The 72,089-nt window shown below is 30.9% G+C and overlaps 3 protein-coding genes across 7 annotated transcripts in view; 2 read left to right on the top strand and 1 right to left on the bottom strand.

Annotated features, from left to right (window-relative positions):
• LOC129309715 (CASP-like protein 2C1) overlaps nt 1–1,399 on the bottom strand; it is a 4,999-nt gene extending 3,600 nt beyond the window's left edge. The window contains exons 1-2 of the mRNA XM_054951398.1: nt 1,172–1,399; nt 929–1,067 (exon numbers count right to left, since the gene is read on the bottom strand). Coding sequence (XP_054807373.1) covers nt 929–1,067; nt 1,172–1,344 — 312 coding nt within the window. The 5' untranslated portion in view covers nt 1,345–1,399. The remainder of the gene's footprint in view (nt 1–928; nt 1,068–1,171) is intronic.
• A 32,822-nt stretch (nt 1,400–34,221) lies between these two features.
• Nucleotides 34,222–49,618, top strand: LOC129309049 (uncharacterized). Of its 5 annotated transcripts, XR_008592783.1 has the most exons (16): nt 34,228–34,609; nt 36,096–36,175; nt 42,222–42,339; nt 42,434–42,612; nt 43,945–44,027; nt 44,123–44,307; nt 44,660–44,721; nt 44,912–45,020; nt 45,106–45,243; nt 45,930–46,124; nt 46,205–46,325; nt 46,406–46,562; nt 47,922–47,994; nt 48,377–48,504; nt 48,594–48,716; nt 49,138–49,273. XR_008592783.1 is itself a non-coding variant. In XM_054950392.1 (15 exons), exons 1-15 carry the CDS (start codon nt 34,408–34,410, stop codon nt 49,258–49,260), a joined length of 1,947 nt encoding a protein of 648 aa, XP_054806367.1. In that variant the 5' UTR covers nt 34,243–34,407; the 3' UTR covers nt 49,261–49,618. The 5 variants fall into 5 exon arrangements, 3 of the variants coding, with proteins under 3 accessions (XP_054806367.1, XP_054806366.1, XP_054806368.1); XR_008592784.1 differs by lacking the exons at nt 48,594–48,716; nt 49,138–49,273 and adding an exon at nt 46,718–46,808 and having other exon boundaries at nt 34,222–34,609; nt 48,377–48,441; XM_054950392.1 differs by lacking the exon at nt 48,594–48,716 and having other exon boundaries at nt 34,243–34,609; nt 42,440–42,612; nt 49,138–49,618.
• An 11,623-nt stretch (nt 49,619–61,241) lies between these two features.
• Nucleotides 61,242–62,870, top strand: LOC129309943 (transcription factor MYB36-like). Its single transcript, XM_054951727.1, has 3 exons — nt 61,242–61,458; nt 61,565–61,694; nt 61,802–62,870. Exons 1-3 carry the CDS (start codon nt 61,323–61,325, stop codon nt 62,673–62,675), a joined length of 1,140 nt encoding a protein of 379 aa, XP_054807702.1. The 5' UTR covers nt 61,242–61,322; the 3' UTR covers nt 62,676–62,870.
• Nucleotides 62,871–72,089: the final 9,219 nt, after the last annotated feature.

Raw genomic sequence — 72,089 nt, forward strand, 5'->3', positions numbered from 1 at the left:
ATTAAACTAGAGATTCAGTTTATTTTTAAAAAATAATATAATATAACCTGTAGCCACTCATTAATTGCCAAATTAATTAGGCGAGAGAAATGATAAAAAAAAAAGAATGAAGAAGAGGAGAATGTTGGGTGCACCCAAAAGCATCTTGGAAGAGGAAAGAAGACAGTTGGGCCTCCTAATGATTCCAAGAATCTAAAGTCAATGAATCTTTTTCATTTATACAAAAAAAAAAATCAATTAAGAACTATTTAAAAAAATTTACATTAATTAATAATTAATTAACTCAATTATATACTTATCAATTTGAGTTAGTCTTTTATCAACAAGCATTTACTTAAGTTTTAATAATCTATTTTAAATTAATAACAATTCATTTAAATTTTTTTCATTTAAATTTTAATAATAAATAATTTTTAATTGATATAAATTTTCTTCAACAATCTTTCATCATTATTTTTCCTTATATAAATTCTTCCTAAGCTAACTTTATCTAATATGAGACTTTTTTTCTCTATCATGTTATATCATGTCAACTTATACTATACTCTTTATTCACCCACACTTTAAAATGTCTTATTTAATCTAATTTTACTCCATATGAGATTATATTTTTTTGTCCATACCACGTTGGGCCAGCTCCCGTTTGCTATCCCAACAAGGAAAACAGGAGGAGATGAGTGTAAAAAAAATAACAAAAAAACTGGACACACAATTTTATTTATCTTACCAATTTTGATGACTATGGGTTTTAATTTTCTTTTACTTCCAAACTGCCTCCTACTTCAAAAACTAATTAATACCGTGCCTTTACTACTTTTTCATGCGTTGGGTATGGAAGCTGAGAAAGTTTTTTATTTTAAGCGATGATTGTATGACTATAAACGTTATAGTAATTAATAAAGAGAGTTTAATTTAATTTTTTAGGTACCTGATCCAACAAGAAACAAAGCCAAGCCAAGTACAGAAGATAGCCATTGTATTTTCCTCCAGAATAACCCGAGACGAAGTGTTTACATATCTGAAGCAAGTTATAAACTGCAGCAGCAGAAGTCACGTACACCAATATTCTGCACAAGAAATTTATCAAACCCACAAATCAACAAAACTTGAAGCCACACATATATATTAAGAAATATATATATATATATATGTATGTATAGATATATCTCACTTGAGAGCTTCTAAGTCATTGTAAGTGGCCTTCTTGGTGATATATAGAATGACCTTGGTCTGAGAATCGAAGGCAACCAAACAAGCTGTTAAAACCAGGACGAGAATCGCAGAGAGTCTAAGGCAAATCTCGCCTCTTGCTTCTTTCAGAGACTCCATCATCGTCATCTTCATCTTCTTCTTCTTCTTCTTCTTTTGAGAGAGTCAATTAGGCTTTTGGGATGGAGGCAGAGAGATGAATATATTTAAAGCAAGTAGAAGGAGGCTCATGAAATAGACTTCTGGTGGGGAAACATCCACGGAGGTGAGGTTGATATTAATTTTTGCCAACAGTGCACCAAACCTCTTTATTATAATTGTCTTCGTTTCCTTTTCATCTTTAATTTATTTTTTCGGTCATTATTAATTCTCACTTCTATAGACCAAGTTCCTCCATCTTGTGTTTTAATTAACCAGTATTTAGATTTGAATTTGAACTACATCTCCTATTGCATATATAAAAGTTTATGGATATTTGAATTTGAATTTGTTTCTGTATATTCTAAATATTCTTTTCATATTTTCACTATTGGTATAACTTTCTCTCATCTCTTGTGCCTTGTTGATTAAAAATAGAGTTAAACTTGTTAATCCTAATATTGTCTTTTTGCTTCGAATCCCATTTTGTCTCTGACCTCTTCTTTTAAATTTCTTTACACTGTTAAAACAAATAATTTTAAATATATAGATTTAAATGTAACATTTTAGATGTAAAATTTAAATCCAAATCCAAATTACTCCAACAATAAAAAACACTACCCCTGTATTTTGACATAAAAAAATTTAAAATATTGATGCATCATTTGGAACTTCTAAATGCTATATAAGCAAAGCCACTTGTTATTGATTTTATATTATTTATTGATAATGTATGGATTAATTAATACTATTATGACACATAAATTAAGAAAGATATTAAATAACTTTGACTATAGCAAACTTTATATAATATTTTTACGTTAGTATTTTTTTTTTCTTTGTTGAGAACCTTGAAGTTCATGACTTACCGGATTATTTGTATCAAGGAAGGGTAAAATTGCATCCAACTAATTGAAGTTTTATTGAAAATTTGAGCTGGCCATTATTTTAAAACAAAGCTAAAATTTTACAAAACAAGATTTATTTTAAGATAAGAAAATCAAAATTAAAGTAGCATATGTGATTTGTTACGGACATTATTGATTAATTAAATTACTAGTTAGGCATTGGCACGTGGACTTTGTTTCCTTAATTCTACAATTACGTGCTGCTAATTAGTCATAAATAAAACATATCCTAACTATTAGTAAATACAGAAATTTGACTTATAAATGAGACTGAAAAAAAATTCTTATTTGAGACATATTGTAATTCTCATGAAATAATTATGCGTAAAGTTTTTATGATCCCGTTGTGCATAATATAAGGGTACTAGCTTTGGTTAGTTTTGGAATTTTTTTACCTAAACTTTAGTAGTTTATAAGATTTGAAACTAAAATAATGTGACTATAAATTTTATAAATAAATAAAAACATTTAAGCGAGGAGAAAAATTAATTTGTCCAAACTCTAGAGTATTTCACACATTCTTTTAACACTTGCAGCTAAGATCAATCTCCAAATATGTTTAGCAATAAAAAATCGTGTTTTTCTTTAGTAGGACTGAAGTCCTTGATGCTGATTAAACCTAAAATGTTACGTTAAAACTTGCTATAAAAAAAAATGTGTTCAAAACTTGCAACTGTTCTAATTATATAAGATTGAAGCATTTTTGTAGGATTTAAATTCTTTAAAGTTGAGATAGATGGATTTATGTAAAGTTTCTGTTTTTATTAATTTTTCTCATTTTTCTTATTTTTTATAAAATATAAAATTTTCTTTCTATTTTCTAAAAAGAAAAACTCCATATAAATTTACCAATCTCAATTATAAAGGATTTAAATTATTTTTTAACATTAATAACACAATCACTTTCTGGTGGAAAGCAACATTTCGCCAGACAATATAATGTCTCTTTTTTCTTTACAATATTGTCAAATTACAAATGTGCGAATCTATATATGAAAGGTCTCCATTAACGAAAATGACTCAATATTTATAAAATAAAACCTCATGTTTAAAGTTGTAAATAAAAAAAGAAAATAACAAATCTTTTGAAATAACACAATACTATAACCAGAGTTAAAAATACAAGGGTTGATGTTAAAGAGAAATAATGCATGACCATATCATATTTATGTATCTGAAATATAACATTTTCAGTTTAAAAAAGAAGTAACATGACATTTATTAACGTCCAAGAAGAGAATACTAGTTTTTAGCTAATTTTTAAAATCATGTTTGTCATTTTTATTAAATTATAATTTATTAACTTGACTATTATTGAATTATATTATAATCAATTCAGTAGCAATTAGATATAGTTTTAAATTTTATATGTTAAAAGTATCATATGATGTCAAGCAATTATTATTATTGTTATTGTTATTGTTATTATTTCACATTATTATTATTGTGAGCAGAAAAATGTCTTTTCGTGATGATTTTGGAATTTTTAATAAAAAATTATGTGATACTCCCTCTATTTAAAAATGTAGGGTATTTTTTTAGGAGTTGAATGTTAAAAAATATGAGATATTTTTAATTTTTTGAGATGTAATTATTATTTTTTAAAAAAAGTGTTCCTATTAATGAATGATTTTATATTTATTATAAGGTATTTAATAGAGGTAAATATAAAAGATAAAGTTAGTTTGAAAATAAATAATTACTTTATTAATGGTAAAATTATGTTAAAAATACCTTAAATTTTTTTAACGGAGAGAGTAAGTGATTACAACAATAAAAATTAAATTCTAAAATGTCCCTAAATTTAATTTTTAATTTTATAAAATATTTTTTTAATTCTTTAATTATGAAATTATTAATTTTAAATAATTATTTTTATGTCAATTATGATTATTTTAAAAAAATAAATTTAACATATCAATATTTAAAAATATTTTATTGATATTTACTACTTCAATATAAAAAATTTTATTAATAAAACTAGCAATGTTAATATTAAAAAACGGAAAAGACAACTCATAAAATTAAAACTCAGTAAAATTAAAAAACTAAAAGTGTACGGCAACTAAAATTAAATTTATGCACTTTTTTATTAAAGTTTATATATATTTCTAAAAATTTTTCCAGCTGCAAGGAAAGTGTACTATATTTATTGGTAATGTTATACTTTTTAAAAAAATTTAAAATATTTTTAATTAAATTTTACTCTTAATAAAGTAGTTACTTATCTTTAAATTTATTTATTTTTTATATTTAGTATTATTAATTTTAATAAAGTGTTTCACCTTAAAAAATATAAAGTAATTTATTTAATAAAAATATTTTTTTTAAAAAATAATGATTATATTTTAAAAAACTTAAAATACTTTTTATTTGTAAACATTTAATCTCTTAAAAAATAAAAAATGTCCTATATTTTTAAAAAATAATAAAAAATTTTTTTAAAATATATAAATGATGATTTGATCTTTTAAAATATTATAATTTTTTTAAAATTTTTAAAGACTTTTCTATCATTAATGAATTTTTATGAATTATCAAATTATCCTTATTAAAAATAAATAATTTATAAATTTTTTTAAATATTCACAACTTTTTTTCTTATATTCACAATAATACAACAGCAAATAAAAAATTTAACATGTAAAATTATGATTTGTTATTGTATTGTTGCAAATATAAAAAAAAATTGTAAACATTTAAATAAAATTTATGAATCATTCATTTCCAATAAAAATATTTTAATAATTTATATAAATTTATTAATGATAAAAAAATTTATAAAAATTTTAAAAAATTATAATATTTTAAAAAATTAAATTATTATTTATATATTTTAAAGAGATATTATTATTATTTTTCTTATATTTTTTAGGCAAAAAATTATAGAAGAGCTTAAATGAAACGGATGAGAAAGATAAAGTTGTAGGGATGCTGTGATATAGCTACTAGGTGCTGCAAACCTACTGGTCGCTGGAATCATGCAGTTATGAATCCAGAGAAGATGAACATGGTTTTGTTGAATCTATTTGTTCATTGGTCGTCGGAAAAAAAAAGGACTATAATAGGCAAATGTGCTTGTAACTACCACGCTTAAGAGAAACGATTTGAAAATAAGATCGAACTCAATAGTGAGATCATCAACTAGAGTCATTGACTGTTCCATTTGGATCAAATGATTGCTTTTATAATTGAGTTGAATTAGATTGGAGTTAAGCCATTATTGAACTGAAAATTAAAGTTAACTTAAAAACCAAAATAATTTTTAAAAAATTAGATAGTTTTAAATATAATATTAAAAAATTTAAAAACTATAAAAATTTAAAAATTAGAGTCTACTAAAGGTTAACTTTATTTTTTAACAATTCATATATATGAAATATGAGTTAAGACAATTTTTTATGAAAATATTGACAATTATAAATACAAACACAAATACTTTTAAGTGTATTCATATATAATTTAACCAAATTTTATCCATATTTAATAAGTTATAAAATTATAATTTATAATACTATCAATTTATAGTCATGCTTTTCATTTTATTAACACAAAATATGATAAATATTAATTAATTAAGTTTTAGGTTATTTTATACTAAAATACTATATATTTGAATCCTATATATCATTTAAGTATCAAAAAATATATTTTATATTTTTTATAAAATAAAATAATTAATTTTAAAGTGAAAAAATTAACTAAAAATGATTTAAAAAATAAAAACTTGGGTACTCAGGCCGGGCTTAACTATTCAAGTTTTTAGGAGTCTGGCTTGTTCGGGCTTATTTGGGCACCCGACCTCCTTGAATTTTCAGCTCTATAAATGAGTAGTGATGAGGTATTTATAGGCTCCCACATTCTTCCAAAAAGTTCCCACTTCCTTAATGGGCGGTTGGGATTGATTTGATCCAATGGTGTATATTTTATCTCTAGATATTTCTATAAAAAAATCTATAAGAAATATCTTGATATTTACAAGAAGAATTCTAAAATGTATAAGAGGAGGATATCTTTAAAATAATCTAAATACTTCAAATACTCTCTACACTATTTTAAAGATATCTAAGTATTTTGAAGTCATACCAACGTATTTCAGAAGACTCCGATGCCTTCTAATTATCTAAATCATTCTAAAAACTTTTAAAATATTTTAACCTCGTGAAAATTTTGACTTTATTACATTTAGCTTGAGCTTCGAGTCCTTGCTCTTCTTGACACACCGAGCCTCCCTGGCCATCATCGATACTCTGTCCTCAACCTTAACTAATAGCTCCGACAATTAGTTTCTTAGCAACGTGGTTACCCAGTCTTTTTGAGAAGCGAAGAAAGTAAAGACTAAGGAGGAAGCTCTTGGTTTGGTTATGCTTGGGTTCGCGGATTGAGATAGTTGCAGTCACGATAGCAGGTTGGGAAGGGAAAAAAAAAAAAAAAAAGGTTAGGCAGCTGTTTAAAATTATTTTTATTTTATTATTTAAAAATCTAGTGTTTTATAAAACATATTTTAAATAAAATAATAATAAAATTAAATTTTTTTATTTTTAAAAATAATAATCTCAAAATATTTAAAAGTTATTTTCATTTTTCTGTTCTCCAAAATAATATTTTATTTTTTTTTTTTTAAAATATTTTTAAAAACATGTTACTTAAATAATTTTTTTATTTTTTTATTTTAAAGAATAAAAAATTCTTTTTAAACTAAGTTGTCAAACAAGCTCGATTTTGGTCGACATGGTAAATTGCCTGGCATTTTGAGGCCCACCATGTTGACTTTTAACAGACGTTTGTGCGCGCCAAACGTCAAATGCTGATGCTTTATTTTAATTATTTTTTAGATAAAAATATTACACAAAATATATTAAAGTGTCAGGTGTTTCTTAAAAAAAAAAATCATCAAGGATCAAAATATATCTTAATCCAAACATCATTAATGAAATATATAGAGAGAACAAAATATTTAAAACGATTGTAATTTTATATGACAATAGATATAATTTAAAATTATAAAAAATTATTATTTAAAATAGATTTGAATTGAATCATAAAAATAAATATTAAAAAATAACATGTGTTGTTGCCTCAAAAAGGATAAGTGATAATAATAAATAATGAAGGGACCTACTACCTAGTCCAGGCCTCTTAATGTCAATGCAGCGAAGTGGCATGTGTGTCAAACCCAAGAGGTTCATCCACCTGTCATTGTTTCACTCGTCTCTCCTGTTCGGTCATGTCATTATGAATTCAAAGTAAGTCATTTTTAATATAAAATTCTAATCCCCGGGCAGCCGGGCGCTCTCTCTCTCTCTCTCTCACTTTAAAATATGATACTTTTAATTTTTTTAATTTTATAAAATATTTTAATTTAGTTTTTTTAATTTTATAAAATATTTTTTAAATCCTTAATTCTAACTTTATTAATGAAATTAATGAAAAATACTGACTGTGTAATTTTAAATGCTTACTAAACATTTTTAAAACTGATATGTTAATCGTAACTATAAAATACATGAAAATTAAAAAATGTCTAAAATCTTTGCCAAAAAAATGTTTAAAATAAACCCTAGCACGTCAACATGGTCGATGTCAAAAACTGCCATTGGAACTCTCATCTCTACAAACTGTTCTACATGTCTTTCGACATCCATGACTTTCACCTCTGTGAAGATCAGTCATCAATCTTGATGATTCGAGAATGGATTTCGAAAAGGAGACGCTGGCTGTTGTGGGAAAAGAAGGGGGAACGGGAGGATGAGGTGATGAACAGAGCAGCCATTGTTGTCGAAGAGGAGGAGAAATGGCGGTCATGGTGTGCGTTTGGGAAAGCAAAAGACATATACGGATAAGATGCCACGCATGTGGCTCAGAATTTTTTTTATTTTTAATTAATTTTTTATTTAAATGCAAAAAAAAATTATATTAAAAAAGTATGCTTTATTCAGGCCAAAAAAAAAAGCTTTCTCAGCCTATAAATTACATAATTAGCATTACAGTCGTCATTTTCTGTTAATATAATTAACAGTGTTAAATTTACAGGACTAAAAAAATATTTTATAAAATTAAGAGATTAAATTAAAATTTTTTATAAAATTAAGGAATTAAAAATATACTTTAACATTAAAAAAATACTTTTGTAAACTTTCAAAGTAGGTTTTTTATGTGTGTTTTTTTTATAATGTTAAATGAGAGCAAATTCAAATTTTATCTCGTAATGATTAAATTTTTCATTACACAAAACTCTGTTAGTTGAATATTGGTATGTTAAGTGCAGTGAAGAAGCAATTGAATTATATATATATATCTGTGCGTGTATTATTGGATCAAATTCAAGCATGGTTAATTATTGCGTGACTTATATTCAATTGAAGGTAATTCTTTTAAAAATATTTTTTACATTTACACAAAAATCGAAGCCAAAACATTGTGTTTAAAAAGCCATATATATATATATATATATATATTGTGTTTAAAAAGACTCAAAAGGCATTGAAGTCCATTTTTGTACTAACACATTAATCGTCGCATTTGTTTCTCAGTCAAGCATTTACTTTCCGTCAATTCATGTTCCTATCCGTTAGACGTGAATACCATTTCCCTCATGGCACACGACATATTCTTGTAAATCCGGTTACTTTTGACAATGGCATTTTCGTGAATTCCATTCCAGGCACGTTTCCGGAGTCGCATTTGAATTTCGTTCCCTTTCTCTCAAATTTATTTTGTTAAACGCTCGTTTTAAGTACATGATAGTGTGACTGAGAGGGGCGCAGCCAGATTTAATAATATGAGGAGCCAAGATCCAAAAACACATACACTTTTTATCTCTGTATATAAGACATTTTTAATATAATGTTGCATATTAATAAAAATTTATTATTTATTTAAAATTATATAAAATCACAATGATTTTTTATTTTTTTTCTTCTAATAATGTTACAATTAATATTATGGTATTAGTTGGCAGAGCAAAAAATTAATATCTCCTTCATTTTTTAAGATAAGAATATAATTGTTTAATTATTCAAAAATATTATGATACCCTTTTTATATTTAAGGACAAAATGATCTTTTAAAAAAGAGATGGAAGGAGTGGTATACTACAAATCTGACATAAGTTTTAGGAAATCTAAAAATATGTTAACCTATATATAATATTAAAAGAAATTTAAAAATTTAGAGGCCGTAGCCCTTACTAGTCCCATTCCCCTTCCCTCCACCCTTGCCAATTGAATGCATGTTTGATTATAAATTCATTTGTGTTTTAATTAACATATTTTTTTAGTTATATTTATAAGTTATTTTCAGTATATTTTACCAGATCTAAGAAACCTTTAAATTTTATTAACTCTATCTTAAAATTTATTAAATTTTCACCCCTACTCCCTATTAAAGAAAAAAATTATTTTTAATAATTTTTCCTGATATTTAATAAGAGAAGAATGACAGTTAAGTCTTAAAAGAGAAAATTAATGATAGTAAAGTCCTGACAATTTTTTTAAAAAATTAATTATAAATATTGACTCAAATAATTGCAAATTTAAAAATATTTAAATTATAAATATAACAATTAATTTGCTATTCAAATTTTTATTTCTAACTATTTGAATTGATATTTATAATTTATTTTACATAAAAATTTATTAAAAATTTAACTGTCATTAATTTATTTTCTTGAAACTTTATTGTCATTATCTCTTTAATAAAGATATAAAGGTACAGATAAACATAAAAAATAGTAAAATGTCTTATAAATAAGATAAAAAATAATTTTCTTTCTCTATTCTATAAATAGAACATAAGGAGTACTTCTTTTATTTTTATTTATAAGATATTTCAGACATTTTCACTTATGTTAAAAAAGTTTGTTTCAATATTAAAGTTGTTAAAAAATATCCAAACTTTTCCTTTTTTACTTTTATTATAACCTCCACTCATAATTTACAACATCAATAATTTTAAATATTGAGAGATAAAGATGAAAAGTCGTTATATAATATTACAAAAACACCTTATATTATAGATCATGGTTTTCTTGTATAATACACCTAATAAATAGGATCATAGTGAGTATATAAATAGAAAAACAATCAATAGTTTTAATTTAATGTTTTCCTTGATCTAAAATATAAGACATTTTTATGGGTTGATATAGGTGAAAAATGTAGGACAATTTTTTGCAAGAAGCTAATAGCATTAAATTCTTTTTTTTCCATGAATGCTTTTATTAATTTTATTGCAGAGAGAGATTATATGAAAAGAAATTAAAAATAATTAAGATAGATTTATTTTTAATTGAAAGTGATCTTGGAAAGTAGTGATGTTGTTTACCATTTTAGTGATACAAACTATTTCTTCCAAAGTACAATATAAGTCATTTTTTTTATAAGTTTTGCTTGGTTCAAAATATAAAGCATTAGATAGGTGTTATATATATATATATTTTTCAATTATACCTTAACTTTATTAAGTAATTAATGAGAGTGTTTTAAACAAATCAAATGTTATATTTATTGCACTCAAAGTCACAATTAAAGAGATGTAAAAATTTTAAAAAATAAAGATTGTAAACTTTTTTTACAAACATAAATTAATTAACATTGACTTTTATATTGTAGTCTTGAGAGATTACTTTTAATTGCTTTTATTAATTCTTGTAAATTAGTTAAGAGTATGCTATATTTAGGACAGGAGGAAGTAAACTTTTTTTTTTTTTAATCTTATCCATGCTAGTTGTGTTTACAGATATTAATCATGGTTAGCTCTGGTTTTAGAATGTACTGTAGATTTTTTGGAAAAATGACAATCTGGCTCTTGTCAAGAAATTTATTGACTATTTGATTCCACAAATTTGTTAAATTAATGAGCAATTTTTAGTGTTGAAGTGTCATTTGAAAATCTTCACCCATTATAATTACCATCGAACATTTTGACTTAGTTTTTTTTTAATTTGTATGGTCAGAAGAGGTGGAAGTTGTGGGGTCTACGTTAAAAAAGTGTGGGATGTGAGCCGTATGGGACCATAGTTAAAAACGAACATACAAAATTTTTTAATTGAATCATAATATATAATGTTTTTTACAAGTTTGCTTAGTCTAAAAATTAAAACGTTTGGTATATAATATATATATATATATATATATATATTTTTAATTATATCCTTATTTCACACTCTTTCCAGTGTCTACTGCACGGTGCCTTCTAAATAAATTTGTTGGTCCGTAATATAAGGTACTTAATGGGTATTAATCACATTTTTATAATATTATTCATATTTAAACTTATTAATTATAAGAGAAGATATCATGCAAATTAAAAAAATAATTTAAAATTTTATGACACTATTTTTTTATCTTTTTCTTGATCGAAATCATTAAAATATCTTTTTCATTCCATTCTCATCCATTTCCGCAAAATTAAGGAGAAAATTAATGTCCTGTGCATTTGCACCCGTGTAATGTCTAGTTAATGTATAAGGGTCAAAACACATCTCCTCGTGTCCTTTTCCTTCTCAACTCCCTCCATTGAGGTCAACCTTAGAAGCCAAAAAAAATTAATCAAATTAGTAAAATTTGATCTATAATTTATAAAATTATGAAATCAAATTTTATGTTGATACAAGAATCTTATTTGTGGATAATCTGCAAATATTTTTGTAAATATTTTTTAAATTTAAAGGAAAACAATGATGTTGATAAATTTTGAGTTTTAACTCACCTAAATTGTTTTAAGTATATTAAACAAAAGTCAGCCGTAGACTTAATTTAAAGTTAATTTTTGATATTTACAGCTCATACAATGTTTTTTTTCTTTTCACATGTGCTTCAAATTTACATATCCATTTACAATTTTTTCTCCGAATTTTACTTGTTAAGTTTTCAAAATTTACTAATTTTCCTTCACCAATATTGTCTACCTTGTAATGACTTGTAAATCACTTAAAAAAAAAAAAATACAAAGGATGAGTTGTCAAATATGAATACTGATTTGTAAGAAATGAGAGGAAGAGTTGTAAATGGATCTAATTTAAAACCAAAAACAAAAATGAAAAGATAGGCAAGATGACTGATTGGAAATATCAACTTGCAAGTTCTCAAAGAGGACTTATGTTAAAAAAATTTAGATTTTTATAATATAAGACACTTTAAAAAAAATAAGGTTTCATTAATTATGTTATTTTAATATTACCTTTTCCATTACATTTTTTTTAAAATATTATTTCATAAATATAATATTAAATGAAAGATATTCTTAAAATTTTATATTTTTTAAAAAATAAAATTATAAAATATATTTAATTAATTTTATTAGAAGATGTGATTTTATTTAAAAATATATTATAAATTGAGATGAGAATAGGATTATTATCACGTGACTTGTATCCAATTGAAGGTAATTCTTTCAAAAATATTTTTTACATTCACACAAAATTGAAGCCAAAACATTGTGTTTAAAAAGCCATAATTTTTTTTTTTTGTTAGGATCAACGCTGGTTAGTTGGAAGGGATTGAATTCTCACTTCTCATTAACAAAGAAAGACTCAAAAGGCATTGACGCCCATTTTTGTACTAACACACATTAGTCGTTGCATTTGTTTCTCAGTCAAGCACGCACTTTTCGTCAATTTCTGTTCCTATCTGTTAGACGCGAGTACCCTTTCCCTCATGGCACACGACATATTCCTGTTAATCCGGTTACTTTTGACAATGGCATTTTCGTGAATTCCACTCCAGGTAAGTTTCCCGATTCGCATCTGACTTTCGTTCCCTTTCTCTCAAATTTATTTTGTTAAACACTCTTTACATCATCGTATGACCGGGCCAGATTTAATGATATGAGGGGCCAACATCCAAAAACACATACAATTTCGTTATTATTTACCAAAAAAAAAACTATCATTTTTTATTTTTTTATATAAATAAAATTACATATTTCAATAAGTATTTATTATATATTTTTTAAATTATCCCTCATAATTTATATTAATGAAAAATAATTAATGTATATTTATATTGATTAACATAGGACATTTTAATTTAATTTTTTTATTTTTAGACATAATTATTATGATTAATTAACGTTTTAATGTGTGGTATAATTTTTTTTATATATAAAAATGGAGGGAGTACTCCTTCTACCTTTGTATATAAGATATTTTTAATATAATGTTGTATATTAATAAAAATTTATTATTTATTTAAAATCATATAAAATTACAATAATTTTTTAATTTTATTTCTAATAATATTATGATTAATATTATGGTATTAGTTGGTAGAGAACATAATTAATATCTCTTTCATTTTTCAAGACAAGAATAGAATTGTTTAATTATTTAAAAATATTATGATAATCCTTATATTTAAGGATAAAATAATCTTTTAAAAAAACATTATATATAGAGATGGAGGAAGTGATATACTACAAAGTTTTTATAAATTTTAGGGAAGCTAAAAATATGTAACCTATGTATAATATTAAAATAAATTTAAACATTTGGAGTCTGTGGCCCTTACTCGTCTGTTCGCCCTCCCTCCACCCCTACTGACTGAATGCATGTTTGATTATAAATTTGTTTGTGTTTTAACATACTTTTTTTAATTATATTTATAAGTTATTTTTAGTATATTTTATCGGATCCAAGAAAACACTTAAATTTTTTTACTCTATCTTAAAATTTATTAAATTTTCACCCTTACTCCCTCTCAAAGAAAAAAATTATTCTTAATAATTTTTCCTGATATTTAATAATGGGATATTAATAGTTATGTCTCAAAAGAAAAAATTAATGATAGTAAAGACCTGACAATTTTTTTTTTAAAATGAGTTGTAAATAACAACTCAAATGGTTGTAAATTTAAAATTTTTAATTACAAATATGATATTTAAAATATAAATATAACAATTAGTTTGTTATTCAAATTTTTATTTTTATTTATTTAAATTAATATTTATAATTTAGTTTGCATAAAATTTTATCGAAGACTTAGTTGTTATTAATTTATCTTCTTAAGACTTTATTGTCATTATATCTTTAATAAGGATATAAAGGTACAAATGAATATAAAAAATAGTAAAAATACCCTATAAATAAGATAAAAAATAATATTATTTCTTTATTCTATAAATAAGACTTAAGGAGTATTTCTTTTATTTCTATTTATAAGTTGTTTCAAACTTTTTCACTTTATGTTAAAAAAGTTTGTTACAACATTATAGTTGTGAAAAAATATCCAAACTTTTCCTTTCTTTTTACTTTTATTATAACCTCCACTCATAATTTACAAGATTAATAATTTTTTTGGCCAAAAAAGATCAATAATTTTAAATATTGAGAGATAAAAATGAAAAGTCATTATATAATATTAAAAAACACATTATATCATATATCACGGTTTTCTTGTATAATACACCTAATAAATAGGATCATAATGAGTATATAAATAGAAAAATAGTCAGTAATTTTAATTTACTGTTTTCTTTGATCCAAAATATAATACATTTTTTATGGGCTGATATAGGTGAAAAATGTAGGACAATTTTTTTGCAAGAAGCTAATAGCATTAAATTTTTTTTCCACAAATATTTTATTATTACAGAGAGAGATTATATAAAAAAGAAATTAAAAGTAGTTAAGATAGATTGATTTTAAGTGAAGGTGATCTTGGAAAGTAGTGATGTTATTTACCATTTCAGTGATACAAACTACTCCCTCTAAAGTACAATATAAGTAATTTTTTAAAAGTTTTGTTTGATTTAAAATATAAAGCATTAGATAGGTTTTATATATATATTTTTTCAATTATACTCTTAATTTATTGAGTAATTAATGAGAGGTTTTGAACAAGTCAAATGTTATATTGATTACACTCAAAATCACAATCAGAGGGATGTAAAATTTTTTAGGAAAGATATAATTTTTGGTCCTTGCATTTTGTTTGTGTTTTGCTACAGGTCCTAATACTTTTTTAATATCTTAGGTCTCTACACTTTCATTTTTAATATTTTACATTCATTTAAGGTCTCTATATTTTGATCATTTTGGTCATTTAGGAACCCAGAATACCAAAAAAAGTACAAGAACCTATAACAAAATACGAGCAAAGTGTAAGGATCAAAAGTTATATTTTTTTAACTTTTTAGAATATCAAGATTGTAATCAACTTTTTTTAAAAAAAGTATATTAATTAACAATGACTTATTGTAATCTTGAGAGAGTACCTTTAATTGCTTTTATTTATTCTTGTAAATTAGTTAAGAGCCTGCTATATTTTTGACAGGAGGAAGTAAACATTTTTTTTTTAAAAAAAAATCTTATCCATGTTAGTTGCATTTGCAAATATTAACCATGGTTAGCTCTGATTTCAAAATATGCTGTAGATTTTTGGGAAAATGACAATTTGGCTCTTGTAAAGAATTTTATTGACTATTTGATTCCACAAATTTGTTAAATTAATGAGAAATTTTTGGTGTTGATGCGTCATTTGAAAATATTTATCCATTGTAATTACCATCGAGCATTTTGACATTTTTTTAATTTTTATTTTTTTAAATTTGTATGGTCAGAAAAGGTGAAGGTTGTGGGGTCTCGGTTAAAAAAATATGAGATATGGGTCATGTGGGGCTAGAGTTGGGCAAACGGGCTCAACCCAATAGGCTAACCCATTAGCCTGTCATTTTTTATGGTTTGGGTTGACAAAATGAGCCTGTTTTTTAAAATGGATTGGGTTAACCCAAACTATAAAAGTAGGCAAGCTAAATGGGCTAGCCCGCGAACCCACTTTTTTTCCCAATTGCTACAGTGCCAATACACATGCACACAGGCACGACCATGCCCACAGGAGATGAAGATAATGATGGTGAAGCTGAGTTAATTATGTCAGATGAAGATAATCATGCAACAGAACAAGCTTTCAATGTCATCAATTTAACATAAGTTATCTTGAATATTGTGTGTATTTGTGTTCATTTGAAGCTTGAAAGTTGGACTTAGATTATTAATTGTTGTTTGATTTGAGTGGACTTTGGAGTTTGGACTCAAGTAATTTTAATTGTTGAACAATTTAAATTAGAACGATTATATTTGAAATTTTATATACTTGTTAATTATATTGTAAAAAAATTTAAGTTGTTAAAAAAAAATTTTTGATGTGTTTAAACGAGCTAGCTCGCAGGTTGGCTAGCCTGTTATGAAACGGGTTGGGCTGGGTTTTTCAGCCCATTTTAATTGGCGGGCTGGCCCAACCCATCCCGCAAAAAGCTAGCCCATGCTGGTCAACTAGCGGGCTAGCCCACAGCCTGTTCGCCCAGTGCTATGTGGGGCTATAATTAAAAACGAACATGCAAAATTTTTTAATTTATACTTTTCTTGAATCATAATATATGGTATTTTTTACAAGTTTGTTTGGTCTAAAAATTAAAGCATTGGGTATACTTTATATATACTTTTAATTATACCCTTATTTTACACTCTTTTTGGTCTCTATTGTAGGGTGTCTTCTAAATTTTTTTGTTGATCCTTAATATAAGTCACTTAAAAGGGTATTAATCACATTTTTATAATATTATTCATACTTAATTTCATTAATTATACGAGAAGATATCATGCAAATTTTTAAAAAATTCATATAAAATTTTATAATATTATTCTTTTATCTTGTTCTTGATCAAAATCATTAACTTGTCTTTTTCATTTCATTATCATCCATTTCCCTAAAATTATGGAGAAAATTAATGTCCCATTTGCACCCGTGTAATATCTCGTTAACATATAAGGATCAAAACACATCTCCTCTTGTCCTTTTCCCTCTCACGTCCCTCCATTGAGGTCAACCTTAGAAGCCGAAAAAAATTTAATCAAATTAGTAAACATTTAATTTATAATTTATAAGGTTGTGGGATCAAATTTTATGTTGATACAAGAATCTTGTTTGTGGGTAATCCATAAATATCTTTATAAATATTTTTAAATTTAAAAGCATACACTGATGTTGATAAATTTTGAGTTTTAACTCATCTAATTTTTTTTAACTAGATGAAACAAAAGTCGGTCTATGGACTTAATTTAAAGTCAATTTTTTATATTTACAGCTCATACAATATTTTTTTTTTCAAATGTGCTTCAAATTTACATATCCATTTACAATTTTTTCTCCGAATTTTACTTGTCAAGTTTTCAAAATTTACTAATCTTCTTTCACCAATATTGTCTACCTTGCAATGACTTGTAAAGATTTTGTCCTATAGCTTGATGCTTCTTCCAAAACCATGGCCACTCCACACCAAGTGCAACTTATATATCATCACAAAATGTATCAAACTTTGCAAATCACTTGAAGAAAAAAAATTGCAAAGGATGAGTTGTCAAATATGAATACTGATTTGTAAGAAATGAGAGGAAGAGTTGTAAATGGATCTAATTTTTTTTTTTAAAAAAGAAAAGATAGGCAAGATGATTGATTGGAAATATCAACATCCAGGTTTTCGAAGAGGACTTATGAATACTCTCCCGTTTTTCAATTTATCAGATATTTTTAAAAAATATTCAGAGGTTTATAATATGAAATACTTTAAAAAAACTAATGTTTCATTAATGATATTTTTTAATAATATTTTTTTCTTTATATTTTTTAATTTTAATTTTTTTATAAATATAACATTAAATGAAAGATATTTTTAAAAGTTTATATTTATATTTTTAAAAAATAAAATATGTTTAATTAATTTTATTAGTAAATGTGGTTTTATATAAAAATATATTATAAATTGAGATGAGAATGGCATTATTATAGAACACGAACGATGACCGTGGGTCTACTGACCAGCCAGCTATTAATGATAGCCAGTGGCCACGGTGGTTGGGTTGTTGACTCTCAGACTTTAGCAGAGGAAGGGGGAAGCGAAAATGACAAAAGGAAGGGCACTTTTGGACATCATACAAATGTCAAAATGACATCCAGGACCAGGTACATAGGATCCTTCCTCTCTATAACTAATCAAATTCCTTTAACAAAAATACCATGATCTTTCTCAGAAGGGACCCAATTTTTATTTTTTCTGTACTTTGTTAGAACAACTTCGTATGGATTAGTAGTAACTTGGAAGGATTATAAAAGTGGACCAGACAAATTTATTTTGCAATAGGTCCGTCAAAATTCTAATTCTCCCCTGTGTTTCAAATGTTGTCAGACTTGTGAGGACATTACATTATGAATGGCTCAGCGTCTTAAACCGAGTCCATGACTTTACATATAAGTTGACTGTGGAATAGTTGACTCTATAGCACGCTCCTGAGTCCTCAAGTTTAATTAGCTTTTGTTGAACTAGTGACTAAGGTACTCCCTTTTTGGGCTAAAATGGTCATGTTTCAGGCAGCCAGTGGAACCAATCATTTGTATCACATGCAAAAAGCAGCAGTGCTCGTTGAGATTTTCGGGTCTGTGTTTTCGTTAAAAGGTCCGTTGGGCCCTCATTTGTGGGAATGATGATTGTTTTCAGCCTCATGTATATGCGTGTGCGTACACTCTCCATTTCAAAATACGAATATTTTTTTCTCAATGAATATGAATATTAGTTCAAAATATAAGTAACATACCACATGTAAAAAAAAATTTTTTTATTTTATCCCTTGTATTTATTTACCTAAATCTCTGTATAAATGTATATCTCACTTATCACAAAGTAGATTAGTAATTAGGATTATGAGTAAAAAGAAAAAACAATATATATTTCATGGGAATGACAAATTTATTAGTGTGCGAATTTTTTTAAAAAACTACTTATATTTTGTATTGGAGGGAGTATATCAAAAAATAACTTTAAAGCTAATAGAAATTAGATCTAGCAAAAGGAACTAATTCTTTATAATGTAAAGAAACAAGGTTCAATTTTTTGCTGGGAAATGTACTCACATTTAGTGCATTTGCTAATACTAGTGGTCTACTCCTCTGTTTAATATTATAAGACATCTTATTAAAGTATTATGTTTAAAAATATTAGGGATTTTGGGGTCTTCTAAGGTACAATTAAAAAAAGAAAAATGGGTAAAAAGGACCAGGTTGGAAAGCAAATCAGTCATAGGAACCAAACATTTTTGAAGGACCAAACTAACTATTTTATTTAGAAAAGGATGAAGGGAATTGACCAAAATGCCCTAGCAAAAAAGAAACAGATTGAAGACGATTTTCGGCGCACTGCTTCTCATTTCCTTTGTCTATCTCTTTGATTTCTCAGCTCTTGTTGTCGATATTCTCATTTCCTTCATCTTTCTCTTCACCCTCAACATTCGACATTTGGTATTGACTTTGATTCACCTCTGTGGGTTTGTCATGAACAATTCAGTGCAGCTTCTCTCTCTCCTCCCCTACTTGATTTAGGTGAGTAATAGATTTAGCTGGTTGAGTAATTACTTAAAGATGCCTCAGCAAGCGTCATTGTCAAAATCTGATTCACCTTCATGGGTCCAATGTTTGTTTGTTTAACTCCCTTTCTCATTGCCTTTGTTTTTTTTTTTGTGTTACAAGTTCTATTCTGTACGAGCTTGTGAGTTTTAATTGTTTTGATATGATTTGAGTTTGGTTTGTTTGTTTGTGTTGATCTTTTTTTGTTTTTGTTTGTGTTAATTTCTTTTACCCTTAAATTTTTTATTGAGGGATGTACTCATATTTAGTGCATTTGCTAGTACTAGTATTCTACTCCACCATTTAATATTGTAAGACATCTTATTAAACTATGATGTTTAAAGATATAAGGGATTTTTGGGTCTTCCAAGGTACAATAAAAAAAATTATCTCAAAAACACTATTAATTATGGGTTGTAATTAATAAAATTTTTTAATTGACATTCTATTAAATAAAAGTAGACATAGAAAGAGTGTATCATTTTTAAAACAATTAACTAACTCATTGGAGGGCATGATTTGTGAAAATTTCTTTATAATGTTGAATGGAGGGAGTGTCTAGTACAAGTTACAAGTATCAGGGTTCATGTTAAAATCCATGTGAAGTACATGCTTATATACTATTTTAATTTTATTTATAAGTTACTTTCAATATGTTTTACTAAAACCAAGAAAAAAACTTAAAACTCGCTAACTCTATCTAAAAATTTAATAAATTTCTAACTTTTTTTGATAAATAAGTTTCCAACTTTGCATCTATTGAATATATAGGATGTTTTACAGAAATTTGTTTTGTTCTTAAATATAAAATGTGTTATAATATTTTTTTAGTAATTAGATAATTTTGCCCTTATTGTCTTGAAAAGGGGAAGGACTATTAATTATGTGCTTTACTTACCATTATGATATCACTTGTAACTAATGTTTTAAGACACTGACTGACCTAAATGGTTGGATCGTCACCCAAATACAAAAGTGGCTTGTTTGACTCGTTAATTGATTTTGGAGATAGCCCATTTTATATCATCTTGAAGCAAGCGATTTTTTTTGGATTACAAGGCTATGACAAGCCGTGTATAAAAAAGAAATTAAGTCAAGTCAAGTCCTATAAAAGGATGGCATCCTGAGTGGGAACATAAAAAATTAAAGCATCAGTATTATTGTTTGTGGCATGTCGAGCAAGCCAATCTGCACATTTGTTAGATTCTCTAAATGCATGGTTGAAGGTGATAACCCAATCCTTCATGGTAAGGCATCTGATCTCTTCTATTGTGGCATTGAGAGGATGACTTGGATTGTGTTCAAATTGGATAAGTACTAGAGCTTCTAATGAATCAAAATGAACATTAACTCGTTGAAATTGCTCTTCCAGTAAAGAATAAGACCTTTAAGGATACCAAGAAGTTCTGCGGCTGTACTAAGGTGATAACCAAGGTTTTTAGTAAACCCTTTTATCCAGTTACCTTGGTCATCACAGATGAGTTCATCACAAGAAGTAGCTCCATTGTTGAGGACGGAACCATCTGTATCTAATCTAACCTAGCCAGGTTATGGCTATGTTCATCTAGCGAAAGATCTGTCTTGATTAATTTGCATACGTCTAAGATGAGATTGAAGGTGCATGTCATTGATAATGCCTTGGGTGTAGGTAAAAAATGATATTGTTGTCAAGTATGTGGTCTTCAAAATAAATCAACTTGCAATACTCTTTCCAAATATTCCAATAGATGTGAGCAAAAAGTTTCTTCCAAGGGGTTCTTTTAGTATTGAGGTTTCCAACATTATTATTTGCATTCCAAAAAATCCAGTTCTGTAAGGAAAGAGAAAAGAAAGTGTTAAGTTTTGAATGTTTTACAACATTCATTCATACTTCCTTAGATTTTGTGCAGTCATGCAAGATATGGATGGAATTGTTAGGAGAGTTGCAACTAAAGGGACATCCTCTTGTGGAAAGATCACAGTTAAGGTGTAGGTGATTCCACATAGCTTTTCAAGGAAAGAATTTAATCCTTTTATAGGTAGGCTATTTCTATATAGTATTCCAAACTTTAGAGTTGGAATTCCCATCCTGGTTCTTAATGGCTTTATAGGCAGATTTAATAGAGAAGTTCCCATTCGCTGAAAGTCTTTAAACAAGAATATCATTATCACCCTAGGGATTTAGAGGTTGGACAAGTAAAATAGACCTAACCACGTCAGAGTGAAGGTAACGATTTAATTTGTCAATATGCCAAACACCTGAGGCCGCGCGAAAGTCAGAGACTCTGGCATGAATAATAGCGTCAGCTTTAGGATAAGTATAAGTAACAAGTGACTTAGGTAGAGGAGACCATTTATCATATCATAAAGATATTTGATCTCCCTTGCCAACTCTCCAGCTAACATGAGTTATAAAATCATCCCAAACTCTACAAACACTAGTCTACATAAAAGAGGAGGAAGTAGGTTTGTTAACCATATGGATAGTGGGTTTGTTGCATTTATATTTATCATGAAGAATCCAAACCTAAAGACTATTAGTTTTAGTAATAATACCCCAACAAAGTTTCATAATGAAGGCAAGATTTTGTGATTTAATTTTTTTGATTCCAAGACCTCCTTATTTCTTATCTTTGGTGATCTTATCCCAAGAAGTAAGATGTGGTTTTTTAGTTCTATCAGAAGAGTCCCAAAGGAAGTTGCGAGAGCTTTTATCAATTTCTAAAAGGACATTATCAGGGAGGAGCATAGTCTGCATAATATAACTTGGAATAGAGGAAAGAACAGACTTAATAAGGACAGATTTTCTAGCAATGTTGAGATAATAGCTCTTCTATGAAGATAGTCTAGAATTTATTTTTTAAATAAGAGGAGCAAAACTTAGCTTAAAAGCTCTTTCATGAATAATGAAGATCCTAAGATATTTTCTAAGATTTCAAGTAAGAGGAATTCCCAAATTGTTGCTATATTGCAAGGCTCTATTGATGCTGACATTTTTAGAACAAAAGAGTTTAGATTTATCGCTATTGATTTTTTATCCCGAAGCATCGTAGAAATCAATTAGAAAATTTCAAATGATCTTAGCTTGAGTGAGAGAAGCATATGCAAGAAGCAATAAATCATCAGCAAAGAATAAATGTGAAATAAGACGCCCATTAGTCATTAAATTAATGGGCTTCCAATCTCTTTTATTGATACTATTGTAAATGCAGTGACTTAGACGCTCAATACAAAGCACAAAAAGATAAACAGAAAGAGGGTCCCCTTGTCTGATGCCTCTTGTAGGTTTAAATTTATGCGAAGGTTCACTATTCTAGAGGACTTTCATTCGAGCTGAAGATATAGCTGCCATGATAATCTTCTTGAAGTGTGTGTTTATACCAATAGCTTGAAGAGTATCTTCTATGAAATCTCAAGAAAGTTTATCAAAAGCCTTTTCGAGATCCACTTTAAAAGCCATGAAGCCTCTTTTCCTAGTTTTATTTCTCATGGAATGTATGACTTCTCGAGCAATAATAATATTATCACTACTCTATCTTCCTTGTATGAAGCTACTTTGATTATCCCTAATGAGATGATTCATATAAACTCTAATGCGATTAGACAAGATTCTTGTAATGATTTTGTAGCTCATGTTACAAAGAGAAATCGGTCTAAAATCTTTCATACAAGTAGGATGATCCGTTTTAGGAATAAGGGTAATGAAAGTGTCATTAATCTTGGCAATCATATTAGGATCCTTGAAAGCTATCTTAACCAACTTGAAGATCTTATCCTTAAGTTCTTCCTAATGCATATGAATGAAATTATCATTAAGTCTATCAAGTCCAGGTGCTTTGAATGCTCCGATGTCAAAAGCAACAATTTTAATTTCTTTATTGGTAACCTCCTTATGAAAATTTGATAACTGGGCATTGGTGAGAGGAGAAAAAGTCCTTTGAGTATAAAGCTTAGGTTTTCTTTAACTATCTTCATTGAAAAGATTTTCAAAGTAAGAGACGGCCAAATCTTTGAAAGAGCTTTGTTCATAAATCCAATTGCTATTATTATCTTTGAGAGATAGGACTTGATTCCTTTTTCTTTGGATGATGGTAATGGCATGGAAGAATTTTGTATTCTGGTCACCCCATTTCAATTATTTGCATCTAGATTTTTGGTACTGAATCAATTCTTCCTGAAGGAGAACCAAGTGATTTTGATAGGGCCAGAATTAACCCGAAACCCATAATGGTTGGACTATTTTGAAACCTTTTTTTTTTTTACTTTTATGCTAGTAAAAAAATGTTTTTAAGGAAAAATGACAACAAAATCTCTCTAAATTATATAAATGACAATTAAATTTATTAAAATGTCATAATTTTACTAAAGTCTTTATAAACTTTTCTGTCATTAATGAATTTATATAAATGATTAAATTGCCCTGTAGTAATATCAGGAATTTGAAATGCAAATTTGTAATTTGTTGTTGCATTGTTGTAATATATGAAGCAAAGTTGTAATTATTTAAATCAAATTTATAATCATTGCTTGTTATTTCTAACAATTATAGTAACATTAGGAATTTGACATGCGAAGTGATTTGCTATTGCATTATTGTGGCTATAAGAAATAAAATTATGATTATTTAAACACAATTTATGATTTTTAGTTGTTATTTCCAACACTGGTAGCATTATCAAGAATTTGACATGTGGAGTTGTGATTTATTCTTGTATCGTTGCGAATATAAAAAAAAGTATGATTATCTAAACAAAACTTGTGATCATTTTATTTTTAACAAGAGTAATTTAATTATTTATATAAATTCATTAATGATAGAAAAGTTTCTAAGGACTTTAGTGAAATTATGATATTTTGAGGGACTAAATTATCATTTATATAATTCAAAAAAATTTTATTATTATTTTTTTATTTAATTTAAAATATAAATGTTAACTACCTCCAAGATTGTTGTAGTGAAATTTTAAATGGATAATTTGTTTATTTGTTGGGCTTAGAATTTAACAAATGACCTAAGTTCTAGGAGCGAAACTAGGCTTATGGTTAGGAGGAATTTTTTAATAAATAAATGTATATCTAATTTCTTAAAATAATTTTATTAGTTAAAAACATATTATTAGATTATAATTATTTATAAGTAAAATTACATAACTATTTCAATGGAATTGAAAAAAAATACAAGATACCATGTATCTAATATATCAATTTTAAGAAAGCTATATATAATATATAAAAATGCTTATACTATAAATATACGTTTTCATTTGTCATTGTATATATTGATGTTTTAAACAAAAAAAAAGGATAGATAATAATAAAGCTTTATGAAAAAATAAACCAATACATACATTAAAAAAATGAATGTTTGAAAATTTTAAATTATTATTAATTGATATTGTGTTCAAATTGAATAATAAAAATATTAAATATATACTATACAAATAGGCAATTCATATGATGATTAATTCAATACAATTTAATTAAAAAAAAAGCTAAGATGTATATATATATGCTATAAATATATATTATAAAAAATTTAATATTAAAAAATAACTAAATATAATATAAATTGCTTTTATTGAAACATACAAATAGATATACATATATTGTATTACACACAAATAATGCCTACAAATATATTTGACACTAAACGCTCCGCTCACGAGGCTTGAGGAGTTGGGGCGGGGGACTAACGTGGGTTTGACTCTGTTAAATTCATTCATTCAATGAGTAACTCGTATGATACATTAATAATTATTTAATTTAATTAAATGATTATAAAAGATTTTGACACACAATACTCATAAAATATTAAATCTTAAATTTTTGGAGGGAATAATATATACAAAAAGTGATCATTATGATTACTTTTAATTTTTGAGTTAAAATTTAATTTCACCTTTATATTTATTTTTTGAAGAGCGTTGGTCATTTTATATTTTTAAATGAAACATTTTTTTTAAATTTTTTTTAGAAGCAAAAATATCTTTTTATTAGTGTGCCATGAAGTCTCTTGCTTTCTCTGCTGATATGTCATGGTATGGGTGCCCTCTCAATCATTCTCAACCTTTCCCCTTCTCTCTGTCAGCTACTTTGTCTCCAACTGAAGTTCCTCTGACATGGTTGATGACTGCAACTTCGTCGATGTCCACCTTTGGCCTCTATCTATGATCTCTGTCTCCCTCCATCTCCTCGATGTGCGACCTACTCCAACGTCCATCTCTTCGATTTGCAATTTTTTAACCTCCATCTTTTCTAGCCTTCCCCATAACTCTATCTGCTTGTTAATTTGCGTGTCTTCCTTCGCTTTCGGGCTTAGTCTTGTTGGATTTGGTGGTCCTTCTCTTACAAATTTTTGGAACCAAATGTTCTTACTTTTGTTTTTTCTAAATATTTTCCCATTTGTCGATATGTGTGATATGCTAAAAAAAATAGAGATTGAAAGTTATCTAGGTTGTGATGTACAAGGTCTTCCTTACTCATCCAAAGTTAACTTCAAAAGATCAAGGTAATCATGAGAATAATCCAAAAAGATTATTAAGTTTGTAAAATTTGATACTCAATTGTAAATTATAAAAATGAGATTCCAAAATTTCATAGAATTATCAATCATTGTAACCACTTTATAAACAAAAATCAGAATTATAAACCTTTACAGAAGCATAGAAATTCAAATTGAATCAAGCATTTGCAAAAGAAGTTAGAAAATATCATTTTTAAAAACACAACATGATATGCCGCAGCTCATCTATCTTTTTGCCATGCGTCATGGTGTATTACACTAATTTGACAACAACTTTGCTATCATAAAAAATACTATATTGGCTGTGATACCAATAAATTCAATATAAACATCTGAAACATGTTATTTTTTCTTTTCTTCAAATGGAAAACAAAAGTGAAGAAAATTGAAACATAGGGATTATAATGTGGGGAAGTGGGGATCAAAATGGCTAATATGTTTCTAAGTGATGTGTTAACACCGTTGAACATCAGAATATCATCAAAGTATGGAAACTAAATATCGATATGCAAAAATGCTAACATTTATTACTGGCATATCAGAATATACGGTAATCTCAAATGGAAGTTCCTCATCTCCAACTCTAATTCATTTGAAATAAGATTTACCTTAATTTTCCATGAATATCAGCCTGCTTGAATTCTTTTCACGTCTACACATGTTAAATTCCTTTTGAAATACCCTAGTGCTCCAATGCTTCAAAAAGCACATCCATCCAAATTCTAATTCTAATTTAATAGAGATCACGAGAGATGGTAATCAATTTGAAATCTAGAATGTAGAGTCGAAGCTCAAAAGCATGTGAAAAAGAACACGCGCTTGCTCCAACCATGTTTGCTGTAATAACATTTCTCACAAATGAAGCATAATTCCAAAAGCATAATCTAATCATCGTCACTCATTCGTAGAAAACATATTATGGTGAATACAAGCACAAGGAGCCAAGTTCCATTGTCATTGCTCCCCAAAAAATAAACCCTGCATTCTTTAATGTGACTAGAATGGCTATGCTTCCAATAGTTGAGGCTCCAGTAAAAAACATGGTCGCATTTGCCAGTACGATCTCACATTTTCATACATATGAATCGTAAATAATGACTATGGGGATTGAGGAAGATGTCACGGAACAAAATTTTCAAGATGATCCCACCCAAAACCAAGAGTACCTATAGGCAAGTTTTCCCATGTTCAAGCAGGAACTAACATAACCTGGTATGACTGGCATCTCCAACTCACCTCATGTCACATGAAGAAGCAACTGAAACAAAATCTCCAAAACAAAATTCAGTGAGAAGCATGATACATGAGAAAACTTAAATGACAGTTACAGTCAATGTATCATAAGCCGCCACTCCTTCACTAGATAGAAGTTTATCCTTATTATTGAAGATTGTAATAAATCTCACTTCACATGCAGTTCATATTTCATGTAATCGCGGTCAGTGTAGAAAAATACTATTGTTAGGATATTGATTTATCAACAGAGCAAGTTCTTAAATGCAACTGGTGATAAAATCACTGTAATTACACATTGGAATTGGGAGGAACAAAATTCTCACATGCGTGCAATAACATTCCAAGTTGCTTGATTTTAGTTGAAAATAAAAGAACTATAATTACACATTGGAATTGGAAGGAAGGAAGTTGCTTGATTTAAGAACTCCATCACCAACGTGACCAAGAATTGCTGGTACAGCCGCCATTAAAGTTGGCAACATTACCGTGGCATCCTCCTTTGTTCCCCTTTTAATATTGTTTGATGTATCAGTTAGAGTCAAAGGAGATCCACTTCGGTACTTCCAACAGCTGCAATCAAATTCTAAAACAAACAGTAAATGTCGTTACGAAAATATAAATTTGGAATTTACGTTCTTCTTTTGCATGTATATTTGGAATTTTCATTGATTCATTGTTATTATTATTATTATTATTTACATTTTTTATCCTGTGAACTTTGTTGACATCAGATGCATTATCTTTCAACCGGTGATGTCTCAAGTTAAAATATAACTGTTACTCCGTTGATTTACTGACAAAATATGGTCTATTTTTATCATTGAAATATTGGAGTGAAGTAATCGAATTGTGGGTGCTCTATCCATTAAGTCTACAAGGCATTAAGTATTGGGATTTTCTTTGATTTGAAATTATATTAATGATAATGACAATATCTAGCAAAAGTTGAAGTGATATATTACCATAGGCAAGAAATGATTGTTCTTTCAGGATTACATTGATTGAATATAACTGTTTTTCTAGGATGATCCTTGCGAAAATGCAGGGAGAGGTTCCAATTTGACAGAAGATTGTAAGGTAGAATGTGATGGCAGTATAGTGGATGGAAAATCTGGAGCTTTTGGGGCTGTTGGTGCGGTTCCAGGTACTTACCTGAGTCCTGACAGAACCACCTAGTGTGTTTGTGCTGATGTGAAAAACTTTAAATTGATAGGAAGGGACCAGACTACATATCTTAAGCTTTACAGTTAGCACATAATGTTTAATCAACTGATAGATCTGAAGAGACAGTGTTTTACTTCTTGTTCTCCTAAGTTTTATTATATTGTTTTTCATTGTTTTTTGTACAGATTATAGATTAGGTGTTCAAAATGCTATCCAAATTGCTGCTTTATTGGCTAAAGAGCAAATTATTGGGTCGAATTCCTCCAATGTGATTACTACTTGAACTCACTGCAAGTACTAGAGAGGCCAACGGGATCATATTTGTCAACTCTGGCACAACTTCAACAACTGTAAATTTTTTTGTTTAATATTCCAATTTCTTTATTTCCTTTTCTTTTTCCCTGTCAGACATACACCCTGTTCCTGTTACGGAGCTTAGTTATAAAACTTGGATGTACAAAACCTGTTTGGTGATATCAAAACAGTGGCTAATCACTGAGAGAGCAAAAGCACAATGGACAAGATACAAGTCTATGATTGATGCTGATAGAGCGGAAACAGGAGATTCTTCTATGGAACAATCTACTGTCTGTCAAAATACCACAACACTAGGTAGATAATTTTATCAAACTGATACAGTTTTCCCATTTCAGATTTCAGAATGGATATTACGTTATGCCAGATAAATACTGCATTTACAAAAGGAAAATTGTGGATAACCATTTTTTCTTATTTTGAGATGTATGAAATAAGAATTTATTCAAGAAGTCAAAGACATTAGAACAAAAAAAAAGAAGGAGGGATTGTATTATAACAACCATCATAATGGAAAGCTAACAAGACAAAAGAGAATCACCTGGGTATAAATGTAGGGGCAATCCCTTTGCAAACTTTATGGACAGTCAGATTAACCTTCATTCGTAAAAGTTCAAGGATATAAAGCTTTAAGTGGGTCTTTGCACTTATGGTAAATCTTATTTGTTAATTCTGTTGTGCGCATTTCTAAACAGAAACCAGAGAGATTTAACTCTGGTTATAAAATTGGAAAGTAAAGTAGCAATAAAAGTCAAAGGATATCAAGCTATCTGTAATAATGGAGGGATCAAGGGAAGAAAGTATTAGCAAATAATGTAAAGAAGCTTTGCGCAGAAAATCTTGTAGTAGAAAGTACTTTCACTACTTCAAGTTGTCAAACTGACCCTTTGTCAGCATTTGACAAATTGCTTTTTTATCAAGTGGTTTAAGTGCTTGTGGTTCAGCTTAGGAAAACAAAACTAGTTGCTAAATAAACCTATCATTGTCAATGTTTTTACTTCCCTTTTTCGAATCATTTGGCTACAACTTAAAAGTATGATATTGCATGAGCTTGTTCTTGCTGAAGTGATATCCCATTGTGATTACTCAAATTTATGCCTACAAAATACTTGACAGGTTAGTGGACGAGTGGGATTAGGAACAATGTATGGTGCAAGTTGTTGGGCATCATCAAAAGGTCATTTTGTTGCTCCTTTCATGGTTGGATGCTGTGTCTCTGGTGCTGGAGAGCACCTAATGAGAGTGCTGTCTCTCACTATTAATACATGGATGTCTAAAATATTTTATTTATTTATTCATTTATTTTGAGAGGGAGGGGTCTTGATATTTTAGTATGTTCTTTAATTTTATTCTTTTCTTTTTCATGGTGATTTAGTATATATTTGGAAGGAACAAGTCCTGGTTCTTGCTCTAATTTTAATTGTTGGACCTTATTGCTGAATTGCATAAGGTATTTACTTGAAAACTTGTCTTATTTGCTTCCAGTCTTAAAGAAAGAAAAAAGTGCTATTTGCTGTAGCAACACTCTGCCTGCTGGATCTATCTGATCTTGCCTTCTCTGCAGTTCGCAATCAGGTGCTGCCGCTGTTGCACAAAAATCTTACGCTCAGTCGTTGAGGAAAGCAGTCAATTTTTTCTATCGGTGGCAGTTCAGGTATCTTAGCTGTGCAGGCAGATGCATCTGTAACACTGAGACCTGGATTCAGTTTTTCCTGTTGATTGTTTCATTAAAATGTCCTAATTTGTTCTTTTCATAGGGTCAAGGAATACCACCAAGGCTGGAAGCTGTTGAGATTGCAGCCGCACACACTTCCTTATCTTTCGGATTAGGATATTTTGGAAGCTCCATGGAACGGCCTAAGGTAGCTTAAGCTTAGCAAAATCTGATGATGTGGTGATTTCCCATCATTTGTAGCTGTTTTTTAAATTGTGTGTAGCCCTCCTTTTATAAAAGAAAAACATGTTTGAGATATAACCGGATGAAAAGGATTTGCAGCTTTATTATGATGTTAAGCTTTTGTTTGATACTTAGGCTTAAGGATAGACTTTTAATCATGAAATGATTACACCATGACCCCATCAAGCGAAGTCTAGAATACCTATCCCTCCTTGTCCTTTGAATTACATGTAAATTTGAATTTACTTTTATGATTTAATCTCATTCATGTTCTCCATTCAGTCAATGCCTTTTTGGAAAATAATGCTTTTACTTATATCTACCAGGTTTCAATTCTTAGAAGTACAAAACAAAGTAGGAGGGGGATGGATCAATTTGGAGCAAGAGAAAATCTTTCATGCAGAAGAGGTGACAGTCAAACAACACTTGAATCTAAATAACATGATTCAGATTGTTTTCGGTGTGTATCTTTTCGCCCCTTTTAATGGTATTGCTTATTGAAAACTATATATTACTATGCACATTGCAGAATCATCATGCCCTACCTTGAAGATTTTAGATGGTGTACTTTTGTTGAAATAATTTGAAATTCACTATAGATGGAGATCAAGTGTTTTGACTATCTGGAATTTGACTAGAATGATGTTAAGTGCAGGTCATTTTGGAGTCACGTTGTTCATATTGCGTGGTAGATTTTGATTTTCTGCCTAGTTGGAGGCTTCGCAACAAATCAATCAAAATCTGAATTAGATCACATAAAAACTGACGCTAGATGAGCATGAGACAGATAACTTATTGGTCTGCGGTGACAAGCTCACTTTCTGCTGAAGTCTAAAAGTTTATAAATGGTCTCTGTTGTGTTGTTAGCTGATCTGCACAATTGCATTGCAACCATTAATGTTTCCTTCTATTGGAAGTTTTGGAATGTGATGGTCTCTACCTTTCATTTACAACCTGTCCTAAGGAAACCTCTCATTTACACGAGGTCCAGCGCCATGCGGGGGGAAAAAAGCAGCAAAAAAGACTTACATCTCAGTGATTTACTACTAATGACAATGTTGTGGTGAGCTTTCAAGTTTCCACAAAAGAATGCATATTTTGATTTGAATATAGTTGATGAAGAGATCAGTTCAAAATGCGTTGAGGGATTTCTATTTTAATGGTCATAGTATGGAGATTCAGATGAACTCGTCCAATTGAACTAATGAATCATTAAATTAATCTCTTAAATAGTTTAATAAAATGTTTTGTTTATATCTAGTTTAATCATTGTTTGACTACAATTTTGATAATTAAACTTTGAATTAGTATTTTGATCGGTTCAATGATCAATCTAATTTTTAATACATTATTAATAGTATTGATTTAGAGCTCATCACTGGACAATTTTTTTTTTTTGAGGAAATACGATAAAATAAGAGAAAATTAGGAAGAGAGATTTGAAAGAAAAGGGAAAGATTACAAATAAGGACTTCTAAATCTCACAAATAATCCATCAAAACCATGAAATTAAATTTTGAGACTATTGTTTTTTTTTTGTAGTTTTAAAAATAATACTTTGACTAGAATATCCATGTTTGAAATGCCAAATTAAAATTTACCAGTGGTAAAATCACTTTAATTGGGTTAAAAATTTAGTTAAAAGAGGTTATGAAGTCATTTTATTTGAGTTGGAAATGTTTTTACTCTTGAGCTTGTAATTGATTAATTTAAAAGTCACTACTATTGAAATCACTTTAATTGGGTTAAAATTTAGTTGAAGGGAGTTATGAAATGCTTTATTTGAGTTGGAAAAAATTTTACTCCCAGACTTATAAAATTAGTTACCAAACTTACAATTGACTAACTTAAGATTTGTTAGTGCTGAAATCACTTTAATTGGGTTGAAATTTTAATTAGAAGGGGTTATTAAATCACTTTATTTGGATTGAAAACATTTTTATTCTTAGACTTACAATTGATTAACTTAAAATTTGCTAGTGCTAAAATCACTTTAATTGGATTGAAGATTTGGTTAAAGGGTTATAAAATTACTTTATTTGAGTTGAAACATGTTTTATTTCCAAACTTGCAAACTTGGTCACTAGACATGGACATTTTAGTAAAAATATTATTTTTATTGCAAATGGTCACTAGACATGAAAGTCATGATCCTAAAATTCAATTTCAAAATTTTGTAGTCTCAGATTAGTTATTTGCGATCCTTGGAAGTTCTTATTTGCGATTTTCTCAAATAAAAGTCACATTACTTTCTCTATAAATCAGAATTTTCCCACTCATATTCACTTGGCTGTGCACATGGAAATTTTCTTGTTCGACTTCTTTCTCCCATCCAATTTAATAGTTAAAGTTTATGTATTTAAGATAAGACAATATTGTTATGTTTAAAATAATTTAAGGGTGACATTGTTCTGAGTTTGGGATTTTAGGATATCAAATGCTCTTTCAAGAATAGTTTAAGAGCAAAAATAATATTTAACTCTATTTAAAATTAAGCTTAACCTGTAAAAAACTTATCACAAATTGGCCCAAACATGTTTAAAATTATGAAGGATCAACACAAATGTAAGATTGGTTACCAAATTTGTACATAATGTAAATGTCAAAAATAATTTGAAGACTTTTTGTTTTTTATAATCTCAAAGGGACAGGCACTAACAATATAAAATTATAAGTAGAATTGAATATGGGATCCTCTTTCAGCCCAAAAAAAAATGTGATCCTCATATAATAGCTAGAGATTACAAGCGTGACCGTATGTATGAAGGAGGGCTTTGATGTCAGAAGGCCGTTGGCGTGCTTATTGCTTCTAATGGTAAAATACTTGCAAACAAAAAAAAAAAAAACAGAGAGGGAGAGTAAAAGATGGCATGAAAGATACTCTTTCTAGTCCATAATACTTGACATTGGTAATTATTTACAGTTCTAAAAAAAATTTGGTTGAGACCTTAATTTTTTTAAAAATTGCATAACCTTTTCAATTATATCTTCAATAAAAACTCAATATAAATGTCTTATTAATGAGAATTAAAATTTTAATAAATATTTTTTAAATAAAAATAATAAATAAAGAATGTGAATAGTTGAAAAAATATAAAATTTAGTGAATATCTTATATTTTAAATTAAATAAGAGTTCTAATAAAAGTCTTATATTATGACTTAAGGTGAAATATCCTTGACTAATTGTGGTGCACGCAAATCCCTAGCTTTGAACATTGAAAATAATCAAATAAAGTATATAATAGATTATAAATAAAGGTTATTTCAATTAATAAAAATTTGATTCATAATATATAAAACTATGGGATAAAATTCTTTTTTATTAGTTGACAATTTGTACGTATCCCTTGTTTGTGCTATTATTTCGTTATTAACAACACAAAAATTGGTTCACTGATCATTCCAACTTCCAAAATCGTCTCATGCGCCTATCCTATGCCTACCATTTTGAGAAGGAATCGATAAATCCTAATCCGAAATACAACGTCGAAATCCAAAAGGAAGAAAAGAGTTCGATTATTGATAATTCATATTACTACTGGTTAAAGGTTAATGATTACCCAATCAACAGAAAAATCAAAAAATTTCTGGAAAGGGAAAGCAAAACAAAAGATAAATATTTACACAGAAACAGTGATTGAGAATGTCTGGGAGAAGGCGAGCACGTCCTGACACAACCACGCCACTTCTCGGCCAACAGCCTCGCTCACCATACTATAGCCCTCGCAGTCCTCGGCTTCATTCTGTCTTCCTTGAGATGTCTTTTTCCTCTCCCACTCCTCCCGCCAACCCTAATCGCTGTGTCTTCCTCGGCGTTGACGTCGGCACCGGCAGCGCCCGTGCAGGTGCGTTGTTTTTTTTTTTTTTTAATGTCATTCGTTTATGTGTGTTTGAGTTTGTTTTGTTGAGTAATGGTCTGGTAATCGAGTTCGTGTCGGGATTTGGTGTTTAATTTTGCTTTCTTCGGCAATTGTTGGAATAAGCCATCTTCGTTGATCTCGATGATGATGATGATGGTTTTATTCATGCTTAGTGAGGCGAGGCCACTGACATTTATACTAAACCGACTGATTGTTGCTCAAGTGGTTTTATTGGACATTGAATGTCAGTAGTTTGTGGATGAAGTTGGGACTTGAAACATGCCTTTACTTTTGATCTCTGTTGTTCCGAGTTCCGAGACAGGAATTTGTTTCGTGCGTTTAGTCCATTGCCAATTTCTGCATTCCATTGTAAGTTCAGAAATTTTTATGCAAGTTATAACATATCTAGATTCTCATTTAACAACTTTTGTGGTTGTTTTTTTCCCCTCTTTCACCATTTTATCTGAATGCCTTCCAACTAATAGGCGTCATCCCTTAACGTTTCATATTTTTACATTAAGATTTTTATGAGTTACAACAATGATAACTCAAAATTAAATATTATTCATAATGTGTGATCACTGCACTACAAGCAGTGTTTTTACCTGGTAACAAATGTTTGTTAAATCTTTCAAATTATTATAAATGACAATGTCATAGTTATTGATAGTATATAGGGCATTTGTGGCAGCAAGGGCTCTGACATGCTAAAGCGCATAGCATTTCATGAGCAGCTACATGAAAATGCACGTTACAATTTTAAGATATTTGAACTGTAGTTGATAATCTCTCTCTCTCTCTCTCTCTCTCTCTCTCTCTCTCTCTCACACACACACACAAAAAACCCAAACTCACATTAAAAAAACAAAATAGGATTCATCAAAACGTAATAATCATGCATAAATCACGTTGAGTACTCAAATCTTGAAAAAAAAAAATATTGTTTAACATTGTTTTTGATTTTAAGCTTATTCCTAAGATATTCATACAGTCCCCCTTCATCATATGCAACATGTTACGATGCTCATCATTAACCATTTCCTCAATTTCCTCTTCATCTTCTGAGGTTACTGTTTTCCCCCATTCATGATATAAGAGCTCAAGAAGAGGAGAACACCATTGCCCTCTTCTCTTGCTGTTGATATGGTTAATGAATACTAGATAATTCAATATTTTTTGAGTGAGATTGGTCAAGTTAATCTCCAGCAGTGGACTTTGCAAAATCACTTAAATTATGTGGGTCATTGCTTTATTTATAAATAGGACCTGTAGCACTAACTATATCTACACAAAAACAGCTCCTGCAGCATCAGCTATGCTGGAGCCATTTGAAAATTGCAACACTACGCATGTGGTGTAGTGTCAAGAGATGTGTTGAGCTATGAGCTATAGCACTATAGCATATCCCATTCTCATTTAGCAATCATTGTGATTCTTTCTTCCTGACATGGTCCTTTTTCTATAATTTCAGGCGTCTTTGATGAAAACGGGAAGCTTCTTGGTTCGTCTAGCAGCCCAATACAGATATGGAAAGATGGTGTCCATGTTGAGGTACAATATTTGACTAATTGGACTTTCAATAAATCTACATGCAGCTCAAGTAGGACAGCCACAAATTTAATATGTTGGTTGTCTCATTGGTCTCTAATGTGACCCAAACAATAAAACAACAGAAACACTACATTAAGACAATAACAGCACTAAATATGAGAGGAAAATGCTGAGTTTTTTTATAATAATGAGCTGAGTGGACCGAATCAGAGTTACAAGGACACTCTCTGATTCTGGCAAAAAACTCTATTTCCCTATAAATCAAGATAACTCCAGCCACTAGATTTCAAGCTTCAAAATACAAGTTCCCTACCACTGGCATTCGAGAGGCCAGTCTCTCCTCACCACTCTCTTCTTTTCTCCCCACTCTCCAAGCCAAAGACTACTAATACCCTCAGTATGGCTTACCCACGGCCCATACTACCCAAAAGATTATAATCATGACAAAAGATTACAAATCACTGTTCCTTACGGCTAGGGACTGACGGATAAGTCCCTGGACCAGTTAAAGTATTTCCACTAGAGTTATTCCTCCCCTTTGACTTCCTCTGATATGTCTTATGAAAATAATGGGCTCTATCATTACCCTCCCCTAAGAGTTTCACCTTGTCCTCAAGGGGAAAAGTTGGAAACTGTTGGCAAATCATTTCTGCACATTCCCAGGAATTCTCAAATTCTGGTAAATCTTGCCATTTAACCAACACCTCTCGCTGTCCGTTCATAAGCTTGCGAACCTTTCTTATATCTTGAGGCTGCACCTGCAATTCAAATTCATTAGAAAGTATTGGGGGAATGGAAGGTTGTACCACAGTAGCTGAAACTGTTTGCTTTAGCTGAGAAACATGGAATACAGGGTGAATGCGGGCAGTGGGTGGGAGTTCCAGCTTGTAGGCCACAGTCCCGATCTTTTCAAGAACCTTGAAAGGTCCGTAGAAACGTGGGCTAAGCTTCTCATTGTCCCTCCGAGCCAGGGTTTTCAACCGATAAGGTCGAAGTTTCACATAAACAAGGTCCCCCACTTCGAAATGCACATCCCTACGATGCTTGTCAGCTTGCACCTTCATTTTGCTTTGAGCCTTAGCCAAATTTTCCCGTAATTGCTCAATGATCTGATTTCGAACCTGAATCTGTGCATTCACGTCTTCTACAGCTGAGGGTTCGCCACTAAATTTTAAAAAAGTAGGAGGATCCCTTCCATACACTGCCTTAAAAGGTGTCATGCCCGCCGCGCTATGAAATGAAGTATTATACCAATATTCAGCCCAAGACAACCATTTAGCCCATTGAGTAGGCTTCTCATTGGCAAAACAACGCAAGTAAGTTTCCAAGCTTCTATTTATCACCTCCGTTTGTCCATCGGATTCTGGATGGTAAGATGAACTAAGGCAAAGTTGAGTTCCAGCTTGTTTGAACAATTCTTGCCAAAAATGGCTAATGAAAACCCTATCTCGATCTGAAACTATGGTTTTAGGGAAACCATGTAGCTTCACAACCTCAGCTAAAAACTTTTCAGCAACATCCTTTGCAGAAAAAGGGTGGGCAAGAGGGAAGAAATGTGCATATTTTGTGAGTCTATCCACCACTACTAGGATGGTGTCATACCGCTTTGATTTGGGAAGCCCGGTGATGAAATCCATGCTAATATCTTCCCAAACACTTTGAGGAACAGTTAATGGCTGTAACAGACCAGCAGGAGTTAAAGCTTGGTACTTATTCTTCTGGCACACCTCACAACTTGCCACATATTGCTGGACATCCCTCTTCATTCCTTCCCAATACACTACATTAGATAGCCTCTTGTAGGTCCGTAAATAACCCGAATGCCCCCCTATCGGAGAATCATGGAACTCCCTAAGTAGCAAGGAAATTCTGGTAGATCTTTTTGGTAGCACCAGTCTGCCTCTGTAGTGCAGGCAGCCATGGACCACGCTGTACCCTTCCACCCCATTTTTATTCGTGATCAGTTGCTGCAGAATTTTTCTCAATTTTGGGTCAGCCTGTACCTCTTTCTCCCAGTCTTCCACATCATTATATTGCCATAAAGAAAATGCCAGCAATTCCAGTGATTCTTCTTGTCTGGATAATGCGTCAGCAGCCCTATTCTCTTTCCCAGGCTTGTACACAATTTCAAACTTGTATCCCAATAATTTAGAGACCCATTTCTGCTGGTTTTCTTCCACTATTCTTTGCTCCAGCAAGTATTTCAAGGCCTTTTGATCTGTACGAATGATGAATTTATGCCCCTAAAGATAATGCCGCCATTTCTTGACTGCCATGACAATAGCCATGAGCTCCCTTTCATAAATGGAGCATTGTTGTGCTCGAGTAGAGAGTTTTTGGCTATAGTATGCTACAGGTCTGCCTTGCTGTGTTAGAACAGCCCCTACACCAGTGCCAGAGGCATCGGTTTCTAACTCGAAAGGAAGGGTAAAATCAGGCATTGCAAGCACAGGTAGTGTGGTCATAGTTGTTTTGAGTTTTTCAAAAGCCGTTTCTGCTTCCGTTGACCATTTAAATGAGTCTTTTTTGAGTAAATCAGTGAGAGGACTAGCAATCTTCCCATAATTCTTGACAAAACGACGATAGTATCCGGTCAGCCCTAGGAATCCTCTCAAGGATTTCACATTCTTAGGCTTTGGCCACTTCATCATGCTCTCTATTTTGGCTGGATCGGCTTGAACCCCTTCTTTTGAAATCAGATGCCCCAAGTATTCAATCTTGTACTGAACAAAGCTGCACTTCTTTAAGTTTACCACGAGCTGATTTTCTTTCAGGACGGAAAATACTGTCCTCAGATGCTTCAAGTGAGCGGTTACATCACTGCTGTATATAAGAATATCATCAAAAAAAACCAGCACAAACTTGCGCAAATATTCCCTGAATACCTCATTCATCAAGGACTGGAAGGTTGAGGGAGCATTGGTTAATCCAAATGGCATCATCTTAAACTCATAATGTCCCTCATGTGTCCTGAATGCTGTTTTGTGTTCATCCCTTGCTTTGATTCGGATTTGATGGTACCCGGACTTTAAATCCAGCTTTGAAAACACTGTGGCTCCCTTCAATTCGTCAAGTAGCTCATCAATAGCGGGAATGGGAAATTTATCAGGAACTGTAATTTTGTTTAATGCCCTGTAGTCAACACAAAACCTCCAACTTCCATCTTTTTTCTTCACTAGCAATATCGGGCTTGAGTAAGGACTGTTGCTAGGCCGTATAATTCCAGATTTCAACATGTCTTTCACCATGTTCTCTATTTCATTTTTTTGTAAGTAGGGGTATCGGTAAGGCCTAATATTTGGAGGTTGCTCCCCCGGTTTTATTATAATAGCATGATCCTTGGAGCGGGATGGAGGAAGCCCTTCAATAGCTTGGCAAACCATTGGAAAATTTTCCAATAATGTTTGAATTTCCGGGTTCAGAATTTCTGTACTTTCACCATTACTGGTCAGGCCATTGTATTCAATCAAGAATCCCTCCCCTTTCTTCCCTACTGAGCGCATTAAGGATTTGAAGGTGGCTTGTGCTCTGGTGAGAGTTGGGTCCCCTTGTAGACAAACTTGCTTTCCTTTTTCACCAATCCTCATCGTTAGTCGGCTCCAGTTCACTCTCACATCACCCAGTGATTTCAACCATTCCATTCCCAATACAGCATCAACACCACTTAGGGGGAATGGGTAAAAAGTCTGAATGATATTAAGCCCTTGTACCTTCATACAGAGATCCTTGCAACACTTTCTCCCTTTTAAGGTAAAGCCGTCGCCTACTGTAATTTTATACTCAGAAATTTCATCAGTGAGTAGTTTCAACCTGCTCTGCAAATCCTCAGCAATGAAATTATGAGTGGCCCCGCTGTCAATGAGTATGATCACTTCAGTGCTCTCAATGGTCCCTTTGACCTTCATGGTATGGTTGTCGCTGAATCCCGCCATGGAGTTTAAAGACAACTCCATCTGCGTCTCTTTTTCAGAATTCTCATTACCTTCGACTTCAAGTTCAGGTTCAAGTTCTACTTCTTCCTCCTCAAGTGTTCGGTCCGTTCCCTTCTCCATGATCAAAACTTGGAGATTTTTGTTTTTACACTGATGAGTGGGATTATATTTATCACCGCACTTGAAACACAACCCTAGCTCTCTCCTTCTTGCGATTTCAGCATCAGATAGGCGCCGAGAATTGCTTCCTTTCCTCACTGCAGAACTCCAATTCGATGTACTCCCAGCCTTCGAATGCTCTGTTTTTGCGTCAGTCCGCCTCGTGTTTTCTGTGAAGGAAGACGCTGGTGTTGTCGCGTGCTTGCTGCCTTCTATCACATGGGCTACACGTGCAGAATACACTGGTTGGGCCGAATCGGATCTTGGCCCATAATGGGTGCGTTGGGCTCGGGTTGCCTTAGATTCCTTACTTTCAGCCAGCATTTGATTTCTCTCATCAATACACACGGCCACCTCCATCAGGTCTCTCAATGTGGTAGTTTTGGCGAGTTTCAGCTCCGCCCTAATTTCATCTTTAAGCCCAGAACGAAAAGCTCCAATTAAGCATTCTTCTGAAGCTTCCCTTAATGGCGCTGACAATAACTCGAATTCTTCTACAAACTCAAGCACAGATTTCTCTTGTTTAGCTGTGAATAACCTCTCGTACTCACCTCCGGGTTGGGAGGAATGAAACCGTCGCAACAACTCTCTTTTGAACTCAGGCCAGTTGCTCAGTGGAGTCCTTGTATCAAGCCATTGGTACCAGTTTAAAGCTTTACCTTCAAGACATACCGCGGCTGCCTCCAGTTTTTGCTGTTCTGTTACAGAATTCACGTGAAAATAGCGTTCGACTCTGAAAAGCCATCCAATGGGGTCCTCGCCAGAGAAAACAGGTAGCTCTAATTTTCGATACTTGCCACCTTCAGTATCTCCCCCTGGGTTCGTCGCAGAAGCCTCCTCATGATGATTTCCTTCTTGTTCTTCCACACGTGGCCCTGGTATCCTCTTTTCTATCTGCCCCAGTGTTTCGGTAATTGCCTTCAATGTATCTTTGATGTCACCTACATCCTTAGTTAATACCCCAACTGTCTCCTTCAACTCCTGTACTTCTTGGTCAGCATATTGTACTCTCTCGCCATAACTTCTCTCTCAATTTACCCAGAAATCTCACCGCTCTGATACCAAATAATGTGACCCAAACAATAAAACAACAGAAACACTACATTAAGACAATAACAGCACTAAATATGAGAGGAAAATGCTGAGTTTTTTTTATAATAATGAGCTGAGTGGACCGAATCAGAGTTACAAGGACACTCTCTGATTCTAGCAAAAAACTCTATTTCCCTATAAATCAAGATAACTCCAGCCACTAGATTTCAAGCTTCAAAATACAAGTTCCCTACCACTGGCATTCGAGAGGCCAGTCTCTCCTCACCACTCTCTTCTTTTCTCCCCACTCTCCAAGCCAAAGACTACTAATACCCTCAGTATGGCTTACCCACGGCCCATACTACCCAAAAGATTATAATCATGACAAAAGATTACAAATCACTGTTCCTTACGGCTAGGGACTGACGGATAAGTCCCTGGACCAGTTAAAGTATTTCCACTAGAGTTATTCCTCCCTTTGACTTCCTTTGATATGTCTTATGAAAATAATGGGCTCTATCAGTCTCATAATTAGGGTACAAACTCTATACCATGTTCAACTGACTGTGTGAATTATATGACAAGTCCTTGGCACGGTTTGATTACTACCATATCTTGGCAAATGAAGCTCGTCTAAAATTTTTGAAGTTTTGTCACAGTTAACATTAGTGGCTCTGGTGGTCTTTAAGGCTTTAATATTATACTAGATGTAAGTTTTTTTTTTTTAATTTCTAGACTCTAGAATTTTATGCTAGAGCCTTGTGCCTCAACAACTTAAAGACATCTGAACCATGCTTCTACTTAAATTTATTTGGGTAAATTGTTTGTCCATCTTCCAGCTCAGACATTGAGTGTTTTTTTTTTATTTCCAGATTGGTTCCTGTGTAAACATATATGTTAAGATGTTCTATTTTTTGAAACAGCAATCTTCTACAGATATATGGCATGCAATCTGTGCAGCTGTAAAAGCGGCTTGCTCTTCAGCAAAAGTTGCACCTGAAGAAGTAAAGGGTCTGGGATTTGCGGCTACTTGTTCTCTTGGTATGTAACATTTCTGACATAGTTGCTTTTTCCTTCTTACCAGCGATGAATATTGATTTGTATGCACATAAATATAACTGGTCATTTATGGCAGTTGCAGTAGATGCTGATGGCTCTCCTGTTTCGATCTCTTGGAGTGGTGATTCAAGAAGGAATGTGATAGTGTGGATGGATCATAGAGCAGTAGAGCAAGCTGAAAGGATCAATTCCAGTAACTCGCCTGTATTACAGTATTGTGGTGGAGCTCTTTCACCTGAAATGGAGCCTCCAAAGGTATCATCTGAACTAATCCAGTTGTTTCACCATTTGCTGCTTTATGTAGTTTGCCTTCCTCTACTAAATTCTTTTGTCAAGCATATAGCTGAACCCGTCTTTTGTTCTGATATTCAGCCATACCAAACCCCAGGCTTTGTTCATACTACATATATTTTCATCTTTCTTTCTTTCCCGTTCTTTTTTGCAGATTTCTTTTTGTCTACTTTATCATGTGTATAAATTTTGTATGCTTCTTCTACATAAAAACGCTCAATTTGCTGATTGTAGTGTGATTCTAAACTTCATTTTGTCTGTGAATGCTTCAATCTTAACTAGTATAACAATAATTGCTAGAAGTACCTGAAACTATTTCTACAATTGGGATAGATGCTGGGTATGAACTGCGTGAGAGAAACTTGTTTTCTCTTGTTTATTGAAGTAACTAGAAGCATCAAGGTTTATCAGAGTAGTTTATCAGCCATACACATATGATAGTATTTGTAAGAATTATCTAGTAATGAATTATTTTTTACAGGAAAATTAAATAACATATGGAACAGAAAAAATTGTGAACTGATGGTTTAAATAAATTATATTTAGGGTTGGATTGATATGCAAGTAAAAAGAGTGGAAGGATCTTTATTGGGCTGTATGATTGGTGTTAATAATGCCTGAGAATCGAGACTTTGAAGATTATATGGTTATGAACTCTGAAGAAAAAAGCACAGGAATCCACAGGTCCCTGGATCCACCTTGTTCCGGTCGCTGGAAATCATTCCCAAACTAATGGCTAGACTGAAGCTACAAATCGTAGTTTGGGTGACTTGGGAGCTTAGTCAGGAATATTGAGACTTCTCATCTACACTCTCCCTCCAATATGCTCTATGTCCCTCTCCCTTTCTCTTTTCTTTCTTCCCTTTTCCATCCCGTTTCACATCACCCTGGAACCTGAAATAGTCTGATCTGGATCCTAGAAGTTATTGATCCATGTGATGGAAAATTTATGATGAAGTCCTAATATTAGCATTAGATTAGAATGTATTTTTCAGTGAATGTCTCTTGGCTCCTTAAACTTTGGTCCTCAAGATCCGTGTGTCCAGCATACTTGTATTCTTGTTTGGAGCGTAGCATTGAGTGAATAAATTTATCTATCAGACAATTATAAGTAAATATGCAAGATTTACCATTTAAGATTCAAGGCTACCAAACCTGGTCAGTGGTGCATGGGGGTGTTTCATGTAATGTGTTGTTGATGTTATCATACACATAATTCAAAATTGGTGAAATTTTTTTTTTGTGAATTCGATTGTAGCTTTTTTAGTTATTTACTGATACAATTATAATTTTCAGCTATTGTGGGTCAAAGAAAATTTGCCAGAATCTTGGTCTATGGTTTTCAGGTGGATGGACTTGAGTGATTGGTTGTCATACAGGTATTCTGTATTCTTGCTATCAAGAATATGTGCATCCATGCCAAGTGCACTTCAATTTGATGAATGTTTGATGAATGCATGCGGTAATTTTCTAGGGCAACTGGAGATGATACTCGTAGCCTGTGCACCACTGTTTGTAAGTGGACATATCTTGGTCATGCACACATGCAGCAAGTAAATGATAAAGACTCTCGAGATATGGAAGCTTGTGGATGGGATGATGAATTTTGGGAAGAGATAGGGCTGGGTGATCTTATTGAAGGACATCACGCTAAGATAGGTATACTCATGACTGATATTCGAGCTAATTAAATAAGTCACAAGTATTGTGACCACCTTATGTGGATCACATGCAGAATCCAATTGGAAATAGGACGCTCTGTTACAAAGCATTTTAAATACCAAATTGGAAGCTTGTATGCAAGCAATGACCTTTATCTGGACTAAGTTATTTGTTACATGTTCATCACATTTGAACTTCAGGAGATAATTTTGTGGAATCTTTTGGCTCTTACTGTGTTAATTTCACCTTATCTTCTGTGCTTATTTAATGAACCGTGGACTCTGTTTTTGCCATCAGCTGTCAATTCTCTCTTCCTGCAGCTTAACATGATAATGTTTCATGATAACAGGACGAAGTGTTGCTTTCCCTGGCCATGCTTTGGGTAGTGGCCTTACTCCTGCTGCAGCACAGGCAAGAAATTTGTTCTCAAGATTTCACATTAATTTAAAGTGGTGATCCTTAGGAATACCCTAATGTAGCAAATATGTTACTTAATGGCAATATGAGTACAACCTTCCTCCTTTAATGTGAATCTAAGTTTATTGCTACTGACTCCAACGTGTAGCTTTTAATTCTTCTGAGGAGCTTATTAAATGTTCAGGAACTGGGTCTAGTAGAAGGAATTCCTGTTGGGACATCACTAATTGATGCTCATGCTGGTGGTGTTGGGGTAATGGAAAGTATGCCCCCATCAGATTCTGAACTTAAAGGTTACCATGACACAACACATCCATTTTTTTTGCCCCTTTTAACACCTTAAAGTTAGAAAAAGGAAACATTGTTGCTCAACTACAGGAGGTTTTGTATCTTCTGGGCATGCTAAGGAAGAAATCTGCAACCGCATGGTGTTAGTCTGTGGAACTTCTACTTGCCATATGGCTATATCACAGAGCAAGCTGTTCATTCCTGGGGTTTGGGGACCATTTTGGTCAGGTACATCATTAGAGTTTCTCCATTTTATGAGCAAATTGCCACATCTAGATCATACTGTTGCTTCTTTTAATAGACACAAACTATTGTGTGAATAAATTATATAGTCCTCTTAAATTTTGCTGAAATCAGGGAAAACATAATCGTTGGTCCTTATAATTTCATCAGGTTTTGCTTTAAGTTCATGTATTTTTTTCCATTGTTTTTGGTCCTTATAGGGACTAAAAACATTGAAAAATTTGAAACTATTGGGACTTGAGAAGTAAATGTCACCCAGTTTTAGAGTAGGAATTGAAAACATTGAAAAAAATTACAGAGACTAAAAGGAAAATCCAATGAAACTATAGGGACCAATGAATGTGTTTTCCCCTAACATCATGTAGATTTACCTCCAATTTTCAAAATATACATGGCATCACTTCAAACAAAAAGTTGCACTATGACTTTTATTTTTTTAATTTATTACTAAAATACCAACTATTAACCATTTTTTGGACCAAAACTGATAACCTGAATGCATAATTTTTCGGTTAAATTTGATGAAAACAAATTCTACTCTATGATAAATTCTTTTTGTAGAACATTAGTATTGGCACATAAAGTTGGAAGCTAAATTTAATTGGAGATTACATTTCACACTATCATGTGAATGATGCCCAATTTCATTTTCATTCATTTAATTTTGTTAGGATCAATTAGCAACTCTGCAGTTGCTCCTTTGGGATTCTTCTATGTGGTGAACCATTTTTCCTTTATTTGTTCAGCGATGGTACCAGAATATTGGCTCACGGAAGGTGGTCAGAGTGCTACTGGTGCATTATTGGATCATGTAATTGAAAACCATGCTGCTTCTCCTCACCTTGCTAATCTAGCTGCTTCTCAAAGTAAGATTGTTGCACTATTTGGAGCATACTCCACACTGATATATAAGCCAGGCTGACTGTTCTTTGCTATAACTTTTCAGAGGTTTCTGTCTTTGAACTTCTGAACAAGATCTTGGAAAAGTTGTTGTCTGAGCAGAACCATCCGTTTGTTGCTGCCTTGACTGAAGATACACACGTTCTTCCTGACTTCCATGGGAACAGGTGTCTGTTTACTGACAAACTTTCATCTGTTTTAGCTATGGCGGCTTCCAAATAATAGGCTTCTCTATATGATGGTTTAGGTCTCCCATTGCAGATCCAAAAGCAAAAGGTGTTGTTTGTGGTTTGACACTTGACACAAGTGAGAAACAGTTGGCCCTTCTATACTTGGCAACTGTGCAGGGAATTGCATATGGCACTCGCCATATTGTTGAGCATTGCAATGCCCATGGTCACAAAGTAAGGATGCACATGTCAAATATTCAAGGATAATATATACATATATATTTGCGTTGGCTATTATTGAACAGCCTCAGCACATTTTCTGATATTTGCCTGGAGTCTGAACATACCTTTGTTAGATGCTATATTTGCTTTGTCCTTTGTTCTTTAAGGGGAGGAGGTGCATGCCTATTAGATGAAAAAGTTAGTGGCGAAGTTTGTCAAACTATAAATGATGATATATGGTGGCAGCTGTATTTCTAGGTAACTATTGATGGTTTTTCTGTTTTGACTATATGGCATAAGATCGATCTTAAAACTTTCAATATATGCTGTATTGGGTGGACTCCTATCCAACAGCATTGTTCCATAATTAGTATGGGATTGAGACCTTGGGTACTGATTGCGTGTGGGGAACAACTACTTTGTTGTAAGATTTGTAAAGGAATTTAGTACACTAAGCTTCTACGAATAGATAATATTTTACCATATCCTGTGTTCAGCTAAAACATTTAATGCATGATCAGCTAGGGAGCCTGATGTGGCATAACACTGAGCTTTATACACCTCAGTTTCAAAGAACCATCTGACTTGAAAGCCTAAGAAGTTGTTCAAAACCTTAAATAGTGGTTTGATAACTAAACCTTTAAAGCCTGTTGTCGGAAAGAAAATCCAGGGCTAAACATCTTTGTATTTTGTCCTTCACATTAAACAACGAGCTAGGATTTTTAAAATTATGACAGTCACTTGTATATGTCTGTTGAATCTACATTTTGTGAGAGGCTAAAAATAATTTATCACTAGTTGTTATAAAGCCATGCCATTAGTTGGGGTTAGGATTACTGATTCGGTACTGATGTAACCTCGAGATATGTCCAGACATGTAAGAGAAAATAAGGGTGAATTAGGGAGTGGAAAAGAAATATCCAGAGGTCAGAATGTTTATCCTAAGGGTCCAGAAAATGAGGATTAGGTCATAATGTGTTATAGGGTGGCTGTAGATTTAGTTTAGATGCTAAGGGTCACCTTTTGCTTGTATTAATATTTTGTTGTTTTGGAGGCACTCAGACCATGTTTTGAGAGTCAGATAGTAGTGAGGAGAGTGCTGGTGTCTTGAACACCAGCGAGGGACTTGTTCTTGTTGCTGTTTCATTGCTTTCTTGTAATCTTCTTTCAGTATTAGGGAATAGGGTTTTGGTCAGAATCAGTGACTTCCCTTTTGTAACACTAATTCAGTTATTCATCATTTATGTCAGAATCTAAGGAATTCCCCATATTCTATCTGTTTCTGCATTCATTATCTGTTAATATGGATCAGAGTTCTATCAGGTGCTGACATTTTTTCATTTTTATGATTCTTCTGCCCTTTGCTCACAGATCAAGACCCTGCTTGCATGTGGTGGCCTTTCAAAGAATCCTTTGTTCATTCAGGAACATGCTGATATTATTGGTCTCTCTCTCTATCTGTTTCTGTGTGTGTGAAGAATCTTTCTGCTACCCTAATATTGACCCTTTTTTAGTGTGAAGAATCACACGAAGGATGCTTGAAAGTCATAACTCATAATAATTGCAACAAAAAAAAAAAAAGAATCTAGTATTTCAAATGTCGTTACAATCATGACTTCATGAGCATTTGGGATCCTATGGTCTCGTACAAAAACTAGGTCAAATTGTTCCACAAGATGGATTATTAGTAGTATAAATTCAATTGATGTTGGTGAAGGTTGCTGGATTTTCTGTGATTTTCTTTAGAAGTTCATATCGTCATTGTCACTTTATTTTGTATTTGTAATTTCATTTTTGAAATTGAGTCGCGGCTAAAATTTTCCTAGGCTGCCCAATAATTCTTCCAAGGGAAAGTGAATCTGTGCTCTTGGGTGCTGCTATTTTGGGTGCTGTGGCTTCTAAGAAATTTTCTACCCTTAGTGAGGCCATGAAAGCCCTGAACGCTGCGGGTCAGGTGTGTTTGCCTTTCTATCTCAAAAACTCACATTTTTGTTTTTGTATCCGGATGAGGATTAAAGGTTGATTTTAGACTGTTACATGTAGGGATTATGCCTTCCAACTGTGTCTTGATTCTGCATCATCAGCATTTTCATAAAATGGATACCGACGTTGAAAGTATTAGGACCTGTGATGCATGGTGAAACCACCATAAATAACATGAATAAGGTTCAACTTCGTTTATGTACATCTTTCTTGCTACAAAAAAAGAGAACTCTTGAACAGAGGAATGCACTTAGAAAATTGATGTCAGATTCTTTAGTGAACCTGCTAATAAATTTTGGAAAATGTGAAATGCTGCATAATTGGCTAAGCACGATGTGATTTGTTTCCGCACCCTTGTGTTGCCAAGGTGGCAGTAGGCAGCGAGAGGTTGCATGTAGTCATATTGTATGCATCTTATTAGCAGGTAAAAGATGAGCGGCTTTGGATTATAATGACTTTTGACGATTCATCAGATGTTAGGTTTATAATCTGATGTCCTAGCTCATTACTGTCACCAGAAACAGTGTTTCACTTTATGGAATAAAGCTTCGTGATCTCTTTATTTCCCCTGGTATCTTTTAATCAAAGGAGTAAATTATGACAGGTCATTCATCCATCTGAAGACCCTAAGGTGAGAAAATACCATGACACAAAGTACAAAATATTCCGGAGCCTTTATGAACAGCAGCTCTCTTATCGGTGCATGATGGCTCAAGCCATGGCGTAGTTCTCCACCTGCTTGATCTCAAACTGGTGATTCTATGACGTTATTTCGTGGCCATGGATTTCGGCTGCAGATTAGACAATTTAAGAATTCAATGGAAGAAGATACAGGGTAAGTAGTCATCAATTTGAGTTGGAAAGTTTTTTTGTACAGCCTCGTGTGCCTTTTCTTCCCCATTTTCTCCTTGAATGTATAGAATAAAGAGTTCGAGTTTCGCTCTGCTTTCTCTGCTGTAAACTGTGATGTAAATGAAGTTTATGATTTGACAAGAGTTGAATCACAGAATGTGTTACAACTTACAGAGGGTAAGGATGTAAATAACTTACAGCAAAGGATCGTTCGTAATAATTTGTTCTCCCAATTTATTTCTTCATAATTTTTTTTTAATTGGATTTTTAATAGACTTAGTATTAGTTTCTCAGATTGATAATTTTTATGAGAACTTTTCCATTTTAATCTCTCAAATAAAAATCATTAATGAGGAAAATGTCCTCGCACATTTCTCAATTATCACTTAGTTTAGGTGGTAAAGATAACGTGGATGACATGTGTATATGCTGATCAATGACAATGTTCCATCTCGAGTATTTCTCAATTTAAAAAAGTATTAATTAATTTATAATATAAAATTTGTGGCAGGTCAATATTATTTACAAGTTATGAATAATGCAATTTATTTTAAAATTTTATAGAATCTACGAAAAATATATTTAATAATAATTATTATTATAAATTAAAAATTGCTAGAATTTTTTTTCCAATTGAAGTGGATATGAAAGTAAGCCCCTGTCATGGACAAAAATGGTGGTCTAATGGAGTTATGAATCAGAATCTGGTCTTAGGTTATATAAAAAATGCTTTAGTGACTGAAAAATAAGTTACATTGTTTATAATTTGTAAATAGTATAACTTTCTTAAAATTTGATATTCTTATTGACATTGATTTCAATGTGTTATTTCACATATTTATATTATAAAAAATAACTTTGAGCGATTTTAAATTTCATTTAGATGACTTAGTTTTTATTATTTTTATTTCTTATACTCTTTCTGTTAAAAAATGTAAGGCATTTTTAATCAAATTTTACCATCAATAAAGTAGTTACTTTTCTTTAAATTAACCCTATCTTTTCATATTTACTCATATTTAATAAAATGTTGTACCCTAAAAAAATATTAAAATAATCTATTTAATATGGGCACTTTTTTAAAAAAAGATAATAATTACACTTTTAAAGATTCAAAATACCTTATATTTTTTAACATATAACTCTTCAAAAAATATTTATATTATTTAATAAAGGAAATATAATATTTGATATTTAGTACTACCATATAGATTTGTGCATTATCGAATTTATGAAAGTATATCTTTTTTTTTATGTTAATTAAACAAAAACAAGAAAGTATCTCTTTTTTTTCAGAAAAAAAATCATTTTTAGGGAAAATGATATTCCCTCCGTTCAAAAATGTAAGGCATTTTTAACTGAATCTCACCCCTCAATAAAGTAGTTACCTACTTTTCAACTAATCCTATCTTTTCATATGTACCCCTATTAAATACCGTACAATAAATATAAAGTTATTATCAATATGAGCACTTTTGACAAAAAGACAATGATTACATCTTGAAAGATTAAAAATATCTTACATTTTTTAACATTCAACTTCTCAAAAAACATATTTTATTTTTAAACAGAGGGAGTAAATAAATATTCTCAAAATATACAAATGATAGTCACGTACATGAAAGGTGATAATTATTTTTTAATCCTTGAGAACTGGCTTCATATTTTTGCTTTTCTTTTTTTTTTTATTATTTTGAAACGGCAAATTTCAACAACTGAAAATCAATCATTACGTTTTTATGACCAGTTTTTTTCTTGAAGAAACGACTAGAATGAAATAGTAAATTTTAAGTTTTATGCAAAATTTTTTATAAATGAAACCCAATAATTAAAAATTAGTTACTACTTTTTTTTTGTAGAAATGATTAGTTTTCTTGAGAAAATAACTATAAAGGAATAACAAATTACAAGTTGCTTTATGCAATTTTTATAGAGAAAATATAATCTTTAATCCCTATAGTTTCATTAAATTTTGTTTTTAATCCTTATAGCTTTTTTTCATTATTTTCAGTCTCTATAGAAACTATAGTCACTTAAAAATAAAAATTATAGTGATATAGAAAATATAGCTCATCTAATCTTTTTAAAACTATAAAAACTAAAAATACAAAAAAAAAAACTACATAGGCTAAAAAAACTTGATAAAATTATAAGAATCAAAGATTGTATTTTTTCTTTTTTTTTTTTCATTAGTAAAGTCTAACAACTAAAAATTAGTTACTACTTTCTTTCGAAAAATGACTATTTTGTTTGGAAAAATAATTAAAATGAAAGATCAAATTACGAGTTACTATGTGCAAAATTTGTTAGTAGTCCAACAATTAAAAATCAACTACTACTTTATTTTGAGAAATGACATTTTCTTTAAAAAATAACTAGAATGAAATAACAAATTATAAGTTTTGATTTTTATCTTTCTTTTATTCTCCATATGTATAACAAGTCTTTTGATATTAAAACTAATTGACAGACAAGTCCTTAATGATTGAAAAATAATAATCATATTTAGTGGTATATGATTGTTCTTTACATATTTTGGGGTATTGTTATGTCATATATTGATAATAAGATTTAAAATTCATAAATGCAGGCTAAACAATTCAAATGACATACAAGTCTCGATTTTCTTTACCCTGCTAGCTTAATTTTTTTTTGGCCTAAAAATTGCGATCATAAAAATAAAAAAAAATCTATACTTGTGCCCTTGTCCTACCTTTCATATTACTCGATTTTCAATCACATGACTACACTACGCAGAATCGAATTTTGCATTTCCCATTGCCTGAAAATAAAAATAGATAAATAATTAAAAAAATTGTCTTGGGTAGAAAATCCACAAAGTCAAATTGCGTGACACCAGCAGCATCTGTTGCTTTAAAGTTTAAACCTAACACGCGGGGTAGACTTTTGCATTGTGGTCAAAGTCGGCTTCTTCTATCTGACTTTGTCCACGTGTTAGAACATGAGTGGCCAATCTCTTTCACATTAAAACCGCTTGAAAATATATTATAATATACTTATGATATTAAGGGCAGTCACATTTTTTTTTTTTGGTTCACGAAGTGAAACCTCACTAATTTAAATATCAAAGTTAAACGCTGATTGGATATATTTTTTTTTATTAAATGAGCGAATTAAATTTGGGTTAAGCATAGAAAGGTAATAAACTCATCACCTTTGAAAAATTATACAAATAAACTCCATTAAACCTGAAAAAATCCAAGTTATATAAAACGATAAATTCTTGCATAACCTTGGTACACTATGTCATTCATGTTCTATCCAATTAAAACATATCATATTATATGATTGTATATATAATTTGACTTTGTTATTGATGATGATAAAGAGAGAAAAGATAAGGAATTAAATATTCATTCTATTCTGTAAAATAAAGTTATTAAAAAAATGACACATAAGATTTTATTTGATTAAATAAGTATAACATGACATGTTTTAATCCGACAGAGCATGGATGATATGATACATTAGGTCCATGCAATAATGCCTCATATAAAGCACCAAACGGGGTCAGTAATATAACTATATTTGCATTGCTTTTAAAAATAGATTTTGGTGTGAGGATATTGTGGGGTATTAATCTGGACACATAGATGCACAAAATATATGTGTTTTGGTAGTGTTAAGTCAATGAGCAAGTATCATCTGCACATGGCCTTATAAATTTTTTAGTGCATCATCCTCGTAATTAACTTGAGTGTGCGTGTGTGTTGTGTTTGTGTATGTATAAAAAGATAATCATCATTACTCCTTATAGGTCTGGTAAAAAAAAAATTACTCCTTGTAGCGCAAAGTTAATTAATTTCATGATTCTTAATTGATAATTAATATTCTTACACTTGAAGAAAAAAAGTCTGACTTTTCAATTTTATCATTCACTATAATTAATAACTATAATAAAATTTGCCTCGAAATTACAATTTGGTGCAATTAGGGGTAATATTAGAAAAAATTGCGTCTGCAGGATTTTAAAACTTGCCCTATAATTCTAACCGGAGAGAGTATATTGGTGAAGAGAAGACTAAGAAAGTAAAATAGTTACTAAAACCTAATAAAATGAGTATCATATGAAGAGGGTTTGACATATTTGACATTGGTTGGAGTGACCCAAACGAGAAGGTAATTAAAGAACAACTTGAACTAGCCAACTAATAGGTATTCCTTAATTAATTAATATTTTACAAAAAGTGCACACACAAATCATATATATATATATATATAAAAGTAAGTAGTAACAGTCTGATTGATTGAGAAAATTATTATTTTAATTAATTGTATCACTAACACGTATTCGTTGGACTGCTGCAATAAGTCATGAGTGTCTTATTCAAAGAGAATACTGTTAGCATATGAGAATTAAGAATTTGCCTCTCTAAAATAAGTCTAATTTGAAGCATCTTCGTCAACCCAGTGACGACACATACAAGAGTGTTTTATATTCAGACAACTTTGTTTAAAAAAAAAAAAAGATATGGTCCAACGTGTCGTGACAACGAAGTTCATAACCTGCAACGCATTATAATCTCATTTTAAAGCTTGTCATTGAACCAAAAGCAAAGTGATCAGTAATATTTATATATTAATGCAGAAAATCAAAGCGTGATATTCCTTCCTCACACATTACAAGGTACGTAGGGTTACGCAGTTCGAATGTTTTATATTTGTAGGTTGTTTATTGCTTGAGCCTAAGTGATTACCCAAGAGGCAGAACCAACACATTACGTGCAAAATATTAGTTCTGATTTACAAGCCCTACAAAAAAAGGTTCATGTTTATGCTCTACTTGTTTTTACCAAAGCCTAATATTGATATATATATATATATATATATATCTGTATATATGTATATATATCTTACCATTCATAAGGTTTTTATACTGTTGTCTCCCAGTGTTGTGTGGATTAGACAGCATTCCTCTTTTTTTTTTTTTTAACTATATGTGTGATATTTAATATTACCTAGTCAGATTTGAACATTATTAGACTTCAGCAATTCTGTCCCTAGATTTTGTATCCTAATATAACAAGGAAAAATTAAGGAAAGCAACGTTAATTCATGTTACAAAGGAAAAATTAAGTTTAATTAATTAGTTATAAAATTAGTGCATATATAAACTTTAAAACAAAGCAAACAAACGAACAGACTTGTATTTAGCGGAATTGGCTAGTCTCTCAAAATATAGTAAATTAATGTTTGAATTTCTATTGGAAGAAGTGACTGTATTTAGTTTCAAACTGTGTCTTGAATATGATTATATTTAATAAGAAGATATCTATGTGTAATGAAAAATTTATAGCAAACAATCACATATAAATCTTGGATTAAAAAATCACATTCAATTTGGGGAACAAAAATGAAGCTACCGGAGGACTTTTTTTTCAGTTCACATAGGCAAAATGAAATGGCTTCTTCATTACCATTTATTAATTATTTTAACTTAGATATGACGATGCATTTTAATCTGTTCAAAGTTTGGGGAATAATGTTTTTAATTTGTTAGTGTGCCAATTTTGAAATGAAGCATTAATTTAGAAGAGCAACCAGAAAAATAAATTCTTGATGTTTTTGTTAAAAATGCAAAAAAATAAATCTTAAAAGTAAGAAATAATAGGAGGAACTCACCTAATAAAAGGGAAATAAGAGGAAGATATCGCTTGAACCTAAACTCTAATATTTTTATCTCTGACCCAACAAAAAACTTTGTCTTCTGTTATCTCTTTTTTTCGTGTGCATTTTTTTTTCATTATTTTGTTGGGTCGTCCCGTTCCATAAGATATTTAAACTACTAATTAATTAGTGTTCATCAACAAGGATAAAAATATTAAGGTCAGACCTGCAGCCACTAATTAGTATCCATTGTTAATTATCATCACCATTACTTGGTTTCGTGTGTGCGTGTGCGTGGGCGTGTGCGTGTGTGTGTGTGTGTGTGTGTGTGCTGAGTACTCTATGTATATGAATCTAGAATCTTCCCCATCACAAATCACAACTAAACGTGAGCGGAAATAAAATGAATTAAGCAGTGAAATTATGATTTTTTTCCCATTTTCATTATCATAAATTATAATTGGATGTGTGTGTGTGTGTGTGTGTGTGTCTCCATTACATGCATATGAATGTCCATTTCAGTTTATGAACATTGTCAGAGGAAGAAGAAAAAAGAAAGCACACGATGATGTCTGAGACAGATAATGTGTTGAGGTCTTTTCTTTCCACATGCTTAATTTCTCTGCTGGGAAAGATGTACGTACACTAGAAACTTGTAAAATCTAATTCAGATCAAAGCTCGTGGTGGTGTTTGTGCATGTATATTTTAGTGTCTGAGCAAATTTTTTAGTGTCTGAACTCCTTGAAATTAAAGTGTCTACAGTGAATAAAATTCAATACACATTGTCTGGTTTGAAAGTAATAGTAATGGTAAATATTTTAGAGGACTACAAAAAAAGTAAAAGAATACAATACTCCCTTTATTTCAAATTATAAAACATTTTTAGGAGAGATGCAACATCTTAAAATATAAGATACTTTGAAAAGATTAAAGTTTTATTAAATAGACTTATTTTAATATTACCTCCTCTGTCTATTGAATACCAATTAAGAGCATTGTTTTTAAAACCGGACCGGACCTGCCGGTCCGACCGTGAACCGGTGACCCGGCCATGTGTCCGGTCCAATTTTCTTTTTATTTTGTTTTAAGTTAACCCGGGTTAACCCAGGTGACCCCGATTAACCCGCCCAACCCCTCAGTTCAGGCGGGTTGGGCGGGTTGAAATTTAAAAAAAAAATTGATAATGATTAACCAAGATGTATATTTATTTTTGACATGATAATGATTAATGATAGGTCAATAGAGTCATAGGGTAAAAAAAATATACTTATGTCAGATAAGGGGATGAAAGAAGCAAAAAGAAATCAAAAAGTATAAATATATATTATATTATATTATTTTTTAATTTGAATTATTTAATTAAATAATTTTTAAAATATATCACTTTCATTTATTATCTTTTATTTTAAAATAAATTTTTATTTCTATTATTTTAACTCATTGAAATTTTTTTATCATTTAGTTAACTTTATTTTAAAAAAATATAGAAATGTTGTTATACTTTATTATTGTTAGAATTATTGTTATATGTTATATGAGATATTAAGACTTGGATATGTATGAACGTATTGAGAATTAATACATTTTTTATTTAAATTATATTATTTTATTATAACCGGTCTGACTCCGGTTTGACCCCCGGTTGAACCCATGACCCCTAACCCCTGAGTTTGGCCGATTCAATAACCGGTCCGGTTTTCAGTACCTTGATTAAGAGTATATTTAAGGTTATTAAGTAAATGGTATTTTTTTAAATTTATATTCTTGTTTTGAAAAAATAATGTTGCTAGATGTATTTAATGAGACTTATTAGTAGGTGAGATTTTGATTTCCAAAATGAATTAGAGGTTAATATGTTGGATAGTCAAAAAAATAATGGGTGGTAAAAAAAATAACAGTTGTACTTCCTTCGTTCTTAATTATAAAATAAAATTTTAAAGTCCTGTTTGATTATAAATATAGATATAGATGGAGTAATTAATTTTTACTCCAACATTGCCTCTCCTTAATTGTATTAAATTGTAATTCCTAAATCATTAAATTTTAGTGAAGGGAAAAATTAGAAAATATAATCAAATATTTTTTATAAGTTTAAGAATATCAATTACCATTAATTTCTTAAGAACCATGAAGTTGATTAACTTTGTCCAGTAATTAGGAATGGATGGAGCAATATAGTGTGAATATACATAGTTCAATTTTTTCTAACAGAGTCGGCATGATTTAGGAAATTGAGAGCTAGAAAATTAAAATTAATTGATAGTCATAAAGCAATGGGTAAATTGAAGCACCAATGATTATTACAGATAGATGGTTAGGTAGGTCATTTACTTGCGTGCTTATCTTCTCATTATCAGAATAGTGCTAATAGGTTAGTCTTCTTTGTGAAGAAAAATATATACAATGCACTGTCTTTTCATTAATTTTCTTTGGACCTTTTTCTGGGAATAATTAATTAAAAAATTAGTGTCAATGCCAAGATTCTTGTTTAGGGAGAAAGTCGACAAGCAGAAGCATGTTTTCTTCGTCCCAAAGATCTGAGTCTGTTTGATGATAAGGATACTATTAATTTTAAAATATAAATAATTAATAATGAGTGCCTTTTGAAATTTGATGGTTTCTTCTTGTTATATTTCTACGTGGCCGAGGTTCCTTAGCTTATACCTCCTTCCTATTAATTACTACGTGTTTGATTTAAAATCTGCACTAATTGAAGATAATTATTAAAATAAGAAACAAAGGTCAATGAGTAGGGCTCTTAATTAAAAAATATATATATTGAACTCTGTTTGAATCTTCTGTTTGGTTTTTCATGCTTTTCTTGTTTTGTACAGTATGTTATAACTTGGTATATTTTTAATATATCCTTGGCCAACTTCTCAAGAGGAATTGAGCTGCATAAAGTGTTTGCATTATTGCACTCAATTAATTAATTTCCCAGCCATCAATAAATAATAATTGTATTAAACAATATTGTTTGACTTTTCCGTCTTCAGATATTTTAAAATCTTACACATGTAAAGCTGTATTATTATTGCTCAATAAAAATATTTATCCCATGCAACCAAATTTCTGGCTTCTCAACGAAATGTTAGGATATATATAGATATATAGATTCAAAAATATAATTAAATATATCAAACTAATCACAGATTAATTAACAAATTTATAGCTATTGGCGATGGGATAGATTTGAGCTAATGATCGATCTTGGTTTTGATAGGCCGGTCGAGAAGGAACATTGGAGTCAAAGGAAACATGGAGATTTGTACGAGAAATATTAGAGTATATGTAATGCATCAAAATCTGTCAGTTTTCATTGACGAGATTTCAAATATAATAAGAATCAGTTGGTTATGATCTTGTGATGAAACTGTGACCCAGTACCAGTTCTGACAACCTTAATTTCCAAGGCATTGAGGGTGCCCACATATATATTGGACACATTTTAAAAAATTTTAATTTTATTTAAAAGTTATGGCATGATTTTTTAAACAGTATTTTAAAAATTTCATTTTTTTTAAATTACTTTTCAGAGAGTGTACCACATATTTTTATTTAATTTTGTTATAAGAAAGTATATTTAAAATTTTACACACTTTTATGTTTTTTTTTAATTTTTTGCATTGGCCCTTAATCTTCCTTTCATCAACTGTATTAATCTCTTTTTCTTTACTTTTTTTCATCTTTTTCTTTCTTTCTTTTTTTCTTTGTTTCTTTTTTAGTACAATAGGTAAGCACGAAGCTTGAGAGAATGAAACGATACTAAGAAGACAAAATAAAGTCAGCAAAGCAAAAGAGAGGATTAAGTTCCCCCATGAGACCCAGAACTACAAAGCTTTATGCAGATTGAGGGCATAGAGTGAATAGCAACAGTTACCATGAGCATTCTTGGCAAGACAGTCAGCCACTTTAATGCTTTCTCTATGGGCATGTTAAATCTGAAAAGATGACTTCTCTGGTCTGTTCCAGCAGCTCTCTTGAAACTCGTTTGGTTACTTAAAAAAAAAAGGAATGTAATGGATAAAAAAAAGTAAAATAAAAAAAAACTAAGTTATCTTTCTTTCCATAATAAATATGATAAAATTTATTAATATATGCTACAAATGTAAAAATCATCACTCTTTAAAAATTTTATAAATTATAATTTTCAATTTCATAAATTAAATTATCTCTCTCTTTATAAATGTACTCATCTATTTCTTTTGATTATTTTATTTTTATCTTTATTTTTTAATTAATTTATTCTATTTTTTTTTAATAAGCAAATGGGACCTTAGAGTGTTTTCAATTCCTGCATCCCTCGTTTCAACAATCATTTTTGCAAACCTCCAAGCCAGTTGCAATTGCTGTAATTTCGGCAGTGACAACATTCATTAGGCCTAGCTCTTCTAAAATCCTTTGACCCACGTGCCACTAGAGTTGCTGATTCATCAAAGAGGGGAAGATAATGCGTTTGAACTAAGTAAAAGATTTTGACCCACGTACCTGTAATGCACCAACTGTATTCATTTCTAGTACAGATGAACACATCATTATTTCTCTCAAATTATGTTTCTTCCGGACTTCGCTAGAACAATCAATAATTTCTGAGAAACTAATTAATGAATTATATTCGTACAGCTCTAGGAGCTAGTGGGTCGATTCAGAGAGAGAATTAAAGCTGTTCAACTTTACTTTGAAGTTCACTAGCTTTGGCAATTAAAGGCCAGCCTCGTAAAAATCTCCGTAGTTAATTAATTATTAAGAGAAATTAATATATATTTCCGTATTGATAACGAAACAGAGAAACGAAAAGTCTCCATGGCACAAGTTGGATTTCTGTAGATCCCATGTGCCACGTATTCACTGTGCTCTCTCTCTCTCTCTCTCTCTCTCTCTCTCTCTCTCTCTCTCTCACACAACACATGCCACGACATTGCAACGTATGTTTTTTCCTTTCTGAACTTATTTGCTTGTAGCTGTATATAGTCTTGTTTTTAATTAAAGTCGCTTCAAGTTTTAGAGTTTATTTTATGTTGATTATGGTTAATACCTTTTTAGGATCAAATTCCGTGGTCATTCAACGAGATGATGGGGCCTGTACTTACTTGGTTACCGTTGGGAGTTAGGATCTAAGTGGCTTAAATTTGCATTTTACTTTTTCTTTGATCAATAATTGCTGTACTCTAATGAAATACTATTTTATTTTAAAATAAATTTCAATTGTCAACGTAATTATGCTTCTAAGTAAAAAAAAAGAAAAATCTAAATTTAGAAAATAAAAAATTGATGATTAAAAAATGGTATTTATTTTCCTCTTAATTAGCAAATTAAAGTACCCATATATTGATATTGAATGCGTGCTGTTATTGACACTAGTTAATTGATCTCATAATTCATATTCATATTCACATTGTCATTTTGTTTTAATAAAAAAGTATTCCGTGTAACTTTTACTTGAACTGCATTTTCCATGCACCTTCCTAGGTCAATAACAAATGTAAATTTCTATATTTTGAATATTGGAATTAACCAATGGCCAATTTGTGAGATTAATCTTCTCGATGTGAATGTGTATAGGTGGGAAGTGATGACATACAGCCAATAGAAAAAGACACTTTCCTATGGCTTCTATTCATTCCACGATGAAATTCTATCTTTCTTTCACTTCTAGATTTTTAACTCAGATTAAACCAGTCAATAATTTGCAGATACTTAAATTAAATCTCCCATCAAAAATTTAATCGTTATTACATATCTAATTAAAATTCGAACTCGAGAACTTTAATTAAAAGGGATCAACCCTTAGCCAGTTAATTTAAGTGCCCGATGGTTCATGAAGAAGCTTTTAAGAATTAACCCATGGCAACACATACAGAGGATTGACAATGGAACATTTGGCAGGATAATGGAGACAAACCAAGAGGGTGAAGAGTTGTTTAGATGAAACAGCCAAGGCTTGGGGTTAAAATATTAAATAGAAGGGCCTGTACAAGTAGGATGATAAATTTTCTATGCAAAAGAAGAAGAGATTTGTCCACTTGCATGCATAATTAAAAAAGTTGATGAGCGAACTAATCCAAAAAGCAAGACAGAGGAAAAACCTAGCAAGCTAGAAAGAAGAAAATGTGAAGAACGTTGAATGAATAATTGGCCATCTCTATATGCTATAGCTAGCCCAGAAGACTTTTTGTCCCTTTAAGCAACACCTTATTACACTCTCTACCCTATAAATTCCGGTCTACCCTTCTATTCACTTTCCCAACACAGCCTTAGAGGTTATTGAATCCCCCCCGCCCCCTTTCTCTCCTCAAACTTTGAGAAACATGGGTCGAGCTCCATGTTGTGACAAGGCTAACGTCAAGAAAGGACCTTGGTCCCCCGAAGAAGATGCTAAACTCAAAGCCTACATCGAGAAGTATGGAACTGGAGGCAACTGGATTGCTCTTCCCCAAAAAATCGGTACCTCTCTCTCTCTCTCTCTCTCTCTCTCTCTCTCTCTCTACTTACAAAAACTATCGGAGAGTTCTTAACTGTTTAGTAATGATAAGTAATTAAAAATTGACAGGTCTCAAGAGATGTGGAAAGAGTTGCAGACTTAGATGGTTAAATTATCTGAGGCCTAATATCAAGCATGGTGGGTTTACAGAAGAAGAAGACAACATCATCTGTAGCCTTTACATTAGCATCGGAAGCAGGTAATTAAATAATTGATTAATCTGTTTGTCTCTGTCGTTGATCAATTTCTGTAATCAAGGTTATTCAATTATTCATGGAAACATGTGGTTATGTGTGTACGTACCAGGTGGTCCATAATCGCAGCACAGCTACCGGGAAGGACAGACAATGACATAAAGAACTACTGGAACACCAGATTGAAGAAGAAGTTACTGGGAAGAAGAAAACAATCTTCTGCTGGCTTCAATAATAATCCAAAAGCCAGAAATGGATCATCAGGAAATTACGAACAAGATGATTCAAATGCCCTAAGCAACTCGGCTCTCGAACGTCTTCAACTTCATATGCAGCTTCAAAGCCTCCAAAACCAAAACCCTTTATTCTCTAATTTCTTCAACAATCCTGCACTCTGGCCCACCACCAAGCTTCATCCTCCAATCATGACTGGTATTGCCTCTGATGATGGTAATAATCATAAAAACCCTGACCAGTCACAAAAAGATGATCATTTCTACAAACCATCTGTTCCATCTAGTACTGATGGTACCTCTCTTCAACAAGAACATGAAAAGATCACAAGTTCTTCTCAGATTGACATGTCGGTTCCTTTCATGCGGGTTGATCCAATGGACTCTAATGGTGTGGCAACAGTAAGACTTGAAGACGGAGTTCATCGTCAGCAAACTAATATGGGGAATCTGCAGCAAGTTTCTGCGCTTCAGGCTGAGCTGCATGAGATTCTCAGCAATAATAGCATATCAATGAGTTACAATATGGCACAGGCTGATCAAGATCAGATGGCCGATTTTGATTGTTTTGCAGAAATGAATTCAACTGATGATTCGAGGGACAACATGATGAATATGTGGTGGTCCAATGATTTAGGGGCCAAATCAGCATCTTCCGGCTCTTGGGGATCAAGTACAAGCACAAGTACTCCTGTTCTTCAGCCAGAAGGGATGTTTCAAGATAGTTATGAACTGGTGGGTTATAGTTTGTAGTCACAACGGTGCATAACAATATGAGGTAATTTTATGTGCCAGTCCATTCGTCATAATATGGGGAGAAAGAAGAATACATCCAGCAGATTGTCTTGTAAGTTAACAGCGTCGTGAATATTGAGAATATTTAATAATGTAAAAGTTGTAAATCAGTGTTTGAGTGTTTGTAGAAATTCATGTTGTGAATTATGAATCCCCTCAAGACTCCTTTGAATCTTTGATATCATATCCTCAAGCATAAAATAATCATCAAAACCATAATTTGAAGCTAATTTACTGGAAGCATCTTTAATCTGGCTCGAAGAATAAATACATGGGTATACGATAAAGGAAGTGTTAATTATATATAAATGTATATATAGGTTAGGGTTTCATTTCAACAATAAGTGTATTAATTTACCTTACCAAAGTAAGGTACTTATGAATTTCTCTATGAGAACATGAATTGCATATATATTTCTTGGGCAGCTATAACTCTCAAATGAGTAATATAGGAATGATTTATTGTATGTATACAAGCTCTAAGTATTTGCACGAACCCAAAATGTTCATAGATATATTGAGAAGCTCCTTATAAGTTGACCTCATCTTATTAATATTAAAACTGAGAATTTCAGGAGGCTTCTTGCTGTTTAATTATATTATAATTTATACTACATCTGGTGGCGCAAATTGTTAAAGAAAAGCTGGCTATCTTCTGTGCTGTATATATTGTTATTTAAACAGTGAAAAGCTGCAGAATAAAAATTTTTTAGTAGTGGACATTATATTAATGAGGTGATCTTCTTCTGTTTGTTTTACACTACTAGAATGTGAATCCTGCAGAGAAATCAAAGAAATATTATTGATAACAGCGCTAGATGAATCGGCACTATAGCTAACACTCTCACATGTACAATAATTTTCTACTTAATTAGTCTCAAGAAAATTTCGACTATCAATTATTAATACAAGGGGAGTCTGTCTTTAGTTTGGATTTCTCAAAAATGGACATATTATATATCCCGATTAAGATAAATGTAAGATTTCTTAATTTTAAAAATTCAAATGTGTTATGATGCAAAATATATATAGTTGTAGTTATAACAAAGGGATATATAAGATATAATCCCTTAATTTTTATGAAGCAAATGTTTGAAATGGGACCTGCTATGAGATATTTTCAAAATAAAGATGTGTATAATCTCTTGTAAAAGCCAATGTCGTTGTAAATTAAATAATTTCTACGAAAGGCCATGTAAGGGATCAGTTGCGATACTAAAATTCTCCAGAATGACGTCCTTGTAATATCTAAAGACATCTTTGAAAAATTATAAAACCAAAAAAAAAAATGTGAAGATCACTACTTTGTAGAAGGTTGTATTATTTAAGAAAACCCTACATATTACTTAGAAAGATAAATAGGTTCACGACACTCTATGTTTCATAAGGTTAAACTTGAAGGGTTATATTTTGAAAAAATAATAAAGAAGTCTCAAAAGGATGAATTAATTAAAGTTAGGTTTCAAATGCTAAATTTTAAAAATTTACAATTCAATCTCTCAATTTGGCAATTCTATTTTGATGAATTTGTAACTTATATTTTAAATTTTAATAGAAAAATATTTTTTTTATTTTTCAATCATGTTAAAATTTAAAAAATAAGTTATAAATTCATTACGACATAATTGTAAAATCAAGAACTTAAGTTGCAAATTTTTTGTTGAGTTTAGAACTTATGACTTAAATTAAATTAATTAATTTTTTTGGGACCTCTTTATTATTCTCTCTTATATTTCTAAAAGGCAATATTCCATTATCTATAAATAGTTTCTTCTCATCACTCCATTCACAAGCATACATCTAAATTATTTACTTTTATTTTAAGCATACAAAAGATAAAGTTAAATTATCACATTATGAAAGTTATTGTTATTTAGATTTGAATTTTGAAATAGTATAAATCCTATTCAAGGAATTTTATTTTATAGCGTAAAGAAAATCATCATTAACTCGATATGCACTTGAATTTTGAATAAATGAGTGAATATTAAACGTAAAGAAAAATATTGCTCACCTCTTGAAGACAGTGCAAACTTTTTTCTTTATCTCTTCTTCTGTAACACTTCACAAAACTAATGCTACTAATATATATATATATATATATATATATGACAACATACTAATACATTGTTGCGTGACCAATTTACCATACCTTTCCTGTTCATCATGCCAGAAACATGAACAAAAAGACCCTTGCCGCTGTAAATAAGATTTGAACTTAAAATAGGTGCCCATGTTTAATATTCGTGTCTCTGTAAAATTGCTTCTAATAAAAAAAAATATTTTTAAGCAACAAAAAAAATTCTGGGTTTGTCAGTACATGGTTTTTAACAGGAGAGAGATGGAAAACCCTCTCCAATTTTGACAAAAGCGACCAACAAGATAAATAATATAATGAGAAATTAAAAAATTAATTTAAAAAACTCGTTTAAAAATATACCCAGGTGGCGTTTTGGGGTCTTCGATAATGTCCTCAGATAGTTTCTCTGCTTCCAAATAGAATCATCGTGTGTCACCGCATTAAGGTTATGTTTGATTGCTAAAAAATAAAAAATATGGAAATGAAATTGATTGAAAAAATTAAAATAAAAATGAATTAAATCACTTTTTTTTTATAGAAAGTGTGATAAAACTCAATATTACATACCACAATATAAATGGGAATCATCACACTTTAAACAAAATCACATAAATTATGATTCTTAATTATATAAACTAAAATTACCCTTTTCTAATGATAAAACTTAATATTACATACAAAAATGTGAATATGAAAATCATCACACCTTTTAAAAAACTCATAAATCATAATTCTTAATTCTATGAACTAAAATTACCTTTCTCTATTATGAATATAATTCATTTATTCCCCCCACATTTTAATAATTTTATTTTTATCTTATTTTTTTAATTCATTCTATTATATTTCATTCATTTTTAGTAACCAAACAGAATCTAATTGTTCAAATAGGGATTAGGAGGCTCTATATTCCAATTAACCCATAAAAAATAAAATGACCGTCCTTCATTTTTTTTTTGTCCTTTTGGTACTATAAAAAATAACAAATAAATCCCACCTAAATAAATAAATAATAAAAGAGAACTATAAGATAGGATAATTTGTTGAAATTTTTAGGATTTTATGTCACATCAAAATTTTTTAATCAAAGTAATCATTTCCTAGAGTATTTTCATTACTCGCAAAATGAAAATCATCATTAACTACTTTGAAATTATCAATTATCTTTTTAGAAGCATTATAGTCATTTTATGAAGAAAAAAAATTAATGTTAGATAAGTTGTCAAGAACTTCAAAATTATTATTCTATTTTATCGTTCTCTTTTGTCATTTGCTCGGTGAGATTTATTTGTCACTTTTCCTTTAGTATAGGTTTTTTTGGGGAGAATTACTGCAAATTTCTTTAGAAGCATTCTAATTACCGGAAAGTCCCATTAAATATAGAAATAATTGTAAGGCCCTAAGTCCTTAGCTGTAAATCATATTGACACATAATTACCAAATTGCCCACCACTTTTCCAGCTTTCTTCATCGTCTCTGTCTCTTTTTTCTTCTGCCTTCTACTATGGCCATCGATGCCCAACCACCTTCGGCACAAAAGAAATGTCTCCACCTGCTGCCAACAGTTTTTCTTCGGAGAAGGAGAGGAAGAGGTTTCTCCTTCGGTGTACTCTGACAGGGCAATCTGGTCATTGGGTGTCCAATCTTATTTACAATTAAGGACACAGGGACCTTACTATTATTTGGGTATTTGGTGGGACTATCAAGTAATTAGAACTCTATAATATTTCTCCATAGTTTTTCAGTAAAATATTGGTGGTCCGATAGAATTTATTTGAGTTATTTTGTAACCGGGCCCAATTACTTTCCCTTTTGATTTCTACATTGGGCTCAAAGACCCACCTTGTTACCTCTCTTCTGGGCTTTTTTTTAATCTTCTCTGGTTTTTTTTGTCAAGCGTCCTCCCACAGTGCTTGAATTCAGAAGTCTGAGTTGTCTGCTTTGGATACCGAATGATTATACCAAACAAAACCAATGTTCTTTCTCATTGTTCCTATTTCGTAACCTCACCGACATCCTATTTTTTGAGCCTGCACGCACGTAACTTATCAGTTTTTGACACATCAATAATTTCCGGCGCAAAGCTGGCCTTCTCCTTTATTTCCTCGTATTCTTATGTCATGGTTTATCTCAATTGTTGTCAGTGTCCTTGTCAGCATTCAGTCCATGTCATCTGCCAAGTCATTAGCATCATAATCCACATCATCATATTGTCCACGCATCCATAGTCATCATATGTTCCTGTGCATTGATTAAAATTGAGGGAGTTACAAGTTCAACAGGTAAAGTTGAGTAATTAATAAATTATATTATTGATAAATTCATAAATTACATAATTAACAAACAATACAATTCAATTAAAAGAATCACGGATTAATAATTAAAGTTAAATAATTAATATATCTTATTGTGAAATTGACAAGTAAAATTACATAATTAATAAGTAATGCAGTTCAATTGAGTAAGTCACAAGTTTAACAAGTAAAGTTAAGTGATTAATAAATTTTGTTGACAAATTAAACAATAAAATTATATGATTAATAAGTAATACAATTCAATTGAGGAAATTATATATTTATAAAATTTAATAATCAATAAGTCTTGTTAAAAAGTTAACCAATAAAATTACAAAATAAATAAGTAATTTAATATTTAAGAAGTTTGAAAATAAAATTTATTGTATGCATTATTTTATGCATTGTATAATTAAAGAAGTTTAACTGTTTGGTGGTTCTTAGTTTTTTGATGAGTCCAAGGGGTCACAGGTTTGTCGAGGTTGCTTTGCTGGCGGCATATTCCTCCGTTTGGTCGAGGACTTGGCGGAAGACAATAAAGGGGCTTACGAGGCAGGCCTCACCATCCTTCTGCTAAAAGGACGTTCCGAGGCTCATATCCAAGAACATTGAGAAGGCTTTGGTGGAAGCGTTCAAGCTACTGGGGACCTTTGATTATAACTCCATCTTTGGAATTGCTATCCCAAGTGGGCTTGTGATTCTTGACAACATTGAGGCTAAGTTGAGCTTGAATCTAGAGAAGAAGCAATATTGAGGTGATGTGTTCATAGATAAAAATAAAATTAGAATATAGAATTGCCAATGAAGGAAGGTGGACTTGTAAATATGAGAAAATAAAGACCTGTTTGTTTTCTGCTTTTTTTATTTTTAAAAATATAAAAATTTATTTGAATAAGTATTTTTCATTTAATTGTTTTCATTTTTTGTTTTTAAAACAAAAAAATAAAAATAACTTCAAATTATTTTTATTTTATTTTTTTTAAATACACTATATTTGATTATTAAAAATTATAGTTGCTTTAATCAATTTTTATTATTAATTATTATCATTAACTGTTTATAATTATCACTATCAGTCCATTTATTTAATTGTAAAACTGTTTTTTTAGTTGATATAGCTAAACAAATTATTATTTTATTTTATTTTAAAAAATAATTTTAAAAACTATATTACAAAATAATTTTTAAAAACAAAAAATGAGAACAAAAATCAAGCACTAAGTTCTCAGGAATTGTGCAAATCTTCTTTGGTGTTATTACGTCAGTTTGGATTTGGTGGAGCTACGCTCCACTGCAACTGGTACGTCATCATCAGCTTGGTTATTACACCATATCGCTCGTCATTAGCTTCTTTACTGTTGATATCTTATGTATTCTTGATTAAGATTGTGAAACTATGCACAGAAGAAAATGGGAAAACAAATTGCAAATTTTTTAATTCAAAGTTGCAAATTTAAAATAGAAATATGTAAATACATGAAAGAACAAATAATGACATTTTTTTAAAGCTTAATGATTAAGCTTTCTGTGTTCCTAAATAAAAATGAGAAAACCAACTGCAAATTTTTAATTCGAAGTTGGGAATTTGGAGTAGGGAATTGCAAATTCTTGAAATTAACAAAATGCATATGTTACAAACAGACCACATTAAATTGAAATAATAGTTATGCAAAGTTACATGTAGAATACTAGTTTCTCAATAATTAAGGTTACATAAAACTTTGGTACAAGGCATCAATCTGATTTTTTTTTTTGAATTAATTACTACAAACATAAAGATCAATTAAACTTCAGTTGGACTTTCTCCTACCTTTCTATCAGTTAACAAATTCAATAGAAGCAAAAGCTTGTTCTCCAACTTCGTTTCATTCATGATTAACCAGCTGCTATAGAAATTTCTTTACTCCATAAAGATGCTCATCTGCATGATCTTGATGCCTTACATGCAGCAAATTCCCATTAATAATTATGAGATAGATAGCTAAAATAAACATTCCGAAACTCTATCTGTCCTTGCACAGAATCTGGAGCAGTTCCATCTCGACTGACAGATGAGGATGGCCTGCTTATCATCTCATACAACCTATAAGTAGCTATACGTCCCTGATCAAATGAGTAGAAGTTTGTTGCTGCCTGATTCAATCCCCTGATTCATCTCATACAATTTATAAGTAGCCATACGTCCCTGATCAAATCAGTAGAAGATTGTTGCTGCCTGAGTCAAAGTAGCAGAAATAGTAAGTACTAAAACGGTAGACCCAAAAAAAAAAAAAATAATTTAAAAGTTGAAAAAAGTTATCACAGGCCACTAAAAATTACAACAAATAGAGCTGTTATGATTTCACCGCCATGAGCCTTGTCATGCATAATCAAGAACCTTCCAACCCAGAGTTGTAATGCAGTACACAAACACAGTGCTAGCCCATATATAAATCGAAGTCCAAGCCCTCAAACAAGACTCATTAAGATAACATATCTAAGAGTAGCTTGAAGTGATGCTGCATATGAATACTTGGTCAATGTTTCATTTGTAAAAGTGTACAATGTGCTGATATAAGAAACCGCCAGCATCACAAGGAATCAACCGCCTGAGAATTGCTTGCCCAAGAATGCTTCACTGTATAGTTAGACCTTCATCACTCTTCCTTCCACTTAAGTCTGCTTGGACAAGAAGCTTCATTAAACCCAGGAGCAAGAAGTCCACCATGAAATTTGTCTTCTGACATGTTAGAGGACTGAGAATAAGCATCTTGTGAACCTGTCAATTGTGAATAGAGGAAAAAAAAAACAAATCAAACAGAAAGAATTAGTACCGCTTAAATGCTAATCCTCTTGGACCATGAAAAGTTCCCCAGAACAGAAATTTAGAAGGTAAACAATTGAATGCAGAGTCTTAATGTGATATGGAAGCTCAGTTAAAGCTAGTGAGTGAAGTAACAGGGTCCGGATAACGTTATGGGATTCTCAATCTCAAGTCTCTGCTCTTCAACTGCTCATTATTTCTACTATTCACGGAAACAAAGAAGAGTCACTGATCATCCCCCTTCAGAATAGATTAAATTCCATCCACTTAGAATATCGTGTTCCCATTGAACCAAAGGTTATAACACCATGTACAGATTTATGGCCTAAATTTGTCCACCAAATTATTTCGTTAAATAGAACTGTTATGTTTACAGATGATAAAGAGACAGTAAGGTTCTCTTTCAAAAAAAAAAAAAAAATGCTAATCCCATGTTATCAATGCAACCTGCCTTCCATGCCATGCCTATGGCGGATTTCAAAAGTTCGAAATCGAAAGAACAAAGATTCGAACTACAGCTTACAAGACTGAAAAATTCAAAGCTGAAAGACAGAGATTGCCGAGTGCGACTTTTCCAAATGTAAAGTGGAAATGCAAGACTAGCAAGGAAGAGCCGAGATGCAATATGTGATTGCTGAGTCCATTCGTTGTGATTGCCTGCGTGATTACGTAGAGCTTCCTCCTCCAATAATCTCTGCGTGAAGCTGGGACACGAGAACGAAACTATGAAAATAAATAAAACTATACAGGAATACAAACAGGACACTAAACTACCTTTTGCAATCCACCCTTTCTAAAAATGGGAGGGTCGATGATAAAAGGCACCAAAAAAATTGACACTAAGTAGACCTATCCTAAGGGTATTGTTAATGTCAGCATTAAAATTAGTACAAGAACAGCAAGGAAAAACGGACCAATCATTTAAAAATGAGACTTCTAGCTTCATATGCCACAGGCCACCACTTAGCATGTCTCTTGTAAGGAGAAAGTGCTTGTTTGGACATTCCATTTTTCATATTTCAAAATGATTTTTGTGACTTTTAAAAAATGAAAGTTGTTTGACTAGCATAAGTGCACATTCTAAAAGTCTATTCACAGTAGCATAAAAAATCATATTCCAAAAAAACCAGCGAATGTTGCTTATGGCACTTTAAATGTGAGTTAAAATTTTTAACTCCCCTTTTTCCATGTTGCCCCTTATTAATATTTTTTTAAAATGAAAATAGAAATATTTATAAATATTTTTTCAACATATCATTTTATTATTATTTATGCTTTTTTATTAGTTAAAATATCAAATTTTATATCATTAAAAAAATTTTATTATTTATTTCTAACATTTAATAATTATATATATATATACATTTTTTAATTATAAATTATTCAAAATATAAAATTTTACTTTATTTACACATTCTTTTACCATATATGTCACTCACCATATCAAATTTTATATTATTTAGATATACTTTTAATAAATCAACTTTAACATAACAAAAATCACATATTATAAAATTTGTTCATTTTTAGTAACTATACATTTATAACTACTTTTCATTACATATTGTTTAAACAATTTTCAATTTATAAAATTAACTTTTAAAAAAAATGTGTCCAAGGATAAATCTCATTATAATAACTAACTTTTATTAAGTTATTTTTTGCTAAATGAACTTTTAATAAATTAAAAACTAGACGCACCCTAAACTGCTCGGCAGTTGAGATCCATTTCAACGATCCTAAAGCCTTTGTTCCAACAGTAAGCCAGTCCCATATTGAGGGCTAGTAGTACACAAGATACTTTGCATGCATTGCCCTCCTTTAACCTTTATGATTATGAAGTAACCTACCACCCAAGAATTATCTTTTTTTCCAAATGACTGCTTCACTGATATGATCTCCTTGTGAGGAGGAGTCTCCCATAATCGCTAGACACACCTAACCTGGAAGATGATTAGTATAGTAATTAATTAACTGACTAATTTCCTCTCAATAACACTAGAGCACTCAATCATCCTCCTGTCTTGCAAAGCTTTGTACAGACTAATTTCAGCATTCATCTGTTGGTCAAATTAACCTCACTATTGAAAAGATTGTTGCGTCTTGTCATCCAGATATCCCAACATATGTATGTAAAGATTGATTTTCCAAGGGAGTTGCTTTGTTTGCCCAGAACCATTTGAAACTATGTTGGC

This window comes from Prosopis cineraria, unplaced genomic scaffold, assembly GCF_029017545.1.
Source record: "Prosopis cineraria cultivar Desert tree isolate PC_DT_omini unplaced genomic scaffold, ASM2901754v1 PC4, whole genome shotgun sequence".
NCBI classification, from domain to species: Eukaryota; Viridiplantae; Streptophyta; class Magnoliopsida; order Fabales; family Fabaceae; genus Prosopis; species Prosopis cineraria.

Coding starts and splice junctions, on each gene's coding strand:
- LOC129309049 (XM_054950391.1), top strand. CDS start 34,408: ATGTCTGGGAGAAGGCGAGCACGTCCTGACACAACCACGCCACTTCTC. Junction 46,326..46,405: donor CCTGACTTCCATGGGAACAG/GTGTCTGTTTAC, acceptor ATGATGGTTTAG/GTCTCCCATTGCAGATCCAA. Junction 48,505..49,137: donor CCCTGAACGCTGCGGGTCAG/GTGTGTTTGCCT, acceptor AAATTATGACAG/GTCATTCATCCATCTGAAGA.
- LOC129309943 (XM_054951727.1), top strand. CDS start 61,323: ATGGGTCGAGCTCCATGTTGTGACAAGGCTAACGTCAAGAAAGGACCT. Junction 61,459..61,564: donor TGCTCTTCCCCAAAAAATCG/GTACCTCTCTCT, acceptor AAAAATTGACAG/GTCTCAAGAGATGTGGAAAG. Junction 61,695..61,801: donor TACATTAGCATCGGAAGCAG/GTAATTAAATAA, acceptor TGTACGTACCAG/GTGGTCCATAATCGCAGCAC.